The sequence below is a fragment of the Poromitra crassiceps genome (assembly GCF_964638095.1).
Source record: "Poromitra crassiceps genome assembly, chromosome: 28".
Classification (NCBI taxonomy): domain Eukaryota; kingdom Metazoa; phylum Chordata; class Actinopteri; order Beryciformes; family Melamphaidae; genus Poromitra; species Poromitra crassiceps.
In genome coordinates, this window is record NC_139651.1 from 2,898,887 (window position 1) to 2,970,975 (window position 72,089).

The following is a 72,089-nucleotide window of genomic DNA, read 5'->3' on the forward strand; positions in this document are numbered from 1 at the left end:
ACCCCATGTGCTGCCGTGGCTCATCTTCGTTTTTCCCCGTGCACTTTGTTTTTCCCACCGTTTTCCTGTTCTGGCAACGTGACTAGTGACGAGTCAGCTGTAGCTTCCTGGAATTGGTCCGATAGTGCGAACCTTCCAATAAAATGCTTTCACACTGCACAGGAAGCGAACCTTGGTCCAGCTTGGTCCGGACCGACACCACCTCTTTTGGTCGCATCAAAGACTTTGGTCTTTGGTCCGCACCATGGTCCGTGGGAGGTTTCACACCTGTCATTTTGGTTCGGATCAAACTGGAAAGTCCGAAAGTCCGGACCAAACGAGGTAGGTGTGAAAGCGCCCTTAGTGTCTGCACTTTTCTGGAGAGGGAAACTAAATATTTGTAGCCCTGGGTGCTAACTTATGATAGCTTATGATGTTTTAGGTCGGGTTCAGCAACCCAGCACAGAGGACATACAAGTTGATTCAATCTGGAGCGGGTTGTATTTTGCACAATTTTCCCCAATCGCTGAATTAAAACCAAGTGGGGAAAAAAGAAAAACTATGCATTTCATTAACACTATACTGTCATTAATTCATTGAGTGCCAAGGACGAGTATGTTCGTCAATTGGTTTAGTAACGTAGAGTGCCAAGGACGAGTATGTTCGTCAATTGCGTTTTTTGACGGTGGGACGTGGATCAAAGCCAGATCCATCTCCTGTGAAAGTATGGTGGATGTTGAATGTGTAAAAGCTATTTTAGGGACCCATTAGGTGGCGACAGTGCTCTCCAGATTAGAGAAAGGCGAAGAAAAAAGAGAGAAGAAGTAATGGGGAAACGGAAATCGCATCGATATGCATGAAGCATAACGTTAGCTGTGCCTGTGAACAGCAGTCAATCTGCTGCCACAATTGAGCCCCTCCGTGTCCGCTGCGATAGCCCCTCCATATGATTTAGTTGCCGACACCAGCGTCTTTCTGAAAAGTTACATTATTCTCAGCTGGGAGCCGGCGACAGGCTGTGAAAAAGCGGGGTGCAGCGCACTTTTCAGTGCAGAGCAAACGCAGAGCAAACGCACTCGCAGCAGAGCCCCAGAGACACTCCCACGGAGGAGGAGGAGGAGGGGGGTGGGGCACGCAGGGCACTACAGCATACAACCATTGACAGTAAACACAGACCCAGGCAGCAGCAGGCTCGATGCACAGAGACAGGCAAACAAGCTAGAATAGGCTATCTGATGCCCACCAGCAGTAAATCAAGACCAGCAAGAAGGTGTAGGGTCTGCGCACGCAGGGGCCAGCGCTGCTGGTTGCAGCTAAAAAATATTATTTGGCCAAACAAAATTCCTTTGTTTTCACTCTTTTATTGAAGGAAATTATTTTTGAGGTGTCACTACATCAGAAAATATTAGCTTCAGAGTCAGTGATGTGCTTGAAATGCTTCCTTTCACAAAAGGCTGAATATCTCAGATTCTAAATTGAAACGTGTCTTTTTGCTCAAAACAACCTATCTTCTCCGGCTCATAACTAAAGAACGGAAAATGGTATCAATAAACTTTTTTTTGCAGATGATAGAAGAGAGTCTCATCGTTCTTTGTGCGTGTTCGGTGTTTACATAGTAATATCACACAATATTCTGTGGGCCTCGAGAAATCACTGAAAACGCTCGAAACTCTGGCACTGGGAGCGTCCGTTCTCCAAAAGTGGCTGGCACTCAATGAGTTAACACAAATACTCTGGGCTCTCCCTGTGCATAACAAATTCCCTGAGGGGCAATAAAAGGTTTCATTCATTCATTCATTCATACAAGGAAACTGTAAATCAATCGGCATCTAGCTTTGTTTAAACAAATATAGAACACAGTCAGATGACTTAGTTAGATGACAGTTAGATGACTTGGCAAACAGCGCTCCACGTTGTACATAGATGGTATATTCAAGGTGTCCATACTGCTGCACGGGAGATCTGGGTTTGCGTCCCAATCAGGGAGTCATTTTTTAAATGTATTAGCTGCAGCATAAATGGTTAAATCTGGACATACTGGGTCCATGCAACATCATATATGGTTCAAGGAAGTTTTCAGAAAGTCGTGTTAATATATAATAACGGTGAAATGGCGTCTAGAGGACTTTTCAAAAAACGTCCCTGCAACGTCCTCGGGGCGTTCTCTGAACATCCGCAAGAACGTCCTGGTAAACAGTATCAGTTGCAAGACAAATCATACCACATTTGTGTTGACTTTTGTATAACCTTTCCTCTGAAGACAGTAACAAGGTCATTTCTAACTAAGGTTAACTCAGAGTGACCCAGACAAATGTGCTCAGCAAGACTATATTGAAGTATTCCAAAAGTAATCCAAAGTATTCAGAATAGGTTACACATCTTGAGTATTTTAATGGAATACATTACAAATTACATTTTAGGGCATGTATTCAGTATTCTCTAGTCTAGTGGAATACATTAACTGAAAACGATCTCAAATCATAAATTATAAAGTGCAAAGTAAAATTGATTTAAAGTGACATATAAGGAAGGGGGAGGGTGGGGGTTCAGATAGTGTCCATGGGATAATGTCCATGTAAAAAGTCCTTTAAGTGATATATAATGGGGGTGGGGGTTTGGAGGGTCCGTGGGATAGTGTCCATGGGGGGACCCCCGTTGTTGCAGAGGGGGCATTGGGGGGGGAGTGACAGTCCTGATTTGTGGGGGCTTTCGGGCCTCATTGAAGAGACGGATGGATGGCAGTTGGGTAGAAGCTGTTCCTGTGACGGGAGGTTCTGGTACTGCCAGACATCAGTCTTCTGCCATGGGGTAGGTAGGGTCTTGAAGACTTTTGGGTGGGGTCGGCCATCATTTTCTGAGACCGCTTTAGCATCCTGGCAGTGTGTAGGTCCTGAAGGGATGGCAGGCTGCACCCGACCACCTTTCCAGCACGGCGGATGATGCGCTGCAGTCTGGAGATGTCCTTGTGTGCAAGCAGCAGCATACCAGACAGTGATGTAGGAGAGGGAATTAATAGCAACTTCACATTTCTCTAAGTACGCTACAGTTATCATAATGTTTGATCCTATCATGCTGTGCCAGGTGTTACAATCCACTACCATACAGTATAACCACTTCTGCCAACACGAGACATGGTGGTGGTGGTGTCACAAGTTGAAATAAGTGCATGCCCTATTATACATCTGTTTGAAAGAGCAACAGCATTGTTGCTGACACTTCTCCTGCTTCTCCTCTTCAATATTCTTTTTTGGCATGAATCACCTCTCATACCCAGAGCCCACACTGTCAGGGTGCCAGTCATGCGGAGGATGGCCTGCACTCTGTTTTCAGTGATATGAACTGAACTGGCAAGAACTAGCCTATCATGTAGAATGATGATTGAAAACATAATTATAGCCACATTTGGTCACATTTGATTGGTGACCTCCCCTCATTTGATTGGTCACTCTTGAGGGAACCCCTCTGTGGGCCCCACATTCAGGCCGCATCATGTGACCTGAATCGCCTGGATCTCTGCCCCTGATTGTAGCCTATCAAATAGTCTGCAGATGTCAAAAGCAGCAAAACAGCCTAGTACCCAAATAACTACTTTGTGCCATTCGATCCCAGGATGATCCACTGCTTGTATATGATGCACTGTCAAGGTGGGATCGTTTTATTGAAAAATATGATCGTCTGATTACGTATGAAATGATTAGAAAAAGGTCCGGGGGCCACTCTGCACCCTGTCGCAGGCCGCATCTGGCCCCCCGGGCCGCAAGTTGAGTATCACTGGAGTAGAGCTTATAGCTCCTAACCTCCCCTGATCTCCTATCCACGCTATTGCTATAGTCTCCCCATAGACTAACCCATCATAATGAGATTTGAAAGTTCCCTGGTGAGAGACGTTTGGATTTGAAATCAAACAGCAACATGTACATTTAGGTTGTTCATGCACAAATAATAATAAAAGAACCACTGTCATTATTTACTTTACTTCATGCATTTAATTTATGGAGAAGCTCCAGCTCTACCACCTTCACCAGAGTCCAACTCTGTGGCAGAGACCCTGGGCAAAGTTCTCTTGTCTATCATAGACGAGACCCACCACGACACACCACCATATCCACCGTCCGTCTGTCTGTCCGTCTGTCCGTCTGTCCGTCTGTCCGTCTGTCCGTCCGTCCGTCCGTCCGTCTGTCTGTCTCTCTCTCTATAGTTCCATGGTGTTAGCGCAATCTGCATATTAAGAGATGCTCATCAAATAGCCACACCAAACCACATTCATCACAGTAACAGGGAACCTGAGAGACCTACAAAATACACAACACACACATCATTCACACCACAAACGTCACCACTGACATTATTTACTCTTTTGTTAGTAGCAGCTTTAAAAGAGCATTTGGTTGGACATCAGGTGTGTTTCTAAATAAAAATCCAGTCAGGGCGATGTCATGTATAACGTCATTTCCATCCATAAATAGACACGAGGAATATTATCTCAAGTGAGGCCATAAAAACAAAACTGGGCAGTACACGTCAGTGCCTTTCATATTTCTCATTCATGATCTTTATGATGCGCAGTAAATTAAAATGACCCCAACTAGAAGGCACACGAACTGTGCAAACCTCTGCCAACAACTGAGCAATAGACCCTTTTCACGGGGGCCATTTTGTGTCGAAAATGCAGGGTAAACACACGTACAAGCAAAACATTAATAATCCCAATCACGGAAGTTTGAATCCCCTCATTAGTGTTTTGCTTGCACCTGTGTTTACCCTGCCTTTTTGACACAAAATGGCCCCGGTGAAAAGGGTCTATTCTTCAACTTGCTGTTACACCCAAAAGCATCACTCCTACCACACACACATGTCTACATACCTTCATTTCTTGACCATGCAAACGTACCCCTAGGATTTGACACTAAAGCCTTTATCTATTTTGCTTTCATAGTTACGGCTAAAAGAAAAACGATAATCATCTAATAGAGGGAAATCTATTAAAAAATCAAATCAACTGTTCCTTGGCACAAGGCCTTACTGTTCACCAATTCTCATGGAAATTAGTTCCTAGTTTCTAAGAATCCTGCTGACAGACAAACAGGGGGGCAAAAACACAACCTCCTTGGCAGAGGTATTTACGGTAAGCATTTCAGACAGAAGTGCTCTGTCACATAGCGAGACACCAGTATAGCCTGGAAAGAATAAGTGGCCCTTATTTCCCCATTGACACCGGTCTTGGGCCAAATCTGACAGATGGAAGAATGGACAACGAGCAGCCCTTGGTGTGACGGTAGGGATAGCGTGTCTGGACACAGCATTTCAAATCCATTCAGGTCAAAAAAGGCACAAGGTTGACCATCATCACCATCAACTCCAGGCTTCAGCCTATTGGTCCAGCTCTCTGAGATCACCCTGGCTTGTATGAGCACATTCCTCAAAATAGCCCTGACTCTGGTCTGGGAACACACGGCAGAGCCCAGCTGGCCGAGCCAAGCCCCAGCCCCGGCAGTGATGTGGGACTTTGAGAGGAACAGTTGGACCGTTCCTCGAGCAGGAACGTTAGTCAGCCGCAGCACTTCCGTTCGTCGAGGCCTTGGGATTAGCCACGACTCGTTTAGAACAGCTCTAAATCTAATTAGACGCCGTGTCTCATCTCTCCCGTCAGTTCGTTACACCCTGAACCACTGAAATAGGAGCCTCCACACACTGTAGCTCATATCCCTATGTGAGAATACATGCATAGCAGCCACACAGCATATACAGCACAGCTTCTGTGCCTCCCATTAGAATATGTATTTACATAGATAACGCCTGTGGTATTACCCCATGTCATGTGATATTAACTCACACATAACCGAGAAGACCGCTTTATTTTGAAAAATAACTGATAGCCAAGAAGAGGCAGCGATACCGTAAACTCCTTACATTTGCCACATCCTGTCGCAGTTCAGTTGACTTTTTGTGGTGTGTGTGTGTGTGTGTGTGTGTGTGTGTGTGTGTGTGTGTGTGTGTGTGTGCGTGTGCGTGCGTGCGTGTGTGTGTGTGTGTGGCAACACTGGTGAGTGTGGCTCCTACTCTATTTAGCTTGGCAAGTAAATTGAGAACATTGCTCTTTACAGTAAGTGCCTGACTCTGTGTGCACCGGAGTGCTACCAGTCAAAACATCAAAACACCTATATGCACTGCTGCACCTATGCATCAAGAGTTTAAGGAACAAAGGCGCTAAAAATGACAGTTGGTATCTGCATGCAAAAAAGGGCGGAGGTATAATTCTTGCCGTTTTATGCACAGCAGCACACAGGGAAATAATGCTTTAAAGACGCTCATGACATGCATTTATTTCAGTTTAGCAATGGTGGTGGCTACGCCCTGTGGTAAACCACAACCCTGCGTGTGTGTGTGTTCGTGTGTGTGTGTGTGTGTGTGTGTGTGTGTGTGCGTGTGTGTGTGTGTGTGTGTGTGTGTGCGTGCATATTTACAGTAAGACTGAGAAAGAGAGATCTTTAGCTTGGAGGCCTTAATTTGTCTCAGATAAACAAGGAACAAGGATGCTCAAATATCATAATGTGTGTGTGTGTTTGTGTGTGTTTGTGTGTGTGCATGTGTGGTGACAATTCTGAGCCATTGACAGAAAGAGGAAGAGAGGACAGATGTTGTTAAGCAGATTAGTGAAAGGATGCCAACAAACAGAGTGGGGAGTGAGCGCATAGGCACACTAAAAATAACATACTTATAACTAACCCGATGTGGCTTGTTGTTCTATAGTACAAGCACTTACAGAGACATAGCCTACGGTGTGTGTGTGTGTGTGTGTGTGTGTGTGTGTGTGTGTGTGTGTGTGTGTGTGTGTGTGAGTGTGCGTGAAGAGAGAGAGAGAGAGAGAGAGAGAGAGAGAGAGAGACAGAGAATGTTGAGTTCAACAGATGGAGATTGACATGTGCAAAGTTAATCCGTGTATTATGGAAAAGACAAATAACCATCTCTATGAATAGAGCATGAATCAAACCTCAATATAATGCATGTGATTTGGTGGAAAAACAGAACGTCCATATATACACGACACATAAGTCTGATTGCATGCGTCTGAGTGGGTACTCGTTACAAATCCAATCCAATACAAAGAAATAGGCTACTGCTGAAAATATTTATAATCTACACTTTAATCAGATTTATTTTGTATGACTATTTCTGTTTTTCCACCCTCTTCCAGCTTAAAGCTTGCATCTGTTAAGGACAAAATCATCATAGCAATTGAAATACTGTAATGTTGTACCAGCGCTGTTAGTAAGAAAAACTATAGAGAGGCAAAGTCAACGTCACTTCCTGCTTCAGCACTGTACCAGAGATTTTCTTCTGCCATTTATTTTCCCATAGACATTTCGTAAAATGCTTATAAAAATAGTTTTACTTGTTCAAACCAAACAGTTCAGCTATATTTAGAATCGGGAGAGACCATAGAACATTTCACTCTGTCCAAAACAAAAAACAACAACATAGTTAAAATATTTTCTTTAACCCACTTTTTTTTAAACGTTTTGGTCTGAGTGAAATGTTATGCGATCTCTCCTGTTTCTAAATATATCTGAACCGTTTGGTTTGAACAATTAAAACTATTTTTATACGCATTTTACGGAATGTCTATGGGAAAATAAATGGCGGATGAAAATCTCTGGTACAGTGCTGAAGCAGGAAGTGACGTTCCACTTTGGCTCCCTATTGAGCCCTCCCTCCATCTGTCTCCTTCCTCTGATGAAGGAAGAGGAGAAAGAAGAAAAGACTGACAGGACTTTAAACAAACAGAAAGCCTGTCGTCTTGCTTCAGGCACTCTTACACAGAGCCAGGAGTCATGTTAAAATGACTTTCATATCATTTTTAGGGCATATCAAAGTGTTAAAAGTAAGCAAAAATCAAGAACGCCGACCAGTTACTCACAGGACTTGACTTGTGTATTTTATGTGGGCTCCTAATGTTGTGGAAATAAGTGGTGACAGAAACAACTTGTGATCTTGAGCGTGCAAACAGAGTGATTTATGATCTTGAGTGTGCAAACAGAGTGATTTATGGTTCAAATAATGACAGGAGGGAAGTAAACAGGGAACAGGTACAGCAGGGTTTCACCTACCTGTATATACATTTAGTAGTGACGGCCCCCCCCCGCTGCTTCAAAATAATGTGAATTGTCGTGAAAAATGTCATGAAGTCAGGGCAGCTACGTTAAAGAATTTAAAATGTAAGATAGCTTTGATTTGTTTGACTTTTATTGGTCACAGCATAATTCCATTTGTGTTATTTTATCGTTTTGATGTCTTTACTAATATTCTAAATCAGGGATGGGCAACTTTGATGATAGAGATCGAGGGCCACACAAAAAATCCTCGCCAGGGCCAGATTGTGACCGTGCACTTCTACCAGTAGCCTACTGTAACACCATCACTCCCAATTATAGCTACTCATTTGATGAAAAGGACTGGTAATCAAAGTTTATTATACCAACATTTATATTTTTCATATTCAAATTTAGTAATTCTTCCATTCAGATGACACCAGAAACCTAACCTAACCACCAACTTTTTTTTCTTTTTTCTTTAAAAAAAATAATTAAATGACCCAGGGGCCACACTGAGTGAGGTCAGGGGCCGCAAGCGGCCCATGGGCCGCCAGTTGCCCACCCCTGTTCTAAATGGTAAAAAAAATTAAGAAAGTTTTGGTGTGTCAAACCTTTTGACTGGTAGTGTGTCTTAAGATGGATATATGCAAAATGTTCTAGGAGAGTATAACTGAAAAAAAAAATCAGGGGACCTGGCCAAGAAAAGCAGCACAAAGTTACAGACGCTACAAACAAACATTACATTAAATAGCATTTATAGATAAATAAATGGTGTAAAGCACATACTGTTATAGAAAAGTAGCCTAAATCTTTGCAATTCTCCGTCGGCCAGCGTAGTACACGTGGCCGACCCAGGTACAACGAAACCCTTCTCCCCGCTGCTAAAATAAACCCTAGAGGAAACACTGGGTACAAGATTTTTTTTTAATCAACTCTAATCAAATGTAAGAGACACACCCAACATTTGTCAGATTGTTGATGGGTAGGCTACAAAAGAACAAGCACAAAATGATGAAAATTATGGTTTCACTTATTATCAGTTGGCCCCTTGCCTTGGCCTTTTTACAGGCACAATAATGTATTTGGTGGAATTGAACAAGCAATCAAAGTTTATGGGTGTTTTTGTTTTTACTGAAGCTATTATCAATGAGTTTTATCCAGTTTATCACAGTATAACTAACGGTATTATAGCACCACCTAGCGTGTGCTCTTTAGAATGACAGACTGACAGACAGACCCATTGATACTGCCCCTTTAAGGTTCTCCTCCCCGTCTCTCTCACCGTGTTGTTGCTCTCTCTCTCTTCCCCATTTCGCTGCTTTGTTTTCATTGTCACTCTTTTGATCATGGCTGCTCATTCCACCGAGGAACCGTTCCCGTTCCACGGGCTGCTTCCCAAAAAAGAAACCGGCGCCGCATCTTTCCTCACCAGGTTCCCCGAGTACGATGGACGAGGTGTGCTCATCGCGATCCTCGACACCGGTGTGGATCCAGGGGCCCCGGGCATGCAGGTAATCTTAACCGGCTGCGTAGCTAGCTACCGTTAGCAGCTAATGTTAGCTCATTTGAGCTAGCTAATTTACAGGCCCAACTCATTCAGAGATTGCAGCACACTGACAGCATAGGCTAATGTAGCACAATTCCTTAACTAGCTAACGTTAGACACACAACACAGCTGCATCGCTCGTAATGACAGTCTGACCGTGGACAGCGTGTATTTTCTCTTGCTGTCAAATCTGGTTTTGGCTAACGCAGCTGCTTATGAAGCATTCTAGACTAGCGTTAGCTAACAGTTAGTTAGGTTGATGTAACGTTACATGTTAGCCAGTTAGCCTAGCAGTGATATCAGCAAATGCTATCTGACTTAGCCATAGACCGTAAATGTAGAAATTAGCCAGCTAAACTGTTAACTGATACCAGGCTAGTGACAGTTTAGCTGGCTGTTGCTAACGTTTAATTCGAATAACTGACAGGTTAGCTGGCTAATTCAGATAGCAGATATGTACCATGTCATCGGGTTAAAGGGACACTCCACCGAAAAACAACGCTGATTTATTTTGCACAATCTCACACATTATGTGAAAACTAACCCGTTTGGCAGGCAGTCGTTTAGTTGGACAGTTATTATTATTATTTTTTTTTTAAGTTTGACAGTTATTCAGAGTTAAGTTGTGGACCAGTGACAGTGAGTGATGTCATTAATGCACAAATGACATCACTGGTCCACAACTTAAGTCAAGTAAAGTCAACTCTCAAGTTAACTGTCAAACTAAATGAATGACTGCAAAGCTTGTTTAAAATCAACGATGTGTTCCTTAAGTAAGTTATGATTTGTGCCGAGCAAACTGCTCATTGTTGCCACAAGGTAAACCGTAGATAATGTTAAAAATAATTTAATTTATTGATTTGTAAGGTTACTCTGGAGTTAGCCCAGTTCTGTCTCCCAAGCTGCCCCCTTGCTTGCGTGACGTCAGAGTAACCTTAGGAATTGGCAGTGTAAGATAGCTGTACAAGTTAGCTAACTGGAAGTTTCTTTATTTGTTTATTATAAGGATCCCCTTTAGCTGATGCCTAGACGACAGCTAGTCTTCCTGGGGTCCAAGACCACAGTAGTACACATTACATGTCAGACAAGAAATTAAATTACATACAAAGAAAGAAAAACAAAATAAAACAAATAAGAATAATAGAAAATGAATAAAAAACAAATTAACATAAAAAAGTCACACTGGGGATCGTATCAAGTTAGTTTGACAGTGCCTAAAAGTTAACTAGGCTTCCCTCTTTTACATTTGTTTATGTGGGATGGCTGAACTAACCAAACCTCTCCAGATTGAGGGGACAGTGGGAGACTGGCAATTGACGTTCTCCTCCAGAAGGATGGCTACTTCAGCATTCTTGATAGATGGTAGTTTGCTTTCTTCTCTTCTCCCATCCCTAAAGGTCACAACTGAGGGGAAGCCAAAGATCATCGACATCATCGATACAACGGGCAGCGGTGACGTGAACATGGCCACGGTGGTGGAGCCCAAAGATGGGACGGTCGCCGGCCTGTCTGGCAGAACACTTAAGGTCTTTTGCTATACTACTGAGTCAGGAACATTGATTTGATCTTGACATATGATTTACTGTGTGTCAATAAATGTTCCATAACTATTTGTCCCGTGAGCCAAATCAAGTCTTAAATGCTTCAGATGCCAACATGAGTATTTTCCTCTGGGGTGATGATAGTGTGATGATTCCTGCTTTCATTGATTGATTCTATGTTGACCTTTTTATCTCACAATAGAGTGTGTTTCTTCTTCTTTATCTTTGTATCTTTCTCTCTCTCGCTCCCTTCCTCCAGATCCCTCCTGCCTGGGTCAATCCATCAGGGAAGTTTCGCATTGGAGTTAAAAATGGCTATGAGTTCTTCCCTAAGGCTCTGAAAGAGAGAATACAGGTAGAAAGACACTTCGTTAAGACTTAACACAGATTCATGAAAATCAAGTTACATGAAAAACAGAAAAAGGAATGTACATTGTTAATATTCATTTCATAAATGGGAGATCAATTCTATAGACTACAATCATTTTTGCTAAAAGTTCTGCTTTTGTCTTTTAGAAAGAGCGTAAGGAGAAAATGTGGGACCCTCCACACAGGGCGGCTCTCGCTGAGGTCAGTCGCAGGACAGAAGAGTTTGACCTCGCTCACCCCTCGCCTTCACAGGTCAGAAACACAAACTTAACTTCTCTGTGTACTCATCAGTAACTTAACTTCTCTGTGTACTCATCAGTAACTTAACTTCTCTGTGTACTCATCAGTAACTTAACTTCTCTGTGTACTTATCAGTAACTTAACTTCTCTGTGTACTCATCAGTAACTTAACTTCTCTGTGTACTCATCAGTAACTTAACTTCTCTGTGTACTTATCAGTAACTTAACCTTTCTGTGTACTCATCAGAAACACAAACTTAACTTCTCTGTGTACTCATCAGTAACTTAACTTCTCTGTGTACTCATCAGTAACTTAACTTCTCTGTGTACTCATCAGTAACTTAACTTCTCTGTGTACTCATCAGTAACTTAACTTCTCTGTGTACTCATCAGTAACTTAACTTCTCTGTGTACTCATCAGTAACTTAATTTCTCTGTGTACTCATCAGAAACACAAACTTAACTTCTCTGTGTACTCATCAGTAACTTAACTTCTCTGTGTACTCATCAGTAACTTAACTTCTCTGTGTACTCATCAGTAACTTAACTTCTCTGTGTACTCATCAGTAACTTAATTTCTCTGTGTACTCATCAGAAACACAAACTTAACTTCTCTGTGTACTCATCAGTAACTTAACTTCTCTGTGTACTCATCAGTAACTTAACTTCTCTGTGTACTCATCAGTAACTTAACTTCTCTGTGTACTCATCAGTAACTTAACTTCTCTGTGTACTCATCAGAAACACAAACTTAATTTCTCTGTGTACTCATCAGAAACACAAACTTAACTTCTCTGTGTACTCATCAGTAACTTAACTTCTCTGTGAACTCATCAGAAACACAAACTTAACTTCTCTGTGTACTTATCAGTAACTTAACTTCTCTGTGTACTCATCTGTACTCTGTGTACTCATGTACTTGTCGGTAATTGCATAATAATTACTAGCCGCTGTACTGTGTCCTAATCTGTCTCCTCTCTGCCATCTCCAGACAGAGAAGCTGCAGAAGGAAGAGCTGCAGAGTCAGGCAGAGCTGCTTGCATTTCTAGAGAAGAAGTACAGTGATCCGGGTCCTGTATACGACTGTGTGCTTTGGCAGGACGGCATCACATGGAGGTCAGCACATCGGGACGGGCCCCCTTAGTTTCCTCCTGCACTTTCCCCTGCCCAGTTTCTCCCCTGGGCTGGGAAAATTCTGCTGCCCTCGGGTTTATGGATACATTTCAAAACCAAATGCATAACCTCAAAACAGTATGATGGTCAACCTAAAACCAACCATTTTAACCATTTTAGGTTTTACATTTTTTACCAAATTTTCGTAGTACCTGAAAAGTAGACAACAAGGGATTGTACTGTACACTGTATTCATGCTTGGCTTTTAGGGTCTTTCTCTTCGCCATGTGTCTTCTTTCAGTAGTAGTTCTTACGAGGAGTAGATGTATCCTTCACATTGTCCAATGTCCACTGTTGTGTAGGGGTGGGAATCACCAGATGCCCACGATACGATACTAAAACGATACTTGAGTCACGATACGATAGTATTGCGATATCGCCGATATTGCGATATATTGAATATTGCGATATATTGAATATTGCGATATTTCGATATATATATTGCGATTTCTTACTTTTTTAACTGCAAATGATGTCGCCAAAGGGAAACTTTGTCAACATCTGGTTTATATAAGAACAATCTTCCAGTCTGTACATCTGACTTCAACCATTTTATTGCAGCAACATTGTCAAGTAGACAGACCGACAACTTTCATAAAGTCATGTCATAGTTGCATGCACCTGACAAACTGAACTGTTTGTTACAGTCTACTTACAGTCCACCTTAACTGGATGTGTGTGTGGACTACTGTACTTAGGTAGTTTTTGAACAATGCAACTTCACTTCACTTGCACAAAACATCTTGTGCAGCCCATTCAGTAACTGGGGAATTTGTAAATTACTGTTATGACAAAACTGTTACTGTTAAAACAAAATGAAAATATGCTACCGTTTGTTTACTGCTGGCCTTGGAACGAAAGTCTATAGCAGCCCGGTGGCATGGCAAAATGTCGCGATACTATGGTGTATCGATTTTTTCCCCCACCCCTACTGTTGTGTCTAATGTCCATTGCTGTGTCCAATGTCCACTGCTGTGTGTCCTCTAAAGGGCTGTCGTGGATACATCGGAGAGCGGGGAGCTGTCCCAGTGCACCGTGCTGAGCTCCTACAGAGAGACTCAGGAGTACGCCTCGCTGGGGAACGCCGAGATGCTCAACTACTCTGTCAATGTTTACGACGAGGGAAACACACTCTGCATCGTCACCAGTGGAGGTGAGCAAAAGCGAAGAACGAATCTCGGTGTTTGAGCTATTCTGTCAAGTCCTTTGTTCGATTCATTCAACAGATATTGGGTCTAATAGTGTTAGGGCAGAGATGAAAGCCGGTAATATGAGACTGCATAAGGCGACATTCAGACCAAAAGCATTTTTCGAGCTGCCAACGTCTTTCTGCAATTCATTCTCTATGTAAGGACGCGCTAGACGTGCTCCTCTTTCAAGGAACGCACCTGGCGTTTAAACGCTGGGTGGCATCTCGTCTTTTTGGAGGAGCGCTGTGGGCGTTTTAAAGCTGAAAAAGTTGAGCATTTGGCGGAAAAGCGCACTGCTCGTCTTTTTACTCGTACATTTTCTCCTCCCAGAGGGATCCTCAACCTCGCTGCTGCCAGAATTGGCAATAATCTGGCTTTCATGTTGACAGTGAACAACATCAAACAGACAAAACCAGCTGGCTACCGTCTGTGTGGTCATTGTGTGCTCAACTCTAGTGCGTGCGACTGCATGGGGAAAATAAAACGAAGCGCAAAAAAAACGCTCCGTGCGCTGTGTTTTGTGCACAATGGAAGCGCTCTCAACATGATTTTCATAGCGTTCTGACTGAAAAAAACGCTTTTGGTGTGAATGTCCCGTAGAATATCCACTGTGTAACGGGCACGTGTTTTTTTTTTTGAAGGGGCTCATGGGACACATGTGGCAAGTATTGCAGCAGGTTACTTCCCAGAAGAGCCCGAGCGCAATGGCGTCGCTCCCGGTGCCCAAATCCTGGCTCTGAAGATCGGAGACACCCGGCTCAGCACCATGGAGACGGGCACAGGGCTGATCCGTGCGGTACGCTGCTGCCCACAAGCTCTCCAGCAAAATTCAGATCAACTGTCAACATTCGCCTCTTTTTTCCCCAGATTATTAATCTGTTTTATGCATTGATGCTTTCTTTCTTTGTCGGTCCGTCTCTCAAAGATGATTGAAGTGATCAACTACAAGTGTGACCTGGTCAACTACAGCTATGGAGAAGCCACCCACTGGCCCAATTCAGGGTAGGTGTTGTGTTTGTGGTGGCGACGTGGGTGTGATTGTCTATGTATATATGTATATAAATAAATATATATATATATTACACACATTTTTTGCAATGATCCCTCAAATATTGTATAATATGTTGTTTATGTTTATAGTTTTTCTTTGTTGTAAATGTCTTTGTTTATCTTGTGTTTTACGTATCCACTGCAGTAGATGATGGGAGTGGAACTCTGTACAAGCCCTTTGGGCTTCGTTCCCTCCTTGCACTGTTTTTCTTTTTAAATTGTGCTAAATAAATCAAATCAAATCAATATCGAACACAAAGATATGTAATGTCAGCAGGATATTTTACAGTTTAACAATAAACTTTTTTAGTGAAACAGTAAGCTTCACAGGGAATTTAATAATGATAAATAACTAGGAATACAAAAACACAAATATAACTTGAGTTAAGAAAAAGGATCAATTACGCACATAACACTACACATAACACTATATACACTATAACTTAAAAAAATAAAAATAAACGAATATCGGCAAACATAATCGGCCGATACCGATACATCGGTGGAGTTCTAGTTTATTTTGTGTTGCACGTCCTTACTCGTATCTGTCAATCTGCCCCGCCTTCTCTTCCAGGAGGATTTGCGAGGTGATCACAGAGGCCGTGCAGAAGCACAACGTCATGTTTGTGTCGAGCGCCGGCAACAACGGCCCCTGCCTCTCCACAGTGGGCTGCCCCGGGGGGACCACCAGCAGTGTGATCGGTACCAGTACACACACACTGATGATGAGAACACACACTTGTTTATCCACACCTGCCTGGCTTAATTGGAGACATGTGATCTGCTTTGGGGATTGGTTAACCTCTCCGATTATAAGTAACGCTACGTGATGCCTTCAGGCAGGAAGTGTATTTTTAGTCCCGCCCTCCTGTGAGGCCATTTACACCTGGCGTTAACATGCATTTTCTGCAATCTGATTGCAATCAGATGGGTGTCCTCTCAATCCGCATACAGTTGCTGTATCCAGATTGAGAGGACACATTGCATTTACACTTGTGTTCAATGTGTACACAATATGCACCCCTGACCACCTCCGGAGGTGGTTTGGACGATCAGATTGCAATCCTTCTTCAATGCGTTTTGGGGGTGTTTACACCTGTACTTTCAAGTGATAAAACACAATCGGATTGCAATCTGATCACAGAAAACGCATGTTACCGAACGCCAGGTGTAAATGGCCTCTCTCTCTCTGTTGGTCAAGACGGATAATCTATCATATCCTCCTATTATTACAAAACGTTGCATGTTGTAGCTTTAATCGACACCAGAGGGAGGAATATAGGTTTACATGACGGCACGTTCAATGAAAACCCAAGTGTTGTTGTTTTTAACGCTCTTAACGCTCTTACACTCTTCTCTCTCCACAGGCGTCGGGGCTTACGTGACACCAGACATGATGGTGGCGGAGTATTCCCTGAGGGAGAAGCTGCCTCCCAACCAGTACACCTGGTCGTCCCGAGGCCCCAGCACAGACGGGGCCCTGGGCGTCAGCATCAGCGCCCCCGGAGGCGCCATCGCGTCGGTGCCCAACTGGACCCTCCGTGGCACCCAGCTGATGAACGGCACGTCGATGTCGTCCCCCAACGCCTGTGGAGGCATCGCACTCATCCTCTCAGGTGTGTGAGTGGCTCTGGGGCCTGATGTTAGGTGGGATTGCACATTGCATTAGGTGCATGCCAGTGCAAATGCAAGACTGTGTGTGTGACTGATACATGCCTGGGTGGTGTTTGTGTGTGCTCGATGAAGGGCTGAAGCAGAGCGGCATCAACCCCTCTGTTCCTGCGGTGAGGAGAGCGCTGGAGAACACTGCCTTGAAGGTGGATGACATTGAGGTGTTTGCACAGGGCCATGGAATTATCCAGGTATCTGCACTTATATTCTTTTCATTCTCGTATCATTTTATAGACCTTATTCGCTAACCCTGGACGGCACCATATTGTTGACATACCGTCCTGCGCGCACACAGCTCTGCAGCTGACAACTAGTAACGGCCTTATTGTCGTTTCTGTTCCATTACAAAATAGCGATGGTAATGACAGCAATAAAAAAAAAACACAGTTGTTGTTTGTATGCTGCCGTTAATGCCTGTAATAAATAAACAAAAGAATGAGGTGAACAGACTTTGCTGTGAGGAGCTGTCAGAAAGTTTCACCTGTCTCAACTAACTATCCACACATCTCCTGTGCTGCTGACGTATCCTCAGTCTCGCTCCCTTCACGTCTGTGGACGGTAGAGATAGAAACAAACCACGGGGACTTTATTGCCGTCATTACTACAGCCGGTCACCATCCGAACACAACAGGAATGATACAGGTAACGCTAACAGCGGCTAGCTTCCTATAAACGCTGCGCCACATAGGCTGTCACTTGAGAGCTGCAGCGCTATGTCGACAATATGGCGGCGGTGGGCGTGCCCGTACGTGAGTGACGTCAATCAAATAAGGTCTATAGTCGCTGTGTTCTTTTTGCAAGTAGTTCCTGTCTTGTCTCTCTGTATATCATCTACTCACCACCTTCCTTCCTTCCTTGGCGTCAGGTTGACAGGGCGCTAGACTACCTCACACAGCATGCCTCGTTACCCACAAGCCACCTGGGCTTCTGCGTAACGGTGGGAGCGCAGAGAGGCATCTACCTCAGGGACCCTGCCCACGTTCTGGCCCCCTCAGATCACGGAGTAGGAATCGAACCCGTCTTCCCGGAGAACACCGGTACCGTGTGTTTCCTCGTTATTCTGTAGTAACTTTCCAGCAATCGCTTTTCAGTGTGGACTCGTTTTTTACCCACGTCTGTCCTTCTTCCACTATCTGTCTTCTTGAAACCGGTGTGTGTCTTCCGTGTCCATTATAGACAACTCTGAGCGAATCTCCCTTCAGCTACACTTGGCCCTCACGTGCACCGCCCCCTGGGTCCAGTGCCCCTCCCACCTGGAGCTGATGAACCAGTGTCGTCACGTTAACGTCCGCATCGACCCCGTGGGGCTGAGAGAGGGACTGCACTACACCGAGGTAGGCAGGCTAATTCGAGGGGTCGGAGGGAAAAGCGTGAGTTCTGGTTTCCCGTCTAATAATGATGTTGACTTGACTCACTGTGAGCTTTTTGTTTTTAGGTGTGTGGCTACGATACTGCGGCACCCACCTCCGGTCCCTTATTCAGAGTCCCAATCACCGTCATTATCCCCACCAAGTGAGTACACACATTATATCACCAGTTGTTTTTCTATCCCTCTCAGAGGTGTGTGTGTGTGTGTGTGTGTGTGTGTGTGTGTGTGTGTGTGTGTGCGCGCCCGTGTGTGTGTTAGAGCCATTTTGGGTATTGTGTCCATTGATATGTGTGTTTGTACAGTATATGCAGTGTAGGGCTGCTCAATCGGATTTTAATCTCAATTACAATTTTGGATTCCCACAATTATGAAAACAAGATACCGGTAATCGAGATAAAACAATTATTATTATTTTTATATATGAATATTTTAGTTAGCCTATTTATTTATCTAAAAATAATAATACTTTAATTGTTTTCCTTGTTTTTCCCTTAAATTATATTTAAAGTTCAAAGACATCCAGTATTAAAAAGACACATTTTGCAAATGCATGATTTTGCCAACGTCAACGAGTAATCACGTTAAATAATCGTGATCTCAATATCAGTCCAAAATAATCGTGATTATGATTTTTGCCATATTCGAGCAGCCCTAATGCAGTGTGTGGCATTTGTTGTAATTCCCCTGTTTGACCAGTAGTGTTAGGTTTGTTTGTGGAGCATAGGGTCTATAATGTGAAGTCAGGGGAAAGTGGCCAGCCTACACGTATTCACCTTATGTTCCAACACAGGGGTCAGCCAGTTACTTCCTGTTGTGTTGACACTTCCTGTGACAGTACAGTACTAGTGTGAGCAGGTAAAAACAGACGGTGTTTTGATACAGGAAGTCATAACACAACTGGGTCAAGTGGGCGGGGCTACATAAGGTGAATAGGTGAGGCGATGATCAGCTTGAGGTTGGTTGGTAGGAAGCAAACCGTTTTTGACCGTCCTCACATTGTTTTTGTGTGTAGCTGCACATTGAGTCATTGCTTGTTTCATGCCAGTTATTGATTATGTAAATGCATGTGGATCACTGTCTACAGGCCTGTGGTGTAAATAAACACACTTGGAGTGTTGGAGTATGAATATACAGATGTTTGAGCTGTGGATTATTCACATGACCAGCTGCAGTTGCTCAACTACGTTAAGCAAGTGCCGGTACCAGCCAGCCCCTCAGTGGCTTGTAGGTTTTCATGCTTTGTATTTTGGCAAAGTCAAGTCACTACAGTGTCTGACTCTGACAGCTCTTTCTCTCTCTCTCTCCCCCCCCCGGTAGAGTACCAGAGAATCGTAACCAGGAGGTGTGTTTCACAGACGTCCACTTCAGACCAGGGCAGATCAGACGCCACTTCATCACTGTTCCTCAGGGAGCCTCCTGGGCAGGTGGGTGGGTGTGGTGGGGTCGGGTGGATGTGTGGGTGTGTGAGTGGGTGGGTGGGTGTGGTGGGGTGGGTGTGTGTGTGGTCGGGTGGATTTTGTTAGGATTTTGGGCTAGGTAGACAACAGTACCTAATGGTACCATTAGAGTTTTTGGTTTTAATGTTGATTTAAAGTGTCATAAGATATTGAATTTTCATCTCATTCTAATCGGTTTTATAGTAGTCTGGGTGTGTTTTTAATGAAGAAATCAGTTGAGCATGTTGTGATTTGTATCTAGAAAATCAATGGCATATAACAAATTTACAAAAATAACTTACTGTCTCAGTGAAATGTGTCCATTCCACAAATAACTGAATTAAATAAATAAATAAATAAACGTGTATAATTGGAAACATTAGTATCAAAATATTTCCTGTGTCACCTACATTGTGTATAATTGTGTGTGAGTGTGTGTGTGTGTTTTTATCTGTAACTTTTCTTTCTCCGCCTCTCATTGTCTTCCACTCCACTTCCTGGTCGTACTGTCCGTCGTGCTGCCCCTCCCCCCCCACGCACTCATCCTCCGCTGTTCACCCCTCCTCCTTTCTCTTTGTCATCGTTGCTGCAGAGATCACGTTGACCTCTCACTCGGGCGACGTGTCGTCCAAGTTTGTCCTGCACGCGGTGCACCTGGTCAAGCAGAGAGCCTACAGAGCCAACGAATTCTACAAGTTCTCGTCGCTACTGGAAAGGGGCTCCCTAACCGAGGCCTTCCCCGTGCTGGTACGTACGGAGATCTCATTCCTTTGACCGGGGCCACATAGTTGGCTAAAAAAAAGACGAGTTTCCCCATCTGTAGTCCCTGGCCAGATATCGCTCACTGGCTACTAGCTAGAAGCCATACATTGCTATATGCATGCAGATGTTGCTAGTTTCCAAGGGCCCTACCGCCGCAAAAGTACTGCCACAGTGGTCGCGTTAATGGTTGTATTTCTTTTCTTGTTTGTTCGCACCAGTAAGTCCAACGAGATGCCACTCGAAAGCAGAGAATACTTCATATAGGAACCCCCTTCACCAAAACATGCAATATCCTGGTTGCTAATGTGGTTCCTCCTCTGGTCGTTAAGGGCGCCTGTTCGGAGGGAGGGGAACTGGTTGGAATAGCGTGATCCTCCCACGTGCTATGTCCTACCGGTGAAGCTTCCCGCTGTCAGGTGAAAAGAAGCGGCTGGCTGACTGCCCATGTCTCGGAGGAAGCGTGGAGCCAGTTTCGGCTCTCCCCAGATCGGCAGAGGGTGGAGCAGCAACCAGGATAAATAAATTAAATTAGCACTAATGGGGGATAAAAATAGAATTTAAAGAAGAATAGAAAGAATACTCTACGACTAAAGCTCGCTGAACTAGCAGCCAAAGAAAAACACTTAGACTTACTGTACTACCACAGCGTCAATAGATGCTTTTCGCGGGGGCCATTTTGTGTCAAAAAGGCAGAATAAACACAGGTGCGAGCAAAACACTAATGAGGGTTTCCACATTCCCAATCATGGAAGTTTGAAACCCTCATTAGTGTTTTGCTTTCACCTGTGTTTACTGGGAAACGGGCAGCCACGTATACTGTACATATACAATTTCTATTCGATCCTATGTTGTGTGTGTTCTCTCTCCTCGCAGTCCGGTCGGGTCGTAGAGCTGTGCATCGCGCGCTGGTGGGCGAGCCTGGGTGACGTCACGGTCGACTACAACATCTCCTTCCATGGACTCACCACTTCTCCTTCTCCCCTGCACATAGTACGTAGAACACACACACACACACACACACACACACACACACACACACACACACACACACAGTCTCTCTCTCTCACACAGGGTTAGGGTTAGGGTAGGGTAGCTAACCCTAACCCGGCACTGCCGGTGAGAAGGCCAGGGCATTTATTCCACAACACAGAAGATAGATATGCATATTATTAAGTTTCTTAAAGAAATTGGGGTAGATACAAGAATTTAAGAGAGAGTTGTTTTGTTTTGTTTTGAATCCCCTGTTCCACAATCCAGTCCAGTTGGTGGTGGTAATGCACCTTTAAGTTGGTTTGCCAACCGCCATAAAACACTAAAGAAGAAGAAGATAGTCCTCTGTCCGCTCGTAACCCGGGATTGTCTCTCTCTCTCTCTCTCCCAGCATGCATCAGAGGGAGTGACACATTTTGAAGTGTCGTCGCCTCTGAGGTACGAGGATGTCTCCCCTGCTATCACCCTCAAGTCCTGGGTTCAACCTCTCAGGTTAGTTATATTTATTGACACAAAAGGTTCAACGTTCAAAAAAGTCATATGAATATGATCAACCCACAAGTAAAAAATAATAATACATGCAATACATGAACACTCAAATACATAAACAGACAATGTATTGTTTCTTCTCACTGCAACAGTACTTCCTTGCTTACTTCCTTGCTGTAGGCCCTTAAGTTCGAAGATAAAAGCCTTGGGATTGAGAGATGTTCTTCCAAACAACAGACAAGTCTACGAGATCGTCCTCACCTACAGCTTTCACCAGGTACTTGTAACAGTCACACATGCCTAGATCCACCTGTTTTGGGAAAATTATTTGGTTGCAATAACATGTTGGTCCACTGTGTGGCGCTCCTTGTTTTTGTATTGGCTTTACGTTACTCTCCTTCTCAGTCTGCCTCCATGCAAGACGCAAGGCAGACTCTTCTCTGTACAGTAACAACTTGGTGTGTGTGAACTACTCTGTATTGAGCATCTACATGTGTGTAGAGACGTAGCGCCGTAGAGACCAGGCATTATATGGTCTAGAACCAGCAGTGAATAAACAGTCTGTGTGAAATCCCACAACTGCCGTGGCTTTGATTGAGTCTGTCATGTTAGCTGGCTATCCAGGAGGCTAACGGAAGCTACACAACACCACCAAACCTGTTACATACTGCAGCACAACATATAGGAAGAAACCCACATTTGTGTGAGTGTGTGTGTGTAATCTCCTTTTGCTCTGTCCTCAGCCCAAGAGTGGAGAGGTGACCCCTAGCTGTCCCATGCTGTGTGAGCTGCTGTACGAGTCTGAGTTTGACAGTCAACTTTGGATGCTGTTTGACCAGAATAAGAGACAACTGGGATCAGGGGATGCCTACCCACACCAGGTACACACTATGACTGCACCAGGTACACACTATGACTGCACCAGGTACACACTATGACTGCACCAGGTACACACTATGACTGCACCAGGTACACACTATGACTGCACCAGGTACACACTATGACTGCACCAGGTACACACTATGACTGCACCAGGTACACACTATGACTGCACCAGGTACACACTATGACTGCACCAGGTACACACTATGACTGCACCAGGTTCACAACTAACACCAGGTTCACACTGTGACTGCACCAGGTTCACACTATGACTGCACCAGGTTCACGACTAACATGAATATGAGTTGGAGTGTGTGTTCACTAGGGATGTCACAATATATCGTCCCACAATATATCGCGATATCAAAACGTGACAATATGTATCGTTGAGATGAAATCTCATATCGCGAGAAAAAGAAGCTGAACATGGTGGCACTGATCTGCATCTGATTGCATGCTCGCTCTCCTTTTCATTGCTTTGTTTGAACAGACGAGGGAAGTTACAGACACGGAGGATGAAAATGGTGAAATGACTCAAATTAGCGTGGAGAATGCCCCCTCAACTTACAAATTGATTGCAAAAAAATATTGTTAAAATATCGTATCGTTATCGTGAACCCAATATCGTGTATCGTATCGTATCGTGAACTGAGTGTATCGTGACACCCCTAGTGTTCACCTTTCCAAATGTGTCATTTTCTTTCTCAGAAAAGTTTGAGCTCAAAAGTGTGCATATCATCACCGAACACCTTTCCTTCCCCAGTATTCTGTGAAGCTGGAGAAGGGAGACTACACAGTTCGCCTGCAGGTGCGTCACGAGCAGTCCAGCGAGCTGGAGCGCCTGAAGGACCTGCCGTTCGTGGTCTCCCACCGCCTGTCCACCACGCTGAGTCTGGACGTCTACGAGACGCACCGTGCCGCCCTCATGGCCAAGAAGAAGGCCAACTCCCTCACGCTGACGCCGGGCGCCACGCAGCCCTTCTACATCACGCCACTGCCAGACGACAAGTGAGTACAGTTTGGCAGAGCAAAGTTTTCCTGTCTAATGTCAACACACTACGCAAAGAAAGCCACGATTTGGCAGAGAGGCTGGTTAGTTTGGATGAGAATCAGTCAACTGGTTTTGATGATAATTCGAGGTTGTATCGTTGGTTGATGCCTGCTCATAGCCCAACAGTTGTATCCAAGGGCTTACAACAATATAGGGCTGTGCAATAAAATCGATATCAATATATCGCGATACTTTTTTCCGCAATACTGTATCGATATTTCAGAAAAATATCATGATATATCGCCTTATTGATTTTTTGCACAGCCGTGTGTTCAGTGACAGAATAAGAATACTTTTGATTTCAGTGCGTTCAGTAACACACTCAACACTCAGTAGTTTTGACTCCATTTGTCCACTAAGTTATCAATATAAAGTGATGTACATATTATTACACTACCTGGGTGGTACACAGCAAATTAAATTTTCTGTATCGCAATGTATCGTGATACAATCGTATCGTGACCCATGTATCGTGATACGTATCGTATCGTGAGGTCCTTGCCAATACCCAGCCCTACAACAATATGAAACTTGTTTTAATTTATATTCAACTCCAACCCCAACAAATCAGAGGGATCGCTCAGCCGTCGGTCATGTCAGTTTTTCAAAAAAGGACGGGCAGTTTTCAGGCTTTCGAATCCGCCCGCTCCACAGTGACAACTTGAAAATAAAACAGAATATGTCTGCCAACGGTTCCACACAGTTCTTAAGTATGCAGCCTCCAATGTCGTCAGGGCCAGGACCTTTACGCCCCGGAAAAGTTTCATGGATGCTGCTCTGCCCAGTGGCATCATCATCATCATCATCATCATCATCAACCTTTATTTTCCCAGACCAGTTAGTGAAGAACACATTTACAAGAACGACGTGTGTGTTCATCTCGGTTTGTCTCTTCCGCAGGATCCCTAAGGGGACCAGTCCGGGGTGCTATCTCTCAGGCTGCCTCGTCGCCCCCAAGAGCGAGTATGGCAAGAAAGCAGTGAGTGGTCCTATTTGCTCATTTGTTCATCTCCATCCTACAGAGCAGTGGACTTCAGTCCTGCTCCTGGAGGAGACCCAGGGGCCTGTTGGTTTCCAGGCTCTATTTGACACCTGGGTCGCCAGGTGAATGCAGTTAACTGCCCGGTAGGATGGAAAACCAGCAGTACTCTGAGTCCCCCAGGAGCAGGATTAAAGACCACTGATCCAAAGGCTTTTGGTTGGTTTCCATTCTTAAGATTCTGCCATGTTTCTTCCATCGCCCTCAGACTTGAGCTGAACTGTCTTGGTGTTGCTTAATATATCTTTGTTGCTTTCCATGTGGGTCATGAGTGCTTTTCTAAATGCTTCTCACCGAGTTTGCGTTTGTCAATGGTTCCACATTCAGTCCCAAAAACAGAATCAGAGGTTTGTCATTCCATCAGCTATGTCGGCTCTCATCACATTAGAATCTGAATTATATTTATGAAATCATGAAATGATTGACTTAGATCATAAATGTATATTTTCACTGACTCTTTGATCAATCAATCAATTATCTGCCTCTGGAATGTGTACTCACCACTGCCATTCAGGGCAGGCCCTACTGGTAATTGAAAATAGGGAAAAATACTTATTGGAAATGATGAACACCAGGGTCTAGAGATGGTGCCGCTGTAGTTTGTGTTAAAATATAATCTTCAGACAGAAGTGAATCACAGCAAAGGTAGGAAATGGGTGACTGACATCATTATGAAATATTGCTTTAAAAAGTGCTCCAAATAGACTAGGAGACTAGGACAGTAGTAGGAGTGTCCAGACTCTGGACACTCCTACTACTCTCATCAAAACGTCCACTTTCCAGATGTGCATCACAATGGCAAGTGTTTTAATTTGCTTTCCTTCACTATCTTGGATAGGATTGTACCAGTGCCGTTCCATCGCATCTAAATATTTGTGTGCTTGGTTGAGCTTGCCTGATTCGGAAGATCCAATACAGTGGACTTGAAGTTATAACAGTTGCTTTTCAGCACTCCATAATTTTTTTTACATTAACACGTTCACTGCCAACGACGTATTACTCCGTCAAAAAAAATCCAACGGTTGACTGCCAGTGACGTATTACTCCGTCAAAAAAATGAATTTTTTTTTTGACCGTGGGATGTGCATCTAACCCTTTTACATCTCTTATATAATTATTGGAGCCACCGAACGTTTACAACCCATTCCACCGACCCACTAAGTGGCGACAGTGCTTTCCTGACTTGAGGAAGGCAAGCAAAAAGCAGTGTGAGGAAGCCATTCTCATCAAAATGGATTGGCGAAAACGCTTTCGTTTTCGCGCTGATTGCTGGCGGTGCGGGATTGCAAATTTGCATAATAGATTACGGGTGGAACACACTTTGAAACACGCAGCATAAATATGACCAGAATCGCAAAAGCTTCATCAAAGCCCCCAACCAAAACTCCAAGAAACGAGCGAGTCCATCCAGACTTCCTCAAAGAGCGGCCGCGCAGACAGGCACAGCAGCAGCAAAGCAGTGAGACTGGTGACGCGAGGTTACAGCAGCAACAGAAACGAGCTTGTGACACGGCCGCTGCAGCCAAGAAGACACACACGGAGGGAGGAGTTGGAAGCAGAGGGGGGTTTCCTGCTGTTATGGAGGAAATTACTGTTCAAAACTATTGTTTAGATGTCTGACGTCTTACTGATGCCAAAAATGAATGGTTAAAGTGACTGTTCTATCGAATTTCACAAAAAGCCGTTTATCTCAGAATAATTTTTCTGACGCTGAAACCATGCTGTATTCAACTGCTAATGCTTACATAACTACTAACTCTACAAACTAACTCTTTTAGACAGAGAAAGCACACATTCTATTAGTTCTTTTGAGATATTGTGTGTTCACAAAATCTTAGCAGAAAAGAATCCTCGGGTCTTGAAAGATGAGCCAGAATCCTCAAAAAAACCCTCTGGCAGAACCTACCTACAGTAAAAAAAAAAACGGCTGGCAGTGAATGTGTTAATATAATTTCCACTTCTGTCAACATTGCATTTGATCATCCACAAGGGCTAAAGGCCTGTATACAATTTGAGCCTCGTACACACACAAATATTGAACCGTCTCCATAAGCCAAAGCTTCACTCGGGGGTCATGTTTAGTTTTTTTGCTACTGATCCATTTCCTGTGATGGGACCTCTCTGAGTAGAGGTGCAGTGCTTAACCCTTGTGGCAGAGGGAGGGGGGGCGGAGTTGGTAAAATTGGTCACATGTCAACACAAGATGGGAGGGGCTATTGTCAGATGCACACAGGGTAAATGTTCGTCATCCAGTTTGCCACTAACAAGGATTACACCACTGTTTACCACTGTGATTTTTTTTAAAGCTTGAAAGGTAGGTGGATAGTAGGGCTGAACAATTAATCCAAGAAAATTTAATCGAAATTGCAATATGGCCCACTGCAATTTTCTAATCGCAGGAGGCACGATATTTTGTTAAATGTGTGTCAAAAATACCATTTTAAATATTGTCGTGCTGCAGAGATGTCCTGGCCTACACATCATATTCTACAGACTTTAAGAAAACGTTTTTGTTTGGTACAGAATACAGATCCCTGCAAAAATCACACCGTAATGTTAATACGTTTTTCAATGCTAGCGATGATGATAATGGTGTAAAAAAAAAAGATCATTCCTTCTAATATTGAAAAGCATATCGCAATTGCAATATCAGTCAAAGTCATTGCAATGAGATATTTTTTCAAAATCGTTCAGCCCTAAGGGGTCGATTCTGAGCCACTTTGGTAGGATGAAACCTAAACAATGCAGAAAGAGAGAGAGAATCCTTTTTGGTGTGTTTTTTTGTGTTGTCTCTTCCTTACTGTGTGTTATTCTGACCACCAGGGGCAGGCCTCTGCAAAACGACAAGGAAAGTTTAAAAAGGTACTGCCGGATGAGCTAGAATCATCATTGTTCAACACAGAGCGGCTAATGCTCGTCTACCACCTGCCTTTACAAGGAACATGGCCGCCTCCTTTACCTGAAGATAGGATGTGTTATATATCTGCATTAATGATGTCATGTCACTGTGAATAACAGAAAGATTGTTTAGCAAATATACAACAAGTCTAGTCAGGCTACTGTACGTAATTATTCTACATTTTATTTTGAGGATTTCTGTGTTTTCTGGTGGTCGGTAAAATGGCACAACTATCATTGATGTAATTGGCAACGGTGTTTCTTTAAATGTACAGTGTCAGCGATCTTCAGTTGGTGCTCCCAGCCGGCTGCCTTAGTTACCAAAGAACTGAACTTTGTTACACCATACGAGACATTGCTTTAGAGAAACCTAATGATATCTATGCTGTTTATTAAGAGGTTGAATTGGTTTTAGGTTCTGCTAAGATTAGTTTAAATATATTCAAGTTAAGTTTCTGTTGGATCTTTGTTTTAATCTGCCAACGATCTCGACAGAGCTGTCATGGCCCAGTAGACGGTAATTGAAGATTGCTGCATCTGTTGTTAGGATGCCATTCACTTGGTGTAGTAGGACCTTGGTGTCTACCTGTAGGTAGACCTACCTACCTGTAGGTAGACACTGCTCAAAGGATGGTTATGTCGTTAAAGGGACAGCTCACCCTAAAATCCAAAATACATATTTTTCCTCTCACCTATAGTACTATTTATCCATTTAGATTGTTTTGTGTTAGTAGTCGGCGTTTTGGAGATATCAGCCGTAGAGATTTCTGCCTTCTCTCCAATACAATGGAACCGGATGGCACTCTCAAGCGGAATGAAATTCCATTCGGATCGGCCAGTTCATTCTGAGGCACCTTTCATGACACCCAAGGTCGCCTTACATTGCATATAGACACAGTCTGTGTCTCGTCATAGACGCTGGGGTAGCTGGCTGGGGGGCGTGGTCAGCGTGGGGTAAATCCCCCGTTCTATCCATTCAGCATAGTTAGCATGTAGCTGCTAGCCCAACCCAGGCAGACGGGATCGGGGATTTAACCCCCGCAGTAAACGCACATCTGAACAGATGTCTTATGTGCCTGCTCTAGAATCCCCAATCCTGTAGTGTAGAGCAGCACAGCACCGTCCTTTGGCGAGTCAGTCCATTGAGATATATGGTGGGTTTTACCCCACTCGCGCGCTGCAGCTGTAGTACCATTTTGTGGGCGTTCCCACACAGACCGACTGTCTCTATACACTCATATATATGAGACATTTTTATTCTGATTGGGCAGCTATTCTGATTACAAGTCAAATGAAAGGCTCCGTGTAAACTCGGCTATTGACATGGTGACATTGGTAGAACGGGTGAGAATTGGGATGCTGATCCAGAGTAGGCAAAAGGGGAAAAAAAGTTCACGGATGGTGTTAATTAATTTCTAACGGAACAGATTTCTGTGTGTGTCATACAGGATATTGTGCCCGTCGTCTACCACTTGATTCCTGCGCCCAACAAGACGAAGAACGGCGGGAAGGAGAAGGACAAGGAGGCGGAGAAAGAGAAAGATGTGAAGGAGGAGTTCTCCGAGGCCCTGAGAGACCTGAAGATCCAGTGGATGACAAAGTGTGCATCGTCGCTTCTCCGTTTCGCTCCGTGTCTTTGATCCTTCGTCTTCAAACGCCAATCTCTAAAAACATCTCATCTCCCGTCTTTGTTCTTCAGGTTGGACACCAGTTGCGTTTACGACGAGCTGAAGGAAAACTACCCCTCTTACCTCCCGCTGCACGTGCAGAGACTGCACCAGTTGGACTCGGAAAAGGTAATGACATACTTAAAGAGCGTCTTGTTTTTCCAGCGAAGATCACTTTGAGAGTGTTTCACGCGAGAGAAAGCGCTCAGTCGCAAAATAACGGCGGGAGATTTAAACGTATATCGCTCTGGTCACAGTGATTTCTCTCACCCTTGGTTGTGTCTCTAGGAGCGTGTCAAACGTCTGGAGGAGGTGGTGTCAGCGGCCGACATCGTCTTGTCCCACATTGATCAGACTGCTCTGGCGGTCTACCTCACCATGAAGACGGACCCTCGACCAGATGCTGCGTCCATCAAGAGGTATGCAACACTGAAGAACTGGAGGAGACAAAGCGCTTTCTCAAAGGGCATCAAAACAATGGATAGAGAAGCAGCAGGTTGAGAGAAAATGGGTACAGCTAGTGTCCTCTAGTAAGAGAGTGGCGTCAGCGGAGGACCAAAATGCGATTTGATTTAAGGGATGAAAAACCCTTTCAAAGTACAACACAAACTGTCTTTTTTGCTGCAACTCGACAGTGCTGCTTTTTTTACTCAAGAGTTCCACTTTCTACTTCCTGGGAAAAAACTGGTCCATTGGAGTGAATGGAGATGTCGGAACTCTTCTATTATTTATGGCTCTGGGTACAGCGAGTACCGGTAAAAGTAAATTACAACAATCGGACACAAAACCTCCTGGAATGCATTGAACAAAACAGATTGATGATATTTAACATTGTATCCAAGGGTGGAATTTTCTTTAAAGGGACAGCTCACTCTAAAATCCAAAATACATATTTTTCCTCTCACCTGTAGTGCCATTTATCCACCTAGATTGTTTTGTGTTCGTTGCCTGAGTTTTGGAGATATCAGCCCTAGAGATTTCTGCCTTCTCTCCAATACAATGGAACTGGATGGCACTCGGCTTGTGGTGCTCAAAGTGACAAAAACATACGTTTGAAAAACTCAACAGCAATGTCGCTTTCCAGAAATCATGACGCGGTTATTCAAGATAATCCACAAACCTTGTTGTGCGCAGTTTCATGTAGGAACTATTTTCTTTAGGCCGAACTACACCCACTAGCTGCTAGCTAGTTCCTACATGAGACTGCAGAAGAAAATAGTTCCTCCATGAAACTGCTCACACTGAGTAACCGGTTCATGATTTCTGGAAAGAGACGATGCTGTTTTTCAAATGTATTTTTTTGGTAGTTCGAGCACTACAAGTAAATTGCACTACAGGTGAGAGGAAAAATATGTATTTTGGATTTTAGGGTGAGCTGTTCCTTTAAGGTTATCAAGCGCAGAATACTACAAGTTTCCAATGGATCATCCTAACAAACATTGGCCACACACACACACACACACACACACACACACACACACACACACACACACACACACACACACACACACACACACACACACACTACTGAACCCTCAAACCAACCTGAATCCATCTCAACCTCTGTGTTCCAGCGACATGGAGAAGCAGAAGACGTCTCTGCTGGACGCTCTGTGTAGGAAGGGCTGTGCTCTGGCCGACCAGCTGCTGCTGCCCCCTGCAGGTCAGGACGGGGCCAGCGCCGTGGACTCTGGACCTGCGGCTGCAGCAGACGAGGGAGTCGTGGATCAGGTGGGCAGCAGCTCGGACGACACCGCGCAGAGCCTGGATCAAACCCTCTGCGACACTTTCTGGGAGGTGCAGAAGTGGGCGGAGCTGACTGACTCTAAAGTAAGTGACGTTTCTTGGGGGCGGGGTTTGTTGAATGTGTTTGTTTTCCTGACAGTATAATGAAAGAAAAGGCCAGAGTCATTGAGGAATTTTGACCTAATTATTCAAAACCTTCCTGATGTGAGTTTAGCTGCCATTTGCCTGCAAATAGAGAGGCAAAGTGAACGTCACTTCCTGCTTCTGCACTGTACCAGAGATTTTCTTCCGCAATTTATCTTCCCATAGACATTTCGTAAAATGCTTATTAAAATAGTTTTACTTGGTCAAACCAAACGGTTCAGCTATATTTAGAATCGGGAGAGACCATAGAACATTTCACTCAGACCAAAACATAAAAAACATAGAAAATATATTTTCTTTAAACCCGCTTTTTTTACGTTTTGGTGTGAGCTAAACATTATGCGATCTCTCCTGTTTCTAAATATATCTGAACCGTTTGGTTTGAACAATTAAAACTATTTTTATAAGCATTTTACGAAATGTCTATTGGAAAATAAATGGTGGATGAAAATCTCTGGTACAGTGCTGAAGCAGGAAGTGACGTTCCACTTCGGCTCTCTATTGAGACAGTGAGTCGGTGCTGTGGGAGTTTAGTAAATGTTGACCTAAAGCTCTCTGTTGGTCTGGTCTCTTCACTTCTGTTCAGGTGCTGACATTTGCCTACAAACACGCTCTGGTGAACAAGATGTATGGCCGAGCCTTGAAATACACCTCCAAGATCGTAGAGGACAAGCCCAGCAAAGACAACATGAAAAACTGCATCCAGGTACAACAGCAGTGACAGCTGACATGGTTAAGGCAACACAATTGGATACGTGCTATGTTGTGTGTTTCGGGAATCTTTTGTCAGAACTAGGGATGCACCGATCGATCGGCACATGACCGGAAATGGCCGATTTTCACGTGATCGGCCTCGATCGGTGATCTGCGCCGGTCACTCTAAATAGCCGATTCTGTGAGCCGATTTTCACATGACGTGCGCGCACCCCAAAGCACCGAGACAGGCACCCAGCCACCACGCCACACACGCCAGCATACCTTCCTCGTTGTGGATTTTTTTCACCGTCAGTGAAGTAGACAAAGCTCGCAGTTTGTCACACATGCAAGTCGAAAATAAGCCGTGGAGACAGAGATGCGGCCGAGTCCCGCTCGGCTGGAGTCCAGTCTGAGCGGCTCGCTTCACCTCACTGGCCCCTCTCTCTCTGCTCTCTCTCCCCGGGAAGCGGTCCTCCAGCAACCCGCCACCGCGCACAGCCGGCTTGGCGAGGTGAACGTGAGCATTGTGTGTGTCCAGTATATTCCCCGACCTGCCATTTCCATTCCACATCAGCGCTGCTGCCTCAGCCTGTCAGTCATGTTGCAACGTGGTGGATACAGGAGAGACTATTTGTTTCGTATTGCAAATAGAACGACATGAGAACGACGGACATAATAATAAAAATGCATCGGACTCACAAGTGTGCAACGTTTTCTGTGCGTGATGATATTTTTTCGGATGGCAGATAAAAATACGCATACCAAACTTCGGACTGTGTGTAAACTCCGCCTGATATTCAGACTGAAGATCGTTACTGTAACTCATAAGCCGTTTTCCCACATGCGTACCGGAAAATTACCTGTAAGTCAATATCGGACATTTCCCTTCACACTTCGGCTCGCGCATGTGGGAATCTATCAGCGAATTTGCCAGTATGTTGGGGGGGGGGGCGGGGGGCGGGGGGAGCTTATTTGGGGGGTCGGCAAAACTCGAAATAACTTCGCTTGTCAGTTGTCACACAATAAATCACACTCGTTTGACTTAAGAGCAGCGTCAAGCCGCCAGCGTAATAAACACAGCCGATTTACCCCCTCCCCTCTCTGCTCGAGAGCAGCAGCCACGGACAGACAGCGAGAAAGGCTTGCAAGCTGCTCAACGCTTGTATGTATGTAGAGAAAGCAAAATGCACAAGCGAAATCTGGAAGTAGTTTGCTTTGATGTGCGCGAATGATTAGATGATGCACTTTGAAGAAGTTGGGATCCGTGTCTGAGAGAAATAGTTGCTGGTTCGATGTTTATCCGTTCACCTGCGTTGAAGCACTTTTTACAGACTGGCTGCGTTTGATGTGTCCGGGGTTGCCTTCGGAAATCAGCAAGCTGACATACTGCTGTTATTAGGCTATCACAAGATCATTTCGCCAGTTTGCTTTAATGTGCGCGAATGATTAGATTATGCCCGCTGGAACATTAAGCAACGTGTGTAGGCTACTCCTCGCCCATGATTGAAGGACCGCTGTCGCGGAAAATGACTGGACCCGTTTCCACTTGCGTCTCCTTAAAAGCATACCGCTCTTCTGACTGGCTAGAGACTGGTGAAATGTCGGGGACGACGGGGTCGCGCTTATACCGGCACGGCGCCTTTCTCACATGCAGGCATTAGACCACGTACCGGTCATTTTGCGGTACAAAGCGCATGTGGGAAAAGGGCTATAAACTCATTTCCCCTCTACTCAAGAGGACTGGTCTGGAGCCAGTCTATAAACTCCTTGTCCATGGATCATTTTGATGTTCTGTTGCACCTGTTTTCTTTTGGAAAAGTAAATGCATGATAGCTGTGGGATATAGGCTATTGGATTTAATTTAATTTTTGTATTCATTGTATTTGCACAAAAAAGCTCTGTCCAGTAGCCTAACCTGGAACACTTTTATTTTGAGATGTGTTTGAGTGAGATGGTCCTACTTCATGCAAATGATAAGAATTGTTTATTTGTTTATTTGGATCCCCATTAGATGTAAGAATTGTTCTATGAATCTTAATTTTCAAACAAAGTTACAAAAACGTTTGTGTAAGCTGTCAATTGTTGTTTTTAGAGAAAAAAAATCGGAATCGGCAAAAATCGGTATCGGCAAGTCAGACTATTCAAAAATCGGAAATCGGAATCGGCCAAGAAAATGGCAATCGGTGCATCCCTAGTCAGAACTATTTTTACATTTCAAATGTTTTTTTATTGAGCCAGAGAATCTCACATATGTTTTATGCTCATTTTCATTTATATGAAGATAGTATTATGTTTGTGTACATTCATAGAAAAAAAAGTATAAAAATATATAAAATAAAAAGGAAAGCATAATGTAGCGTTACATCTTTATGTATGACATGGTATTAAGAGAAAAAAGGTTTTGCCTGTCTTCCCAAACCTTTACCGTATCCTTATAGAGACAGTCGGCATGTGTGGGAACGGCCACAAAATGTTATTCGGCTGGCGCGCGAGTGGGGTAAAACCGCCCATATATCTCAATGGGCTGACTCACCAAAGGACGGTGCTGCGGCTCTAAACTACAGGTTTGGGGATTCTAGAGCAGAACACAAGACGTCTGCTCAGATGTGCGTTTACTGCGGTGGTTAAATCCCCGACCGTGTCTGCCTGGGGCTGGGCTAGCAGCCAAATTCTAACTTTGCTGAACTCGATCTTTAAACTCAGAATTCTGACTACATGTGAATTAATGCTTGAACAAATGTAATATAATATTAATGTAATATTAGTAGTATTCCTGATCAGCTTTGTTCAGTGGAATGACCTTCTGTTCTTTTTTTGCCCCTCCCTCCCCAGCTGATGCGACACCTAGGATGGATCCACTGTGCCACCTTCACTGAGAACTGGCTCCCTATCATGTACCCTATAGACTTCACGCCATTCTAGGCACGGACACACCCCGCCCCACACACACATGCATGCACAAGCAACATGGCCATGCATGGTCCATCCATGTCCCTCAGGGTCACATGGTCTATGCATCTGACCAACCAGCTGCCTCTCTCAAGAATAGACTAGTGTTTTGAATTAAGATATCGGTAATCACCAAAATGAAGGAACAACCGGGATGCAAAATGAGAGCAGAGTATATATAAGGAGGTGATGGGTGTCTTTCTTTCTTTCTTTTTCTTTCTTTATTGATGCGAAGGAAATATACCAATGGATGTGGAGTGTCTCAAAGTGATCACCTTCCTGTGGTGAAGCATTTCAAACCACCACCGACTGACTGGCGACCGACCGACCGCGCAACGGCTTCTGTTTCCTTTATTTTGGTGTCTTCTACAGATTGGGAGGCTTCGACATCACCCATACTCAGCTGGCCAGACTGTCTCATTCATATCAGTAAGCTCATTATAGATACAGTGTAGGGACCTATGTGGCCACTGGGGGCGGGTCATTAAATAACTGTGTGACTTCACCCACTCACCTTCGAAAAACAATAGGCGGTTCAGTAAGACGACGAGGAGACGCCGATATACAATGTTTGGACACAACTTGTGAGGTCACACAGTCTTCCTGTTCACCTGATTTAAAAAAAAAAGAAAGAAAAGAAAAGGGAAACTTGAGACAAAGTAGAACTTCAAATATTTTTATTTTATTCTTTTATCCCAGCCAGGTCTGCTGATATGGAATGTTTTAGGTAATGAAATGTCAATCTTTTAGGCTCAGTTCACAAGCCTGTGTTGAGGTGCCTTTCTACCAGTACCTTACTCTTTTCCAGATGGGAGGATAGAAGAGGCGCGTGAGGAAGCGACAGAATCTCAAAATAATAATAATAATAATATGTTGCGTCCACGCACTGTATGCCAGGCATCGGTGACTGTTAGGCGTTAGGAATGATAAGCCGCCACCGTCTCTTCCTCGGCGTCCAGAGGTCCAACTGCCGAGTTTGCAGAACCAGGGGTCAGTTGAGCCACACAGACCACCTGTTACAGACCTCACTCTGTCTAGACAGAGACCACCTGTTACAGACCTCACTCTGTCTAGACAGAGGATAACGCCAAGGGGGGGTGCTGTCGTGTTCAGTTGTGGGTTGCGGTAGGAGGTTCAGTAGCCTAACGCATTTCATTGTGAAATGTTCACACAGTATTAAGAGATCTCTCTGCGACATTCAAAATGTCGCAATTGTATACAGTGTCATAAAATGTACATATACACACAATAACACACAAAAATATAAAGATGCAATATAAGTATATAATACAAATATTATTCTCATTGATGTATTTTGTGTATTATGCATGTCTTCTAGGATATAAGGAGGAAGAAAAGTTTTATTTGGAAGCATATTTAAGTTTGTTTTCGATTTGAAAGAGATTTTAAACCCCCGACAAGACTCTGAAATACTTAATGTCATTTTTATGGCCGTGTGTTTGTGAATAACTTCATGTACTTGTGAGCATATTTGTGTCAATGAATGTTTTCTCACCACTGAACTGAAGGGGTCATAAGTCAGTTGGCCATCAGCTATATACGTATATTTGTGTGTGGAAGGGAGGGGTAAAGCATTTGTTTTCAGACACCTTTACATGAAAAGTACATGACCTACATACTGTAAAGAACGAAGATACGCAGTTCTTGCCATGTAAAGGGGGAAACATGATGCATGTACAATTTAGCATTACTTTCCACTGATAAGGCGAGTTCTGCAACTTCCCACATTACTACCTGCTGTTAACGGGTTACTAGCAAACTTAAAGGGACGCCACTGAAAAACCACGCTGATTTATTTTGCTTTTGATCTCTCACACAACCGAAAAAATGTAAACCGTTTTGCAGGCATTCATTTAGTTTGACGGTTATTCCGAGTTGATTTGAGTTCAGTTGATGCCAGGGAGATGATCATCGGAGGACTTGTAATTAATACTTGATTCACTGCCGTCTGACGTCACTGGCATCAACTTAAATCAACTCAATAATGTAGAACTAAATGAATGCCTGCAAAACTGTTTACGAATATGTGCGAGTCTGTAAGAGCACGTGCGAGTACAAACTACATTATCAGTGGTATTCGCTTACGAACATCAAGCGATCGATTTCATCCCAAGGCCTTTCCTTTCTGTCCTGGTAGCTTTGAAAATAACATAATTCTGTGGTTGTTTCTTTGCTGGATCAGAACTTGTGTTAACTCTGGAGAACACCTTCATGAGATCCACACTGCTTCAGCTCAGCAGAGGCCTTCACAAGTCGATTTGATTTTCAACTGGTTTTATACTCCTAACCCTCCAAAGCTTAGAGTATCATTGGTTGGTTATCTTTTTGTTTTTACCCACTGTATTTTATCGTTCTTTTTCTCGGACGTACCCCTCCTCGTGGGTTTTGGTTCAGACCTAAATTGTGTTCAAGGTTCAGCTGTCTTATGTGTTGCCAATATCAGTTTCTCCGAAAATGGCCTTAACTTTCGACCACAGGACTCTACCGTCCATTCTGGGCACCGAACGATAATATCTCTTACCATTCTCACTCTGCTGGTGTCGGAAAGACTTTGGAAATGTTTCTGGCTGTCTAGTCTATTTATATTTAGAGTCATAAATTCCTAGTAAATGCCAATATTTTACAGAATGTTATGAGTTAAGGTTCGATGTTATTAGTATTATTTTATAACCATTCTAACTTGATGACATATGGAAAAGACCGTAGCTACTGTCACACGATTTTGTGATCGCATACATGGACTTATGTCACAAACAAGGAAAATGACACTGAATAAAAATGATTTGGAAGAATTCAATTGGTTGTCACTTGTTCTGTGTCACAGCAAGACTGAAATTGGATCCCTGAGGTCTGGGCACATTACACTGTTAGTCTTTCAGGTTAAATCTGGTCTCCCATCTGATATATATTTGATTGTGTGTTTTGTAATGATACTAAACACTTTTTGCTGCCATTTTTCATCAGTTGACATAAAAGATGGATGACTTTGATCTATGCACACAAAAGGCTTATTTCTCTGATTTTGTTCACAAATAATTTAAATATGTTTTGTGAGCGTTTCTCCTTTGCCAAGATAATCCTTCCACCTGACAGGCGTGGAATATCAAGATGCAGATTAAACAACATGATTATTGCACTGTTGTTGTGCCTTGGGACTGGTCTCAATTACACTCTAAAAACACACAACACAATACCACACTAGTCTGGGCACCTTCCACCCCGCTTTTTGTCATGGGGGCGTAAACCCCGGACCCAGAATTAACACCGGATGGCAATGCGCCTAACAACGTCTTTGTTGCCGTTAGCTTGACGCGGTGATGTTACCTAAACTAGAGTCTGATCAAAACAAATCTAGCGTTACATAAAACAAAACGTTTATGCAATATGGCATCTCCGCCACCACCGCCTGACACACCGGTCAAAACGGTGAAAGAGGATTCTGATACTTGGGTCAAATTGTCAAGTTAACGTGAAAGTTGACGAGCTAGAAACGCTGCCATCCGGTCTAGGGCGGGCTCTAGGCGGGAACCAGTAGGGTGACAAAATCAATTGTGGGCGGGAGCCAGGCTCTTTCTCGCCGAGAAGAGCCTGGTGACGCGAGGTTAATACCACACAGATGTGAGCTTTAGGAGTGTTCAATTTGGCATGCAGGATCCAGGAATGTCCCACCAGATTGAATTCATTTCACGACCATCAGCTGTCTCCAATGTGTGACGCTGCGTTCAAATGGAACTTGTGAGCTCGCCGCCCTAGACAGGAAGTAACAGCGGATATAGCTCGTCAACTTTTACGTTAACTTGACAATTAGACACAACGTATCAGAACGGCAAACAACAAAACAAAAGATGGACGTACCGAACGAAGTTTTTGAAGAAGTTCTTGTAGAAACATTGCGGATTCACAATCTGACATCTTTTAAGCCAATACAGAAGCTTTGCATCAGACAATCGAGGAAAGAGACGTCAAGCTAACGGCAACAAAGACATGTTTTGGCGCACTTCCTTCCGGTGTTCATTCTGGTTCTGTGGTTTACGCCCCCCCTTTACGCACCCATGACAAAAAGCGGGATGAAAGGTGCCCAGACTAGTTCAGGGGTCAAGTGGACCTGCGTGACCCCCGACCCGATTCAACAAATACCACAGGGCGCCGTTCATCTGGACTCTTCTCATGATGAACATGGTAAACACCCCCTTTGAAGGCAACATTATTGTAACCAGCCCATAGCACACCTGTGCAACAATCATGCTGTTTTATAGACTTTAGACAGTTATTACCGCACACAATACTGTATGCTTCTCTCAGTGCTTTATTTCCACAAGCAGCAACGTTTCACCTCACACAGGAGGACAGGAGGCTTCAGAGCAGAGGTAGTCCATCATCTTGCACAATAGCGCAGCAGATAATTGCATATTTCAGAAGGATCGTTCACTTTGTGATGCAAGCATGACATTTGGCACAGATACTCTTCAAGGTCCACTCTTTTGAAAAAGGACGCTGGCCACTCAAAAATCCAAGATGGCCGCCCTTTTTCAAGATGGCTTCCACGTGTTGTACTAAATGAGCATGTAAACCTATGTTTGGTAACATAAAATGTTTTATGGGTCTCACATTTCTTTATTATAAGTGTTATTTTTGTCATAACTACTATGTGAAATGCTGTAGCAAAGATGGTGTGCAAGATGGCCGCCATAAAACTAGCTGTGATGATAATAATAATAATAATAATAATGATTGGATTTATATAGCGCTTTTCTAGACACCCAAAGCGCTTCACAGAAATCATTATTCATTCACACCATTCGTACCAGTGGTGGTAAGCTACGGGTGATGTAGCCACAGCTGCCCTGGGGAAGACTGACGGAAGCGTGGCAGCCATTTCGCGCCTACGGCCCCTCCGACCACCACCAACATTCATAGACATTCATACCCATTCATACGAGGCAATGAGGGTTAAGTGTCTTGCCCAAGGACACAACGACAACAGCTGGGAGGGAGCGGGATTCGAACCGCCAACCCTTGAGTCATTGGCCGACCTGCTCTACCTCCCGAGCTAATGCCGTCCCTAAATGATATCTCTCATGATCTAAAATACATAGAAACCCAGTTTTTGGGGGGGTTTTGGGGTTGTGGATTCCAATAGAGCTATTAGTTTTCTTGTCAGAGCACAATTTAGCTTAGTTTAATAGAGTGAATGTCAGTGCGCAACCAGGGCACACTGGTGACAGAGATGGGCGAAAATACATCATAAAGTATTTTGATACAAATTACAAATACTTGCTCAAAAAATGTATCACAATACAAATACAAAATACCTGTCTGAAAATGTATTTGAGATACAAATACGTATTTTGTATTTTGAAAATACATGAAAATACATTTTATAAAAACTTCTAAAGAGCTGCAACGATTAGTCAATTCATAGATGAATTGCCAAATATTAAATTAATTGCCTATTTTGATGATCTATTAATCATTTAGAGACATTTCTTTAAGGAAAATGTCCTAATTCTCTGATTTCAGCTATTCAAAAGTGAAATTTTCTGGTTTCCTTAGAGACAGTAAATCCTCTCTTTAGTCCTCTGTCACAGTATGTGTACTCCCTAACACACTGCAGTTCTTCCATTTTAGTTTTAGTTGTTTTTCAGTAGAACTAATTTCTCCTTCAGCTCAGCTGTTAATCACCTTCTGTGAGGGCTTTTGACTTAAAGGCAGCATTTCTGCATGTTAACCTCAAGTTTTGGAACTTTGACTATGTTTAGCCATAGATATCTGACATCATAACACAATATATAAATAACTGAAATAGGTAAAAGGCATAGTAGGTCCCCTTTAAACAACTTCACATTCACCACCATGTCAGTAACTTGTCGTCACAGTATTTATTTAACGTGCAAACATATTTATACAACTAGAAAAGGTTACATTTCAGGAATTGAATGCCCTGATGCACATCCTGTCTAAGGTTGTGAAATTGTGAATCGGTGAGAGGAACGATGAGAAACTGCATCTCAAACAAAAAAGGCCTTCCATGAAATTGGACTCTTGTTCAAATCCTTACATCCTTAAAATGACTTCCCCTCCTTCTGCTTCATAAACAAAATCCAAAACAACCTGGCTATCTAGAACATAATTACTTAAGAACAATCACTCACTGAATACAACTTTCCACTATCAGCAGTGGTAACACCATTCTAGTGTCAAAATCTGCACAGCCATCATTATGCACCGTGAAGCTCAGACATCCTTGTAGCAACAGAAAGACATTTTTGATTTTTATTAGGGTACTTTGGTGTTCAGTTATAGTTTTTCAGTATAACTAATTTCTCCATCTATTCAAATCAGGTTTATGACAGTTAGTTGTTTTTCAGTACAACTAATTTCTCCTTTTCAAATCAGGTTTCAGTTTAGTTCAGTTAGTTTTTTTTTCAGTACAACTTATTTCTCAATCTATTCATATCAAGTTTTAGTATAGTTCAGTTAGTTGTTTTTTTCCAGTACAACTTATTTCTTCAGCTATTCACATCAGGTTTCAGTTTAGTTCAGTTAGTTAGTTTTTCAATACAACTTCTTTCTCAATCTATTTGAATCATATCAGCTTTCAGTTTAGTTCAGTTAGTTGTTTTTCAGTACAACTTATTTCTCTATCTATTCTGAATCATATCAGGTTTCAGTTTAGTTCAGTTAGTTGTTTTTTCAACTTATTTCTCCATCTATTCATATCAGGTTTCAGTTTAGTTCACTTAGTTGTTTTTAGTACAACTAATTTCTCCATCTTTTCACATCAGGTTTCAGTTCAGTTAGTTGTTTTTCAATACACCTTATTTCTCCATCTTTTCATATCAGGTTTCAGTTCAGTTTAGTTCACTTAGTTGTTTTTAGTACAACTAATTTCTCCTATTCAAATCAGGTTTCAGTTCAGTCCAGTTAGTTGTTTTTTAGTACAAGTAATTTCTCTGTTTATTCATATCAGGTTTCAGTTGAGTTCACTTACCGTAGTTGTTTTTAGTACAACTAATTTCTCCATCTTTTCACATCAGGTTTCAGTTCAGTTAGTTGTTTTTCAATACACCTTATTTCTCCATCTTTTCATATCAGGTTTCAGTTCAGTTTAGTTCACTTAGTTGTTTTTAGTACAACTAATTTCTCCTATTCAAATCAGGTTTCAGTTCAGTCCAGTTACCGGTAGTTGTCTTTTAGTACAAGTAATTTCTCTGTTTGTTCATATCAGGTTTCGGTTTAGTTCACTTAGTTGTTTTTAGTACAACTAATTTCTCCATCTTTAGTTTAAACCTGTGTCAATGTTTACATGTGTCAATTTGAGAATAAAAAGAAAAATGTATTTTATGTATTTGAAATACACAAAATACAAGATCTGAAAGTATCTTGATACAAATTACATCTCATTTTTCTCTGCCCAGCCAAATACAAATTACAAAATACAAAAAAGTAGTTGAAATACGTATTTCAAATACAAGTATTTCAAATACTGCCCATCTCTGACTGGTGACATCACTGCTGTGGAACTCAGCATGGGGTTGAGTGTGAGCTGATCTAGTTTTACTAATACTGTGATGAATAGTGATAGTAGCCTATAGGTTAGTGTCCCAAATGCTGTCTAACAGCCCCCAATCAATTAGCTAGTAATAATAGTAAGTTGATGTAGCTAGATAGCCATGCCTGAATTGACAGGGTGTGCCAGTGCAGGAGAGCCGAGCCAAGGGTAAGCGGGGCTATACATGACGTGTACACCTTACTTACCCGGAAGGTGTACAGATCACACAGGACTAATGACACTGGATGAATGATCGGGCTAGGTGTAGGTCACCCAAACCTAGTTGTATCCCATACCTGAATGTGCGGTATCACACGGTATACAAGGATACTGGCAGGCAGCGGGGACGATTTCTCCGTCCAGCAGGTCTCCATGAAATGTTGTGGTAGGTTGAGACTGGCTCTGGGACTCTCCGGCTGTTCTGAGGGCCACTCGCCTCCCTTTTCTCCCTATAGCTCACTCAAACCATGTCCAAAATCCACTGCACCTCTGATGGCTTTGGCTGCAACAACAGCTTCCAATGTCCAGTCAAGACCAGAGGTACAGCAGCTTTCTCACCTGTGCCATTGAGATATAAGTGGGAAGAATATTGGGCCCCAGCATATAAGCAAGGTGAAACATGACTTGTGACATGTGGATGCGGTGAGTGTACAGACAGCAGGTCTGCCTTCAGGTTAGGGGGAGAAGATGGGAGATGATACAACAATGTGTGTATGAGTTCTCCAAAGAGCGTGGTTTCTGAAATAACAAGGAGATCAATGTCAGTAGGATCATCCCTCAGCTAGATACCTACAGCATGTGGCCATCACTGCAAGTCCAGACAATCCAAACACTACTAACTATGCAGAGGAAGCCAAAACACTAACATGCACCCAACACACCATTAACTGCTTGACCCCAGTGGTGAAGGTGGTGTCATCACTCCTGATTGTGCGCAGCTGTGTAATGAGGTGAGTTAGCTGAGCAGAAGGTGAGGTGAGATGATGCATGGTGAGTTGAGCCCATGAGTCCAGGAAGTCTCTCTTTTCAACACAACTCTATTCATTCCGTTTGCAGCCACTGGAATGTTCTTGGTGTTTTCTCCTCCAGGATGCAGCATGACTCCCGGTGTGGCAGGTTTCTCACCCAGCTCAGTGTCTGACGCAAGCGGCTTCTCTCCAGGCTACTCCTCCCCGACCTGGTCCCCCACTGCTGGGTCTCCAGAGTGTCCGGGCCCGGCCAGCCCCTACATCCCCTCTCCACCAGGTTAATAGACACCGTGTAAAAATCTCTCTCATGGTTTCATTTAGGGATAGGACAAGATGCTCATAATATTCTATACACTGTAATAAACTCTCTGGTGGTTTGTTATTGTTATAACTGAAAGTAATTTTTCGGTTCTAACATTTTTCTACTCGACTTTCCAGGTAGTGCCATGTCTGCCAACTACTCGCCCACCTCCCCAGCCTACGTGCCCCATTCCCCGGGGGGCTACTCCCCTACCTCGCCCTCATACTCGCCCACTTCTCCATCCTACATCCCACCTTCCCCATCTTCCTCTCCCACCTCCGACTACTACAGCCCCACCTCGCCCGGCTACAGCCCCACCTCGCCTGGCTACAGCCCAACCTCGCCCGGCAACAAGCCCACCTCGCCCGGCAACAACCCCACCTCGCCCGGCTACAGCCCCACCTCGCCCAGCAACAACCCAGCCTCGCCCGGCAACAGCCCTACCTCGCCCGGCTACAGCCCCACCTCACCCAGCAACAACCCCACCTCGCCCGGCAACAGCCCCACTTCGCCCGGCTACAGCCCCACCTTGCCCGAGTACAGCCCCACCTTGCCTGGCATCAACCCCACCTCCCACTACTACAGCCCCACCTTGCCCGGCTACAGCCCCACCTCGCCCAGCAACAACCCCACCTCGCCCGGCTACAGCCCCACCTCGCCCGGCTACAGCCCAACCTCGCCCGGCAACAAGCCCACCTCGCCCGGCAACAGCCCCACCTCGCCCGGCTACAGCCCCACCTCACCCGGCTACAGCCCCACCATGCCCAGCTACAACCCCACCTCGCCCGGCAACAGCCCCACCTCACCCGGCAACAAGCCCACCTCGCCCGGCAACAGCCCCACCTCGCCCGGCTATAGCCCCACCTCACCCGGCTACAGCCCCACCTCTCCCAGCAACAACCCCACCTCGCCCGGCAACAGCCCCACCTCGCCCGGCTACAGCCCCACCTTGCCTGACTACAGCCCCGCCTCGCCCGGCAACAACCCCACCTCCCACTACTACAGCCCCACCTTGCCCGGCTACAGCCCCACCTCACCCGGCTACAGCCCCACCTCGCCCAGCAACAATCCCACCTCGACCGGCAACAGCCCCACCTTGCCGGGCAACAGCCCCACCTCGCCCGGCTACAGCCCCACCTTGCCTGACTACAGCCCCACCTCGCCCGGCAACAATCCCACCTCCCACTACTACAGCCCCACCTCGCCCGGCTACAGCCCCACCTCACCCGGCTACAGCCCCACCTCGCCCAGCAACAACCCCACCTCGACCGGCAACAGCCCCACCTTGCCGGGCTACAGCCCCACCTCGCCCGACTACAGCCCCACCTCGCCCGGCTACAGCCCCATCTCGCCCGGCTACAGCCCAACCTCGCCCGGCAACAAGCCCACCTCGCCCGGCAACAGCCCCACCTCGCCCAGCAACAACCCCACCTCGCCCGGCAACAGCCCCACCTTGCCGGGCTACAGCCCCACCTCGCCTGACTACAGCCCCACCTCGCCCGGCTACAGCCCCACCTCGCCCAGCTACAGCCCTACGTCTCCTAGCTACTCTCCCACCTCTCCATCCTACTCCTCGACTCCCCCCCCTTACTCCCCCACCTCTCCGTCCTACTCCCCTGTGTACCCTTATGTCCCCCTCCTACTCCCCAACCAGCCTGAGCTACACCCCCACCTCCACCAGCTACTCGCCTATGTCCCCCTCCTACTCCCCCACCTCACCCAACTACAGCCCCAACGACTCCCCCACCTCTCCCTCTTACTCCCCCACCTCTCCCTCTTACTCCCCTACCTCTCCATCCCGCTCGCCCTCCAGTCCCCGTCACACTCCGCAGTCGGCCACCTACACCCCCCCAGTTCACTGCCCTACAGCCGCAGCTATCCACCCTACCCCCCCACCTCTCCCCAATACACCCCCACCTCACTGTCTTACAGCCTGAGCTCCCCGGAGTACACCCCCACTTCGCCCACCTCCCCAGAGTACTCCCCCACCTCTCCCACCTACTCGCCCACTTCCCCCGCCTACAGCCCCACCAGCCCTAAATACTCGCCTATCTACCTGACTTGCTCCCCAACCTTGCCCAAGGACTCGCCCACCTCCACTACCTACTCACCAACTAGCTCTAAAAGCTCCACTTACTCCCCGACCTCGCCCACCTCCCCTATCTACTCGCCAACTAGTTCTAAAGGCTCCACTTACTCCCTGACCTCGCCCATGGACTCACCCACCTCCCCTACCTCCTCACCAACTAGTTCTAAAGGCTCCACTTACTCCCTGACCTCGCCCATGGACTCGCCCACCTCCCCTACATCCTCACCAACTAGTTCTAAAAGCTCCACTTACTCCCTGACCTCGCCCATGGACTCGCCCACCTCCCTTACCTCCTCACCAACTAGTTCTAAAGGCTCCACTTACTCCCTGACCTCGCCCATGGACTCACCCACCTCCCCTACCTCCTCACCAACTAGTTCTAAAGGCTCCACTTACAGCCCAACCTCGCCGGGATACAGCCTGGCCATCAGTCCCGATGACAGCGACGAGGAGAACTAATGCGCTACGAAGATGTGGGAGGCCCCTACAGCAGAAAATACAACCCCCACTAGCCCCCTGTGGTGCCGGGCCTGACGCATGCACACACACACACACACACACACTCACACACACACACACACACACACACACACACACACACACACACACACACACACACACACACACACACACACACACACACACACACACACACACACAAATTCACAATGGCAGCACAAGAATCCAGGGAGTTTCTCTATATTTCTTAATTAAGTCTGTGCTATTACCATAAGCTAACTATTGTGTGTGATGATAGCCTTGAACTGTTTAGCCAGAAGGGGGGAAAAGGTTAGCTTGGGTAAACCCAGCCTCCACGTGACCTCTACGTGCTATGAGTCACGAAGAAACTTACGCTACAGGCATAGCCTGTGACGTCACGTTGAAGGCTGGGTTTACCCAGGCTAGGAAAAGGTTGCCTTTTGAAATTTACAATCATAATTTTCACATGGGGTGTTGAAGCAGAATTGCAAAGAGTAAAACCTGAGAGGAACGAAAAGTAAAAAGAAAGTTAACTACCATTCTGTATGGAAAGAATAGGAGAAATTTTGATTTTTGTTTTTTTTTGTTTTTTGCTTTTCTCATTGTTTGCTTTTGGTAACTTTGTAAACCTTTGTAAACTTCTTGCTTAAAGGCCCAATTATACTCCATTTTCTTACGAAAATAAATGTCTCCAAAGTATAGGCCTCTCCCTACTTATACTCCCACCACTTATATCCTCAGCCAGGAAGGATTTATTACATCACGGATGACATCACAATTGCTCAAGTGACATCACTGACTGATGACATAACTTGTCATAAATTGTGACTGACACTGCTCGGACAGCCAATTTTAACTAAGATTCATGTTAAAAGCTGAAGCTCAGACCACGTCTGGGTCATTAATATACTTGTTCGCAGAATTCACGTCCGCGCTCATTGTTTTGACTTGCTTTTTAAAAATCCTTCTTAATTGTATATAAGCTCATTTTATGTATATATATATATATATCTGTATAGTGTCCAAGGAGAAAGAAAGAAAAGGAAGTGAATAGGATAAGAGAAACTAGGGGAATGTCGTATGTGGAAGCTGTTAAGAGATGGGGGTGGGAGAGAAATGAAGAGAGGAATAGGATGGTGGTACAGAAGGAACCGGAGAAGAAAAAGCAGGAAACGGGTCGAGCTGACCTTCTATGTGTAGAAAAGAGGAGATTTTTGACTTTCATTGCTATGGTGGTCAACTGTGCTGTTGATGTGACGGGGAAGACGGAGAGAATCGAGATGGTGCTGGACGCTGCCAGGAGGTTTTTGGACGTGGTGGATGTAACTGGGAAAGATCTAGACAATATACTGAGGGAAGCATTTGATAAAACCCAGACGAGTGAGTCTGGGTGACAGAAGAATGGACACTATTATGTTTTGGAGTATTTTGGGTGGACGTCGTTTTGTTTATCACAATGAAGAGAATATTTTTGTAACTGCTAAAATTCAGAAGGTGGCGGTAATGCACAAAAGATGTTTGCCAACCGCCATAAAACATTTAGAAGAAGAAGAACGGCCACGCTATGAACTGTGGGTAATTTCCTCAGAGCAGAGAAGCTGCTAACTTTGTGCTATTCCACTCCAGAAGGCCAAGGAATGGACCGTTTCTAAACGCGTGAATGAGCAGCTGTAAGTCTGGTAAGTAACCATCAAACATGTTGACGCTGTTTTGTGCTCATGGTTTACTGTTGGGCTCGCCTCGACGCCAGACTTCTGAGTCTCGTGTTGATGCTAGGCTAATGTTGAGAGAGTTCGTTCGGTTAGCATGTAGCTAAAGCTACTTTAGCCCACGCGACAGTTTCTATTCACTGTAACATAAACATACCTAGGCGTAGGACTAAATTCAGTCAAATGGCGGTGTCTGTAAGGGCCACACATTCTTTGAACAAGAGTACCAGCACCAATCAGGGGCTGTGACAACTATTTAACATTAAAAACGCAAACAAGTTCAAAGCAAATCAGTTATGTACCCATAATAACAGTTTCCTCATCTGGTAACTGTTTCTGGTGGACTTTCGCTCCATTAACCACTCTTAACTTTTTACTATGTAATTTCTTATAGCAGTGGTTCTCAAAGTGGGGTTTGGGGACCCCCAGGGGTCCTTGAGTGGGTTCCAGGGGGTCCGCAGCAAAAGGGAAATAGTTTATTTTCACAATGACAGAATTGATGATTATTTTGGTCATGGGGTTCAGGAACAGAGAAAGTGGAAGCAAGCAAGCTCAAAGTCAAAATAGTGATCAATAGTGGAAAAAGGAGCTTCTTGGTTTCTTTTTAGAGAACAATTTAATCCACAAGTGTCATGGGGTTCATACACTTTCTGTATACACCTAAAAGCAAAAACCTTATCAGATCGGGGACCCTGGCTACAAAATCTTTTCAAATGGGGGTCCGTGGTCTAATTTGTGTCAGTTTAGGGTTCTTGATGTTGATGATGGAAGTTTGAGAACCACTGTCTATAGTAATGCTGTCTGTGATTTGTCTTTTGTTCTGTCTGTGACCTGTCTTGTGATTTATTTTTGTACTGTTTGTGATTATTTTGTCTTTTGTAAGTGTGAGATGTGTTGTGATCTGTTTAATGTTTTGTGTGTAGTGTACCTGCCCTGCTGGGACTACAGATGTAATGTAGCAATTGTGCTAATTCTGCCTACTAGGGCTGTCTTCTAAAAGTGGACGATTCGATCATCAGTCGAGAGACCCCTGAGTTGAGGGATTTTCCTCAAGTTGAGCAGCCATGTTTTTTTCTCTCCCTCCCCTCCAGTCAGTGTGGTGTGAGTGTGCTGTGCTCTTAAAATACTGAACACAACCTCGTCAAAGTTGGCACATGTCTTAATTATAGTTAGTTTCTCGCTGGATGTGTCATTTAGGGGTGGGACAAAATATCGATACTCACGGTATCGCGATATTTCCACTTGCGATACGTTATCGATACACTGGCACCAAGTATCGATATGATATGTTTATTTAAAAAACATAAAAACATAAAAAAAACATTTTAATAAACAGGCTAAAATATTATGCTGTGTGTGGTAGTTCAAACATAGTTTCAAGTTGACGTTTATTTATGTTTGTAGTTGAAACAAAAACATAAATACTGTAGGCTACATGAATGGAAATGTTTGATCATTAATATCTACTTTTAGAAATTATATAGGTAGGTAGGTTATATAGGTTTTCTTGTTTTAATAATAATAATAAAAAGACTTAATGTGTAACTTTTCCTCCGTGGTATCGAAAATGGTATGAGTGAGTGAGTGAACTCTGAGAGAGTTCATGTCAATTCTGCTAATAAATACATAATACCTGCTTCTTGCCTTTTAGGGGTATTTTTTTCTCTTCAGTTACACAGGTATCGTGATGTATCGTCTTCCAATATATCGATTATCGCTGTATCGTGATAATATCGTTATCGAGGGCCAAGTATCGTGACGATATCGTATCGTGAGCTACTCAGCGATTCCCACCCCTAGTGTCATTACATTATTAATATCTTACCTGGATAAGCTAGTAACTTGCAAAATAGTCTTAAAAACCAATATGAAAAAGAATCGTGATAAGATCGTGGATCGTGATCCTGCCTGAAAAAATCATGATATGATATTTTGCCATATCGCCCACCCCTAGCCTGCATGTCCGGTATAGGGATGTTCATTTTGAAAATTTTCCAAAATCGATAATTGGTGAAAATTAACGATCAATTATCGATTATCGATTTTATTAATACTTAGAAAATTTTCAATTTTTTTTTTTTTTTTTTTTTTTTTTTAACAAAATGAATGCCTATGGCAGAAAATACGAAAGACAACGTGTTCTCCTCAATGAACTCTTTATTTCAATGTGTCTCCTCTCCAACACTGCTGTCCCCGGTGCTGCCACTGCTGTCCCCGGTGAATTTCCCATGTTTAAAACAGTTTTGTTGGCACAAAGACCCGTGCCCAGCCAGAAAACTAGAGACTATATGAAGCTCCACCTCACGTTAGTCGGCTGTGCAATGGAGTGGGGCGAGGAGGAACGAATTCCACCCAAACCTAGTCCAAAAAAAAAATTTTTTTTTTTTTTTTTTTTAATAATTAAAAAATCGATCCAAATGCCACAGGATCGATTCCAATCCTTAACGATCAATTATCGATTTTCGATAATTGATGAACATCCCTAGTCCGGTATAATCCATTCTGCCTTAGGATCACTGTTACAGTAACGTAAATCCACGGATTATAAGGTCCGGTGTTCTGCCAAAAAGTGAAAACTGACCAGTGACCATAACGTTAGCTGCAGCTAAATAGTGATCGCCATGAAGCAATAAAGTGATTCGTTCTCCACATTTCTTGTAGGGGTGCTCCAAAAAAATCGATTCTTGAAAGGATCGCGATTCTTAATGCCACGATTCCTGGATCGATTCCAAACTCCCAAGAATCGATTCTTCAATGTCTAATTTGTAATGCTGTGGATGGCTTTTTGAGCTGCACCTGAAGGCATCACTTCGCCGCGGAACCAATGGTGTCCTTTGAAAAAAGCACGTGATCTACTCGTCATAGGAAGAGCGGAAAGGCTCTCAGCTCAGACGGGCTTGGCTCAGAGCCACAAGCCAACCTAGCTGGCTGCCAACGGTCACATAAACAGATGGAAAGAAAATGTGTCAGACGATGGTTTTGTACACGGAAGACAGGGCTACAGTTGCAGCAGACAATAGTGCTAGCTAGCGTTAGCTGGCTGGCATGAATGAGATGGCTACTAGTAAGCATTTTACTGTCGATGGCTAGTGGTAGCGATGTTAGCATTAACATCAACATTACAGTGTATATATGACAACAGTCGTGAAAGCGGCTAGCCGCTCGCAATCTTCAAAAAGTCTGTTGACTATCTGGCTATCGTTATGCATGTTGTCTGGTAGACCATTTATAATTTAGCAGCTATCTGAATATGCGGCTATGGTTTCAATCTGTGCTTCCTTGATCAAACTACAACTAATGTTAGCTGCTCAACAACATCCAGTGTGTCTAACATTAGTACAAAAAAGGAGTAGCTGTGCGCACATCCAAACCGTAGTAGGCCCAGGTGCAGGACAAAAGTGTGATATATAAATGAAAAGATGGAATGTCCGCACACTGGTTGATGTTCCCAGGTTTATTTCAACCCTTTCAATAAATACATAAATACAACGTTTCGACCGTATAGGTCTTCATCAGGCAAGACTGATGAAGACCTATACGGTCGAAACGTTGTATTTATGTATTTATTGAAAGGGTTGAAATAAACCTGGGAACATCAACCAGTGTGCGGACATTCCATCTTTTCATTTATCTAACATTAGTAGTCAGGCGCAGGTGTGTATTCAGAACACTGTCAGTGGCCGTTTCTCAATAAGGGTTCTTGTGTGTTCTTGCTGATGTTACACTGTGGAATATGTCAACCACATCAATATGATCATATAATAAAATAAACTATTTGTATAGCACCTTTCTTAACAATGTTACAAAATGCTTGTACGCTAGAATAAGCACACAAAAGACCAAATGTATAATAAGGCAAAACAATTATGAACAAGCACAGAAGAATTAAAAATAAATGTAAAATCACACGTTAGAGATGAGAGAACTCCTTTATCTTCCTTCACCTCTGCTGGCTCTCCTGTGTGGTTCTGTGGGTAAAGCATGGCACTAATAATGCCAGTGTGAGCAGTTTGGATTCCCTCTGGGGCAGTCAGTAGTTGAGTATTTGCACTTTTACTTGGAATTTGTGTACTGCCACAGTGCCACCACCTCTTGGACATAAGATGTGTAGTTATACTCTGGTTAGTGTCTCCCCCCCCAAAGTCTATAAATCCCCCCTATCTGAAGAACATAAGGGCGAATTCCCGCCTAGTTTGCAAAATGAATTTTAGGCCCTGAATGTAATACTTCAGAAGTTGAATTTGAAGTTCAGCATGAATAAATCTGACATTTTTTGTCTTAGATTTACCTTTGTGTGTTATTGCAATATAAAACTACATAATGGGCTACATGCACAACTCCACTACTTCCTGAAATTAGTACAGCTTCTTTATTTCCTGTCCTCACTATTGGATGAAGTGATTAATGTCAGGTGTGCTGCAGTCACAACAATGATCAGGCACACCTGATTAACACGTTCAGTGCCAGCGACGCCATATGGCGTCATTAGAAATTTACCGTACAGTGCCAGCGACGCCAAATGGCGTCATAACTCCAAATTGTTTTTTTGACGGGGGGGTGTCGATCTAAGCTTCTTACGTCGCCTCTAACAATATTGTAGCTATTGGAGGTCGATAACCTATTTTACAAACCCATTAGGTGGCGACAGCACTCTCCTGATCAGAGAAAAAGGAGCCAAACACACAGAAATAGTCACTGGTGAAAATGAGGAAATCGCATTGCATCCGTCCGTATGCATCGACGTGCCTCCATAAACGAGCACAACGCCAGCTGTGCCCCCAGCAGCAGCATCCGCTGTCACAACTGAGCACTTCCATGTACGCTGCAACAGCACATTCACATAATCAGCATTATTATTCCGAACTGGAAGCATGCCAGCCCGTGACAAACACACGCGGAACCAAAAAGCTGAATGTCGCGCACCATTCACTGTGTGTGCGCAGCAAACTCAGCAGAGACTGAGAGCCACCAGACACATAAGACACACCCAGGAGGCGTGTGCAGTTGAGGGGGGGGGGGGGGGGGAGCACGGAGAGCAGCAGAGCAGCATACACTTCACCCAGACAGACCCAGACATCAGAAAATTAGCTTCAGAGTCAGAGATGTGCTTGAAATGTTTAATTTCACAAAAGGCTCATTATCTCAGCTCGTAGAAAAAAAGGTATGTTTTTCGTTCAATCAAGCTATCTTCTCCGGCTCATAACTAAAGAACGGAAAATGGGATCAATAAACTTTTTTTTGCAGGTGATAGAAGAGAGTCTCATCGTTATTTGTGCGTGTTCAGTGTTTACATAGTAATTATTAAAAAAATTATATGACTGTTTTAAAATGCATTGCGGCCTATGTGGCACAGCAAGCAACCTTTTGCCCAAGGGCCGTGGCACTGAAAGTGTTAATCAGTTCATCCAATAGTGTAGGACAGGAAATAAAGAAGCTGTACTAATTTCAGGAAGTAAAGAAGTTGTGCATGTAGTCTATTGAGAATCGATTCTAGATTCTGGAATCGAGAATCGTTGGAATTGAGAATCTATTCTGGAATCGGATCGTGACCCCAAGAATCGGAATCGGATCGGATCGTGGCTTAGTAGGATCGGAGCACCCTAATTTCTTGTGGCTAACGTTATGGGACAATGACAGTGTAGTCAGTAAACTAGTGCCACGTTTTCAATTAGTTTTATCGGGCGTGCGTTATGGAGAAGCGTGCGTCTGTCTCGTGTCGTTAACGGGAGCGCATCTCCACCAGTCAATTTTTGTGATGAGCTGGGAAACTTCCGGTTAAAATTTTCAAAATAATATTACTTAAAACAAAAGTAAATAGCTTGATGCACGTTGGATGAGAAAAGGGTATTTCAACGAACAAAGCAGCAAACCTTGTATCAAAATACTCGTGATGTTAAGATTACGAGTGAAACTGTGGCTGTTTAGCATTACTCAAAATTAATATGAATGCCAATGTTACAATAAGGGTTTTATTTTGAAAGCCCTAAAGCAGATGACATACTTTTACATTCTGGCTGACTTGACGCCCGTGCAGTTATGCCTGTCTGAAACAGCCATGCTGCCTGTATAGCCAGATCCACATGACGAACGATGCGTGCGTACCATTTTTAAAGGGGTGGAACGAGTACCCGAACAACGGAAACATTACTCGAGTACTGACGTTATGAACGAGTACTGGAGTACCCGAGTACTCCCGCCCATCCTTAGTTAACGTTACTTTATTCTCATCAGAAACCACTTTGATTTGCATGTTTAAACAAGTGTGCAGCCTAGGTATAACTCTAAAACATTGTATTGATCTATTCACGTCAGAGCCAGAACGATATCAGAATACACAGCGCGTCTGTCCGTGTTCCGGGTATAGTGTCCTCCTGGCTGGGGAGCTACAGACAGAGAGCAGGATAAAGGTAGGTTTGAGTGACAGATTGAGGGCGAATGGCGTTACAAGAATTACTCATAAGCTCGTTTTGATGCTTTTCCATTGGTTGCATTTTGTAAAAACCCACGCAGTTAAAGCCGTGAAGCGTTATTACGGAACCCACCGCGGTTTTGGGCAGACCATGCCCTGTGCCCGCCTACGCAGCAGTCAAGCGCCGGGATTGGCTAGGCGCCCATGTTCCATGAGCCAATGGGCCGAGTATTTATTTGGACATGCTGTGGCTTATAATCGATTATTTTTGACACCCCTAATTCTTACCTGCTAGAGTCCTAACTGAAAAGTCTGATATTAGTTGAGCTGCCTCTGGTGGCATAGCTGTGGATGTCCCTGAAACGGTTAAAGTAGTTGTAAAGATATTTGGGAACTGCATTATGTATGATTTTATGGGTATTCATCATATTGGACAGTGGAATCCTGAGTGGAGGACAGCCCTAATTCTGGCACATTGACATTGAGGTGTATTGCTGATATGTTGATTGATGAGCACAATGTAACCCTGCTGTATCTACAGAGCTGCTTGGTGGGAAGAGACATCTGGCAGAGGAGGAGAGGAACGTTGTCCAAATGAATTCTTCAGCAAAGGTGAGGAAAATATCAGTCACTGATGCTGCGACTGCAAACACACACACACACACACACACACACACACACACTTACACACTTACTTACTTTGCCTCTGTCCTGATTCTTTCTTTCTATCTTTCTCTACGGAAACAGAGAGACACCAACGGACCCAAACGTCACCGCTGTCAGCAGTGTGACAAAGCATTCACAAAGCTGCACCTCTTAAAGCAACATCAGATAGTTCACTCAGCAGAGAGTGGCCAATCTTTCAGTCAGTTAGGTAGCCTAACAAGACATCAACGCATTCACACTGGAGAGAAGCCCTACAACTGTGACCAATGTGGAAGCAGCTTCAGTCGGTTAGGTCAGCTAAAAAAACATCAACGCATTCACACTGGAGAGAAGCCCTACAACTGTGACCAATGTGGGAGCAGCTTCAGTGAGTTAGGCACCCTAAAAAAACATCAACGCATTCACACTGGAGAGAAGCCCTACAACTGTGACCAATGTGGGAGCAGCTTCAGTGAGTTAGGTACCCTAAAAAAACATCAACGCATTCACACTGGAGAGAAGCCCTACAACTGTGACCAATGTGGGAGCAGCTTCAGTGAGTTAGGTAACCTAAAAACACATCAACGCATTCACACTGGAGAGAAGCCCTACAACTGTGACCAATGTGGGAGCAGCTTCAGTGAGTTAGGTACCCTAAAAAAACATCAACGCATTCACACTGGAGAGAAGCCCTACAACTGTGACCAATGTGGGAGCAGCTTCAGTGAGTTAGGTACCCTAAAAAAACATCAACGCATTCACACTGGAGAGAAGCCCTACAACTGTGACCAATGTGGGAGCAGCTTCAGTGAGTTAGGTACCCTAAAAATACATCAACGCATTCACACTGGAGAGAAGCCCTACAACTGTGACCAATGTGGGAGCAGCTTCAGTGAGTTAGGTAACCTAAAAACACATCAACGCATTCACACTGGAGAGAAGCCGTATAACTGTGACCAATGTGGGAGCAGCTTCAGTCGGTTAGCTACCCTAAAAATACATCAACGCATTCACACTGGAGAGAAGCCCTACAACTGTGACCAATGTGGGAGCAGCTTCAGTCAGTTAGCTAACCTAAAAAGACATCAACCCATTCACACTGGAGAGAAGCCCTACAACTGTGACCAATGTGGGAGCAGCTTCAGTCATTTAGCTAACCTAAAAACACATCAACGCATTCACACTGGAGACAAGCCGTACAACTGTGACCAATGTGGGAGCAGCTTCAGTCTGTTAACTCATCTAAAAACACATCAACGCATTCACACTGGAGACAAGCCCTACAACTGTGACCAATGTGGGAGCAGCTTCAGTCGCTTAGATTACCTAAAAACACATCAACGCATTCACACTGGAGACAAGCCCTACAACTGTGACCAATGTGGGAGCAGGTTCAGTCAGTTAGCTGCCCTAAAAACACATCAACGCATTCACACTGGAGAGAAGCCCTACAAATGTGACCAATGTGGAAGCAGCTTCAGTCACTTAGGTAACCTAACAACACACCAACGCCTTCACACTGGAACAGGCTACTGGTGTGACCGCTGTAAGAAAATGTTCACTCAGTCATCTGGTCTGAAGAAACACCGCTGCATCTAACCTGCTGAAGAGCGCCTCCACTGTCTGCAGGGGCAACAAGCCTCTCTCTCTCCAACCAAACATGTAATGAATCAAAGTTCAGTCACAGCAAAGTCTGTCTCTATGCATAATTATGTTTGTTCCTCAGCCATAATTCTTGACATTGCGTTGCTACAATGTAAACAAAAATGTAAATATCTCATCACAAAGTAAATAATATAGTTTGAATAGAGAGCTGTGATTGTTAAGGGTCTGATTTGTGATGTGATTACTACAGCAGAATACCATGGAGCTAATATCACCATCTGATAATTTGGTCCACACAGGATAGTTAAGTTAAGTTAGTTAAGTACATTGATATAACTGCCTGGGTGGCGAGCAAGCAGTGATATTTGACAATTAAGTTGGACCTCAGTTAGGGATGGGCATTTTAAGCAATTTAAATACTCGAGTACTCTCCTTATATTATGAACGAGTGCGCGAGCACTCGCGCGGGGGGGGGGGGGGGGGTCTGTGTGATTACTATGGTAATGACTGAGCAGGGGTAATTTGCTGTATATGGGGCTGTTCACACATAACGTTTGCATTTTTGCATGGAAAAAGCGCTACCTGGAGCATTTTTTGTCAATATCACAGTCAGTCCCTCTGACTGTGATATTAGGTGACGCTAAGCGAACATCTAAAGCCTACCTCAAACAGTATCTCCGATGGTTGGATGGATGGCATTAGCGCTTTGGAGCAGACAAGTTGTGAAACAAGCGAATGCATTTCCAATAGCCTACATGTCCATTGTCCAGCAATGTCAGGTTATTGTGTAGTATCATCCCTTTTGCTTTATGATCACTGTTACACTAACGTAAATCCACGGATTACAAGGTCCGGTGTTCTGCCAAAAAGTGAAAACTGCCCACAGTGCCCAGTGTGATTAACGTTACAGCTGCAGCTAAATAGTGATCACCATGAAGCGATTGTCTCCCAAAAAGTGATTCTTTCTCCACATTTCTTGTGACTACCGTTATGGGAAACGACAGTGTAGTCAGTAAACTAGCGTTACTGCAAAGTTTTGAATGAGTTTTATCGGGCGTGCGCTATGAAGAAGTGTGCGTCTCCTTCGGGAGCATATCTTCAGCCACCATTTTCGGGATGAGCTGGAAAACTTCCGGTTAAAACTTTCAAAATAATGTTACTTAAACAAAAGTACCGTAAATTCCGGACTATAAGCCGCACCTTTTTCCCCGTTTTTTGGCCTTTTTTGGCCCCTGCGGCTTATATAACGGTGCGGCTTATCTGGATTTTTTCAAAAAAAAAAAAAAAAATCTCTCTTTTTTTAGAACTCTTTCTAACTATAAATCCACTTCTGTTTTAATTTCCTCTCTTGCCCTCTTTTCACCACACTGTATGACACTGTATGACACTGTATGACACTGTGTGCACTGTAAATAACAACACAGGTGGTGTTGTGTTATGTTGTTTTGTTGAAATGTTAATAAATGGGAGCATTACATATGGTAATTAAACATTAAAACACAATAAAAAAAAATAAAAAAAAACATTAAAACACCCGCGGCTTATAGTCCGGTGCGGCTTATATAAGAAAAAAATAGTCAACTTTGAAGGTGCGGCTTATACACCGGTGCGTCTTATAGTCCGGAATTTACGGTAAATAGCTTATTGATGCACGTTGGAGGAGAAAAGGTATTTCAACGAATGAAGCAGCAAACCTTGTATCAAAATACTCGTGATGTTATATGGCGTGAAACTGTGGCTGTAACGCATTACTCAAAATAAATAAGGTTACGTTACAATAAGCGTTTTATTTTGAAAGCAACAAAGCGGACGATGTTCTTGTACATTCTGGCTGACTTGACGCCCGTGCAGTTCATGCTGCCAGATTCACATAACGATGCGTGCGTAGATCTTCTAGACCATTTTTAAAGGGGGGGGAGTGGGGCGAGTACCCGAACAGCAGAAACGTTACTCGACTACTGACGTTATGAACGAGTGCTCGAGTACCCGAGTACTCGCGCCCATCCCTAACCTCAGTCAAACATTTAACATTACTTTTTATTGTGAATTATAAAATGGTCGGTGGTGGGGGCTACTTGGCACCCTATCATGGGCCACATCTGGCCCCTGGGTTGCAAGTTGAGTATCACTGATCTAATGTTTAGCTGATAATTAAGTTTAACAAATTGTATTGTGATTTGGTTGTAGAGTTTGCTGGGTCTGACTGAGTCAATCCCTCCCCCCCCCCCCCCCGTTTGCAGTGCTGTGTAAGTGCCATTCATCAATTTGTTTGCTTTGGTGTTTTTTTTTTTGTGTAATACACTTGTTGAACCACTAGGTGGGAAGGGGGCGGGGTTATACAGTTTTTGACCGTGGCCATGGTGTCTGCAGGTGTAGCAGTAGCTCAAGTTTAGTTAGACTACCTGTATGATTAGGGCTTTTCACACTACACTTAGCCAGGGTTAAGTCATTCTGTTAGCCTGGGGCTAAGAGAGCTGTTAGCCCAGGGCTAAGAAAGCTTTCACACTTGCACAATCCTGGCCCACTCCAAAGTGGGCTAACCCTGACTTCAGCCCCGGCTAGCTGGCCCTGCTCTGGAGCAGGCTTAGCCCCGACTCTCCATCTAAACACAGCAGGGCTAAACGTTGCCAGTGTGAAACGGGGCCAAGGAAACAAACAAAAGCATAGGTCTGTTTTAGGTTAACCTGGGTTAACAATGCGTGTGTGAAAAGGCGCTAAGTTAGCCTGGAGCTATCTTAGCCCAGGGCTTAGATAGCTCCAGGCTAAGAGCATGTATTGTGAAAAGCCATTTTTTGATGTTTTACTCAACTGTTTTTGTCAATTTGCCTGAGTAATAATAAATGGAGCAGCAAAAGCAAAGCTAAACGTTTGGACATTGTAATTGGTTTGTGGGTTACACCGCCGATGTCTCCGTCACATGTCAATTACTTTCACCAACATGCAACAATATGGTGGCTTATTGGAAAGCCATTCTAATGTATGTGTTGCTCTCTGAATCAGAATGCAGAGAGAGAGAGAGAGAGTCTCAGACACATCTACTGCTGCTGTTTTACATGCAGCCCTTATATTCAGTTCTCATGCATATTTTGTACTGAACATGTTCTACTGTTGTAACTGACAGCTGTTTTGTTCAAACTGTTCTACTCCAGATGTGACTGTAATGAAACAGGTGGCTGCACTGCCTGTTGCTGTGATGACTATGTGAGTGAATATGTGCAGACACACCAGATTCAGCCAGCATGAGGTCATCACAGGTCACCCGTTAATTTATTACAATCACCTGGTATTGGGAACTGGGGATGTTACAGTATTTAGGGCCCCAACCCTATATTTTTGACAAATTGTTCCATACGTTTATGGACAAATAGAGGATGATTGTGCTTTTGGCTTTAATTGAGTGTACCTGCACTGAATCCTGTGTTAGGTAGCCTACAAGTGAGTTTATTTCTTGTTATTGTGCTGTTGGCTTTGAGTGTTCAGGTGGCTGTGCTGTAAATCCTGTTGAGATGCAGGTGAGTCTATGTCTCAGTTATTATTCTGGCCTTAATTGTGCGTATGTGCGCTGTGAGGGGGGCCTTTATGCATCCAAGATAAGTGCATACATGCAAGAGTACAGCTTTCCCAATGACAAATAGCACAAATCTAAATCTTCAAGTAGGCCAGCAATGTAGGCTATAGTCAAAATCATAGGAATGAGAATTCACAAAGGAGATAATGTACACAGTGCAAGAGCACTAACTACAAGAGCACCCCATAGTGAGGTAAACAACGCTAGTACAGCTCTAAATAGATAGAAAATCACAGGATATTTACACAATATTTACAAAATAGGCCTATAGGGGGCAGACTCAACATCAGACCCCAAAGGGGCGTCATAAATGGTGCAACCTAGTCAGCCTATGCAATGAGTGAAGATCTAGTGACGCCAATGCCCCTGCAAAGAAGACAAAGGATTATAAGAAACATTTAAGTTCAAAATCAACATTGCTAAATGGACAGATTGATATCCCTGAAGTTTGACTGACTTGGTGTTATCAGTGGAATCCGCTTATAGTGATCAAAAAGATTGGTCCTGAATCATTCCCATATACATGCTGTTGTGTGTGCTAAAATGCCTTAGGAAACCTGTTCTTGACACCTCACAGCCACTAGGGGGCACTCTGTGCAAGCCAAACATGTTCTTGTTAACTCTGTGTGTGTGTGCGTGCGTGTGTAAAATGACTATGAAATGCCACGTCATGTGCTGCACCAAATTAACCTGCAACCAATGAATATTTGAGAAGAAAAAATAATTTACCTGATGAGTCCATCATTCAATATCAACTAGTCATTCATTACTGTCCTTTAAAAAGTCAAATCACAGGTTTAAAGCACATTTATTACAACAACATAACACAACAATAGAACAAGAAACATTAAATTACAATATAAACTACAACATTATTTACAACAGAATGAAAACTTCAGTTTTTAAAACAACATATTTAAAACTTTAACATTTTAACAACACTTTAACAATCTTAAAATGAGATGAAAACAGTATAATAAAGATAGATAGATAGAGATAGAAGGGTGAAATAGGAAAATAGGGTGACTTGGGGGGACGGGGTGGAGGGATGGATGAATAGAATCAGGGAGGGAATGGGGAGGCAAGGAGGAGTGGAGGGGTTGTCTGGGTCAGAGTTCAGAGAAGACTTGCAGCCATCTTCTCGATCACTGAAGAGTTCAGGGCAGGATGGAGTCTGATATTTGACAGCTTGCTGCTCTCATATTTGACCTTGACAGCCTGGAGGGAAACATAAGGTGTTATTAGGTCATGCTAAAAACATTTCATCTTATTGAGACTTCACTGTTTTGGCAACCAACTCACCATTAACGGTGTCTGCCCCTCATTTGCAGTCACAACGTTCCTGGAGATGTGTGCTCATGACCTCACTCACCCCCCTGGCACACGACCTCACTCACCCCCCTGGCTCATGACCTCACTCACCCCCCTGGCACACGACCTCACTCACCCCCCTGGCTCATGACCTCACTCACCCCCCTGGCACACGACCTCACTCACCCCCCTGGCTCACGACCTCACTCACCCCTGGCACACGACCTCACTCACCCCTGGCTCATGACCTCACTCACCCCTGGCTCATGACCTCACTCACCCCTGGCACACGACCTCACTCACCCCCCTGGCTCATGACCTCACTCACCCCCCTGGCACACGACCTCACTCACCCCCCTGGCTCACGACCTCACTCACCCCTGGCACACGACCTCACTCACCCCTGGCTCATGACCTCACTCACCCCTGGCACACGACCTCACTCACCCCTGGCACACAACCTCACTCACCCCTGGCACACGACCAGGGCCCGAAATTAGAGCCCGCCACCCGCCAATGGCGGGCATATTTTTGCTTTGGCGTGTTAGATTTGGCATCTGTCCGCCACGTGGCGGGTCGCAAAATAGTCGTCATGTAATATTAAAACTGTGTGTAGCCGGCCTGTGTCCACCTAGCGTATTTTTCCCACTGTTAAACGCTGGGAGTGTGCTGCGGGGCGCTGATCCCAGCCACAATATACAAGGAAGCAGTCTGAAACGTAAGGTTAGTTTAACGTTAGTGCGTTCAGCGCAGTAGTATAACACGAGTGCTTCCTGAGGCTGTTTCATTCTCTCCCGTATAGGCTACCAAACGTGACTCTGGAATGAAATGCAGTCGTCAATTTCGTGACAGCCTAACGTCGGGCGAATCAATAAATGAATTAATCAATCGCTCGCACTTGTTGCCGACACTCGTATGATACAGTATATATGAGGAGATAATAGTTATGTGTGTTTTGCTGCGCAGCTGGCACGAGTGCTTTGTGAGACTGTTTCATTCTGGCTCTGCCGTCCGTATAGGCTACCAAACATGACTGGAGGGGAATGGAATGCACTCGTCAATTTAGTGGAGGTAAGAAGCTCTTTTAACCTCTGCTAAATTGACAGCCTACATCGGGCGAATCAATCAATGAATCAATCGCTCGCGCTTGTTGCCGACCTCGTATGATGAGGAGATGAATCAAAATGCTTACCACCAATAAAGCCGAAGCGGAGCCAAGAACGAGTGCAGGAGAGCTAACGCAGGTGCCAGGTGTGAGTGGGAGAGAAAGGTGTGTAGCCCAAGTTGTGCGCTGTCTGCACTGAGACTGTCGCAGTTATTACTTTTAGCTGGGTTGTTTTTTTTTGCAACAATTTAAGCTCAAGATTGACTTGACATGTATTGATAAGATTGACTTGACATGTAGGCTATTGATTAATCAATCATCAATCAATATATTAAAATAATTTGCTTCAAATTTTACTCTGCCCTTATATTTAAGTGTGTATTCTTCAACGTAATACCTTATCTACTTGAAATGTACTGAAAAAAATTGATATATATGGATATATGTGACACAAAAATGCGTTTTTTTTTTTGGCCGGTAAGAAATATGCTTGGCGGGTAGATTTTTCCATCTACCCGCCACTGGCCGGTGGGTCAAAAAGTTAATTTCGGGCCCTGCACACGACCTCACTCACCCCTGGCACACAACCTCACTCACCCCTGGCACATGACCTCACTCACCCCTGGCACATGACCTCACTCACCCCTGGCACACGACCTCACTCACCCCTGGCTCATGACCTCACTCACCCCTGGCACATGACCTCACTCACCCCTGGCACACGACCTCACTCACCCCTGGCTCATGACCTCACTCACCCCTGGCACACGACCTCACTCACCCACCCCTGGCACACAACCTCACTCACACCTGGCACACGACCTCACTCACCCCTGGCACGCGACCTCACTCACCCCTGGCTCATGACCTCACTCACCCCTGGCTCATGACCTCACTCACCCCTGGCACACGACCTCACTCACCCCTGGCTCATGACCTCACCCCTGGCTCATGACCTCACTCAGCCCTGGCACACGACCTCACTCACCCCTGGCTCATGACCTCACTCACCCCTGGCTCACGACCTCACTCACCCCTGGCACACAACCTCACTCACCCCTGGCTCACGACCTCACTCACCCCCCTGGCTCATGACCTCACTCACCCCCCTGGCTCACGACCTCACTCACCCCTGGCACACGACCTCACTCACCCCTGGCACACAACCTCACTCACCCCTGGCACACGACCTCACTCACTGTAAACTGTAGAATGAGTATCCTTACACATGAACCTGAATGAAACCCAGCTGTACCGATGTAGCCTTCTCAGGGATGCAATGCCATACCCACATCAGCAACTAAAATACTTTAAAGATTTAAAAATAGTTATTATGAGCATCTCCTTATGCAATACTATGTTGTGCGAACCTGAAAATTTTATTTTTTTAGAAATGACAAAATGTCTGCTATAACATAGCTATAACATTTGGTACATTTATATCTATCCTAAATTATCTTGTTTAAGTAGCCTTCATAAAGCTTAATAACAACTGATTCACTTGGACTCGTCTATTCATAGTATTCCCATGATGTCACGTGCATTTCCGACCAATATGGCACTTTACACTACACACAGCTCATTGGCTGTGTGTGTAATTAGATTGTTAATCACCTGTTAATTGATTACAATCAGACCAAGATGTCTGTTAATTGATTACAATCAGACCAAGATGTCTGTGTGGTGATGTCACAGAATACTATCAATAAACCACTGGTCTACTTGTTGCTGTGAGTTTTGTATTGTTGTGCTAACATTCTGGTATGATAAACATGGACCTGGAACCATTCTGCTTATGTTTGAACGTGGTTTTCTATTTTGACACTTATGAGCACTCAGTGCAGACTCAGAGTAGTTAACTGTTTCTTTATTAGTCGGTCAATTCCTGAATAGAGTGGTTAATGATTAGTAAATGTGAAAATAATATTAATAATTAAAAACAAAATATACTGTAGGTTGTTTGGCCAAGAATCGAACCCCAGTCATCAGATTGGTAGGCAAGCACCTTATCCATTAAGCCATGAGCCTAAGCACCACAATCAGCCAGGGATGCAAACACATGTATGGTGAAATAAGAGACACCTTGACAAGATAGACAAGTTGCACCTATCAATTGGGTTAGGGTATGGTCATGGTCGTTAAGAAAACCATCATCTTAAACACATCTATTTGACTGCATGTTCTGTGTGTTTGAGCTGGGCTGTAGTCCAGTGGTGAAAGACCATGCCTTCCAACCCAAAGGTTTGTGGTTTGAATCCCGGTACGGACACTAAAACCTTTTCAAGTCTTTCATTGGGAAAGCCATAACAAAACTGCCTAGAGATCCATTGTAAGTTACCTAGGCGGTCATCTTAACAACCGCATACAAGTGCAGGTTCAATTCCTGCAGGAGCTTTGCCTTTGAGGTTCAGGTCCCAGCTAATGATTGGCCCCAGGAAGTGAAAGGACTCCAAAGTGTTGACTGCAGGAGATTTGCCCACCCCTCCCTCATCCCCTGCCATCCCCTGGCTTCCTTCCTTCACCCTGCTCCTCCCATCCCCCACCCCCACCCCTCCCATCTCTCCTCCCCTGCCATCTCCTGGCCTCCCTCCTTCACTCTGTTCTCACTCAACCACTCTCACCATCTCTGCAGGGACTGTGCCTGCTCTCCTCTCTCCTCTGTGGGTCAGTCCCTGCAGAGATGGTAGAGTGATTGAGTGGGAACAGGGTGAGAGGAAGGAGGCCGGGCGATACATAGATAGATGGCAGAGGAGGGGATTTTGTTGGAGAGGAGATGACAGGAGGAGAGGGCAGGCGATGGTGGTGGACATTGGAGGCCCAACCTCGCCCGGCAACAACCCCACCTCGCCCGGCTACAGCCCCACCTCGCCCGGCAACAGCCCCACCTCGCCCGGCTACAGCCCCACCTCGCCCAGCAACAGCCCCACCTCGCCTGGCAACAACCCCACCTCCCACTACTACAGCCCCACCTCGCCCGGCAACAACCCCACCTCGCCCGGCTACAGCCCCACCTCGCCCGGCTACAGCCACACCTCGCCTGGCAACAAGCCCACCTCGCCCGGCAACAAGCCCACCTCGCCCGGCAACAGCCCCACCTCACCCGGCTACAACCCCACCTCGCCCGGCTACAGCCCCACCTTGCCCAGCTACAGCCCCACCTCGCCTGACTACAGCCCCACCTCGCCCGGCAACAACCCCACCTCCCACTACTACAGCCCCACCTCGCCCGGCTACAGCCCCACCTCACCCGGCTACAGCCCCACCTCGCCCGGCAACAGCCCCACCTTGCCGGGCTACAACCCCACCTCCCACTACTACAGCCCCACCTCGCCCGGCTACAGCCCCACCTCACCCGGCTACAGCCCCACCTCGCCTGGCAACAGCCCCACCTTGCCGGGCTACAGCCCCACCTCGCCTGACTACAGCCCCACCTCACCCGGCTACAGCCCTACGTCTCCTAGCTACTCTCCCACCTCTCCATCCTACTCCCCGACTTCCCCCCCTTACTCCCCCACCTCTCCGTCCTACTCCCCTGTGTACCCTTATGTCCCCCTCCTACTCCCCAACCAGCCTGAGCTACACCCCCACCTCCACCAGCTACTCGCCTATGTCCCCCTCCTACTCCCCCACCTCACCCAACTACAGCCCCAACGACTCCCCCACCTCTCCCTCTTACTCCCCCACCTCTCCCTCTTACTCCCCTACCTCTCCATCCCGCTCGCCCTCCAGTCCCCGTCACACTCCGCAGTCGGCCACCTACACCCCCCCAGTTCACCGCCCTACAGCCGCAGCTATCCACCCTACCCCCCCACCTCTCCCCAATACACCCCCACCTCACTGTCTTACAGCCTGAGCTCCCCGGAGTACACCCCCACTTCGCCCACCTCCCCAGAGTACTCCCCCACCTCTCCCACCTACTCGCCCACCTCCCCCGCCTACAGCCCCACCAGCCCTAAATACTCGCCTATCTACCTGACTTGCTCCCCAACCTTGCCCAAGGACTCGCCCACCTCCACTACCTACTCACCAACTAGCTCTAAAAGCTCCACTTACTCCCCGACCTCGCCCACCTCCCCTATCTACTCGCCAACTAGTTCTAAAGGCTCCACTTACTCCCTGACCTCGCCCATGGACTCGCCCACCTCCCCTACCTCCTCACCAACTAGTTCTAAAAGCTCCACTTACTCCCTGACCTCGCCCATGGACTCACCCACCTCCCTTACCTCCTCACCAACTAGTTCTAAAGGCTCCACTTACTCCCTGACCTCGCCCATGGACTCGCCCACCTCCCCTACCTCCTCACCAACTAGTTCTAAAGGCTCCACTTACAGTCCAACCTCGCCGGGATACAGCCTGGCCATCAGTCCCGATGACAGCGACGAGGAGAACTAATGCGCTACGAAGATGTGGGAGGCAGCTGAGGAGAGGCCCCTACAGCAGAAAATACAACCCCCACTAGCCCCCTGTGGTGCCGGGCCTGACGCACGCACACACACACACACACACACACACACACACACACACACACACACACACACACACACACACACACACACACAAATTCACAATGGCAGCACAAGAATCCAGGGAGTTTCTCTATATTTCTTAATTAAGTCTGTGCTATTACCATAAGCTAACCATTGTGTGTGATGATAGCCTTGAACTGTAGCCAGAAGGGGGGAAAAGGTTAGCTTGGGTAAACCCAGCCTCCACGTGACCTCTATGTGCTATGAGTCACGAAGAAACTTCCGCTACAGGCATAGCCTGTGACGTCACGTTGAAGGCTGGGTTTACCCAGGCTAGGAAAAGGTTGCCTTTTGAAATTTACAATCATAATTTTCACATGGGGTGTTGAAGCAGAATTGCAAAGAGTAAAACCTGAGAGGAATGAAAAGTAAAAAGAAAGTTAACTACCATTCTGTATGGAAAGAATAGGAGAAATTTTGATTTTTGTTTTTTAGTGTTTTTTGCTTTTCTCATTGTTTGCTTTTGGTAACTTTGTAAACCTTTGTAAACTTCTTGCTTAAAGGCCCAATTATACTCCATTTTCTTACGAAAATAAATGTCTCCAACGTAGAGTATAGGCCTCTCCCTACTTATACTCCCACCACTTATATCCTCAGCCAGGAAGGATTTATTACATCACGGATGACATCACAATTGCTCAAGTGACATCACTGACTGATGACATAACTTGTCATAAATTGTGACTGACACTGCTCGGACAGCCAATTTTAACTAAGATTCATGTTAAAAGCTGAAGCTCAGACCACGTCTGGGTCATTAATATACTTGTTCGCAGAATTCACGTCTGCGCTCATTGTTTTGACTTGCTTTTTAAAAATCCTTCTTAATTGTATATAAGCTCATTTTATATATATATATGTATATATATATATATATATATATATATATATATATATGTATTTATAAAACGGCTCTCTCAAATCAAGCAATCTGATTGGTTCACAGCCATTGTATAAATCCAATAACCCACTCCAATAACCCCATAATGGGGGGGGGGGGGGTGCCTCAGTAGTAAAAAAAAAAAAAAAAAAATGCTCACCATTTTAAAACTCCATCTAATCTCCGTCTGGCTGAATATGATTTTCGAAAAACCTCCCAAATATCGCAAAAAGTTTTTGATCTCTCATGAGGTGGTTTTTCAGACGTGTCGATATAGCAGTTTATCGCAAAAGTGTAATGGAAACACATTTTCCGCATTTGCACATCATGTGACCCATCTTCTCCTTTGGAAAAGGAACGGGAAATGAGGGAGAAAGGGTTCGATAAGCCATGGCAAAACCTCCGCAGCAAGTGGAAAACTTTGAAACAATGCTACCTAGCAGAAAGACGTGTTGTGCAAAAGCAGAGCCGGGGGAAAAGAACAGAGAATTTTTAATGGCAGAAATCGGTCCATGGTGACAGGCTGCCTGTGTGTGCGCATTTGGCACAGCGGCGAGATGAGGGGATGAAAGGCACACACCGGTGCTGCTGACTGAAGTGAATACAGTGAGTAATACATGTTTCAGGTGCAATGTTATAATACACGACATTCTGATTATTGCACCAAATCAGCCTTTTTTCCCTCCATCTCTAAATCGGACCAGTTTTATTTCCTTTTTTCCTCTGTCTGTTGCGCTCACTGCATTCACCGCAGCCAGCAAACATGTTGGCACTCTCATTTTCTTTTGAATTGATAATCAGGCTCGTTTATATGCATTGTAACTTCATGTTGTGATTTGCATTGACCATTGGTTGGATTTGAGCATGCAGAGGACGGGATATGGGGCAGATCCCCGTGCGTAATCACTGTGGCAGCTGCGCTGCTGGTAACGGGTAATTGCGTTCTGGTGTGCGCGCCGTCACTGACTTCAAACTCAACTTCAATGGAAAAGCCTGCAAGTCGCAATTGTAGGCTACTTTGTCGAAGTTGTAGAAATATCGCAATTATTTTGCGAAAAACTGTAATGGAAACACAGCTATTCACAGGTATCTCTTTGCTAAAGCTGTGACAGGGGGGCCTCTGACAGGGCCTTGCTGCAGCCGCCCCCTCCTGCAACATACTGAATTTCTCCATTGGTTTGGGGTGAAAATATGTTGTAGGCGGAGTTCCCAGCATGCTCTGGGGTAGATGTGTTTATTAATGTGCTTTGGGATGTTAGTTAAAGGACTTCCTGTTCTACATGTGTGATGTTAGTTATCTGCAAGGTTATGTGTCGACTAATAGTGCTGTTCTACATGTTATTTACATTGCTTCACAATGTTGAAATTTTGGCACCATGGTTGAGTGGGGTATGCATTTTAGTGACCCCCTCTGAGATGCTGTGTGTGGTTTAATGCAACAAAAAAACAGTATTTTTTGTAGTCTTGTCCTGTACAGGGCATAAGATCTGCTAATGAAAAGGTGATAATCTCTCTGACTGTGCTTGTTCCAATGTTTTCCTAACTTTTGATTGGGTTGTGAAGTTGGGTTACTGCCCAGCATTGTTGAGCATGTGGGTTCAAGCCTATGTTTTTGTTTAATTGCACATTAAAGGGAAACAAAATAGAAAATGTTTACAACATTGGAGAAAAAAACATGTGCAGGTGAGATAGAAACCCACTACGGGTTTATATAAAGATCTCACCTCAAGAGAAAAACATAATAATACAAGTTACTCAATCAACATTGAACAAACATTACAATGCAATGATAACTCAGATTAGTGAAAGAAAAAAAAAAGGAATAAAAAGAGAAATAAAAATGACAATGAGGTTTAGACCTCTCTCACAACGTTCGCTTTGAGGTCGTTGGTTCGAGCCTCAGTCAGTTTTAAACTTCGACAGCCAGATGAAAGACTGAAAAGCTCTGAGAACCTGTCTTAAAAAGTGTGATCCAGTGGCTCAGAGAGTTTGATTGCTGCCCAACAGTGTTTAGCTTGTGGTTTCAAACCTCAAGAACTTTTGAGGTCGTGGGTTCAAGGCTCAGTCAGTTTTGAACAGTGACAGACGAAAAAGATTAACGCTCTCAGCGAAGAGCTTTGAGTACGAAGGGGAGCTGGTGCTCACGTTGGTGGACCTAGGGTCCACTACCTGGAGCTTAATAATCATAATAAGTCATAATGTAATTCAAATTCTATTCAACTTAAAAGATCCACGGCTTGTTTGGAAAGATGACACAATGAGTATGAAAGACAATGAGTTTTGGCCTGTCAGATGTGACTGGCGAGGGCATTCCAGAGGGAGGGGGCAGCTGCAGCAAGGCCCTGTCAGAGGCCCCCCTGTCACCGCTTTAGCAAAGAGATACCTGTGATGCTTGTCAAAGTGGATATAACTTGTATGATCATATTCAGCCAGACAGTCAGATGGAGATTTAAAATGGTGAGCAATTTATTTTTATTTTATTTTTTACTTATTTTTACTACTGGGGGCACCTGCCCCCCCTAGCCCCCCATTAACTCCGGTCATGCCAAGACTTTTTTCACACCTCTCTCACTTTCTGTATAGGTCTCTCACCCAGAGGATACCCACGTTGCATTCAGGTACAGTCAGTTAGATTCAGCTTGAGGGTGGTGGTGGTGGCTGCTTAAACCTGCGCTAAACTCTGGTGTCACTCCACATTTACATTTCTATGTGGTCGACATATCCATCGCACCACCAGCACCACCAGCTCCCCTTCATACTCAAAGCTCTTCGCTGAGAGCTTTTATCTTTTTCGTCTGTTACTGTTCAAAACTGACTGAGCCTTGAACCCCCGACCTCAAAAGTTACTGAGGTTTGAAACCACAAGCTAAACACTGCTGGGCAGTAAGGTAACTCTCTGAACCACTGGGTCAGACTTCTTAAGAGAGGCTTTCTCAGAGCATTTCATTCTTTCCTCTGGCTGTTGCTGTTCAAAACTGACTGAGACTCAAACCCAAGACCTCAAAAGTGACCATGGAACGTGCATGCAAGGGGTGAAAAGAAATATATTGTAGGCAGAGTTCCCACCATGCTCACTATTGGATGAACTGATTAATGTCAGGTGTGCAGTCACAACAACAACAGTGATCAGGCACACCTGACATTAATCAGTTCATCCAATAGTGTAGGACAGGAAACCAAGATGCCCTACTCATTTTCAGGAAGTAGTAGAGTTGTGCATGTAGTCTATTTCTTCATTGGTTTGGGGTGTAAAGAGGTGGAGTTCCCAGCATGCTCTGGGGTAGATGTGTTTATTAATGTGCTTTGGGATGTTAGTTAAAGGACTTCCTGTTCTACATGTGCGATGTTAATTATCTGCAAGGTTATTGTCGACTAATAGTGCTGTTCTACATGTTATTTACATTGCTTCACAATGTTGAATTGTTGGCACCATGGGTGACCCGGGTGAGCAGTTCAATGACCCCCTCTGAGATGCTGTGTGTGCTCTAATGCAACAATAAACAGTATTTCCAGTAGTCTTGTGTTGTGCAGGATCTGCTAATAAAATGGAGATAATCTCTCTGACTGTGGTTGTTGCAATGTTTTCCTAACTTTTCATTGGGTTGTGAAGACTCATGTCTGAGTAGGCATTACCCACCCCTGCCCATACACCCCTCTCATGGGGGTCGTTTTGTGTTGAGAAGGCAGGGTAAACACAGGTGCAAGCAAAACAAAAAAAGCGTTTCAAACTTACATGATTGGAATTTGGAACCCCTCATTAGTGTTTTGCTTGCACCTGTGTTTATTCTGCCTTTTTGACACAAAATGGCCCCCGTGAAAAGGGTCTATGATGTCCCTGCACGGCCGGTGGCGTCTCCTTTCCCACAATGTTGAAATATGCCACTCCCACAAGGTCTATGTTCAGAGAGAAAAAAGACATCCCCAAGCAGGATTCGATCTCAGCACGCCTG

The 72,089-nt window shown here is 44.6% G+C and overlaps 1 protein-coding gene across 3 annotated transcripts; it reads left to right on the plus strand.

Moving 5' to 3' along the window:
• Positions 1–9,418: 9,418 nt before the first annotated feature.
• On the plus strand, positions 9,419–37,876 carry tpp2 (tripeptidyl peptidase 2; the record flags this gene model as incomplete). Of its 3 annotated transcripts, XR_014553831.1 has the most annotated exons (30): positions 9,419–9,583; positions 11,016–11,144; positions 11,419–11,514; positions 11,676–11,780; positions 12,760–12,884; positions 13,931–14,094; positions 14,773–14,927; positions 15,057–15,133; positions 15,756–15,883; positions 16,549–16,797; positions 16,928–17,043; positions 17,718–17,889; positions 18,029–18,186; positions 18,288–18,364; positions 19,539–19,645; positions 20,250–20,404; positions 21,293–21,409; positions 21,801–21,901; positions 22,079–22,175; positions 22,642–22,779; positions 23,544–23,788; positions 24,732–24,810; positions 27,694–27,732; positions 29,217–29,368; positions 29,468–29,564; positions 29,724–29,854; positions 31,010–31,265; positions 31,912–32,031; positions 34,854–35,707; positions 36,063–37,876. XR_014553831.1 is itself a non-coding variant. In XM_083662352.1 (29 exons), 29 exons carry the CDS (start codon positions 9,419–9,421, stop codon positions 34,941–34,943), a joined length of 3,840 nt encoding a protein of 1,279 aa, XP_083518478.1. In that variant the 3' UTR covers positions 34,944–37,876. The 3 variants fall into 3 exon arrangements, 2 of the variants coding, with proteins under 2 accessions (XP_083518478.1, XP_083518479.1); XM_083662352.1 differs by having other exon boundaries at positions 34,854–37,876; XM_083662353.1 differs by lacking the exon at positions 27,694–27,732 and having other exon boundaries at positions 34,854–37,876.
• Between the last annotated feature and the right edge of the window lie 34,213 nt (positions 37,877–72,089).